Source organism: Zingiber officinale, chromosome 3B (assembly GCF_018446385.1).
Source record: "Zingiber officinale cultivar Zhangliang chromosome 3B, Zo_v1.1, whole genome shotgun sequence".
NCBI classification, from domain to species: domain Eukaryota; kingdom Viridiplantae; phylum Streptophyta; class Magnoliopsida; order Zingiberales; family Zingiberaceae; genus Zingiber; species Zingiber officinale.
This window is the reverse complement of record NC_055991.1, coordinates 21842616-21896927: the sequence shown is the minus strand read 5'-3', so window position 1 is coordinate 21896927 and position 54312 is coordinate 21842616. Positions and strand designations below refer to the sequence as shown.

The window sequence follows — 54312 nt, the reverse complement described above, 5'->3', positions numbered from 1 at the left end:
AATTGATTAAAAAAATTAATAAAAAATTTAAATTAAAAAAAATCAATTGAAAAAAATATAAGTATTATGAAAAAAATAATAAATTAAATTAATTAAAAAAATAAAAACTAAATAAAATTTATATAAAATTGAAAAATAAAGTATTGATAAAAAATAATAAATTAAATTAATTAAAAAAGTAAAATTAAATAAAATTAAAAATATAATTGTATGAGAGTTATTTTTAAATAAAATTAATTAAAAAATTAAAATAAAATCAGAATTAAATGAAATTAAAAAAAAAATAAAAAAACAAAAAGGGGAGGTGGAGGGGGTACATGCGACTTTTGGCTGGGAGAGAGAGGGGAGGTGGGTTGACCGGGGGGAAAAGCAACCCTCTTATATTATACCCTATTGGGCGATGTGCGCGCTTTTCAAATCATGAGCATGTTTTCTCATTGGTTGCAGACACGCCCACCCAAATGATTCTGGACACGTGGTTATAGGCATGTTCTCCAATTAGTTGTCGGCACATCCTCCGATTTGTCCATCATACGATCCGCCTGTAGACCACGCTACATGTTGGTGACGTCATCTCCCAAAGTATATTCAAATATACGTTAGCGTTCTTACCGATCAGCCGAGAGGGATAGTCGTTCAGCCAAGTACTCCGTTGCTCGACCGAGTATTTCTATGTCATCTCCCATTCCACTTCCCCGCGACGATGAGTTTAGATAATACGTTCATGCTTTATTGAAATAGCGATCCGGTCATCTACACGCGCATTTGCTTAGCTCATCCCATTGTCGGTCGGATGACTCATGCCCGGTCAACTCTTAATGTAGGATTCCGCTCGGCTACCATTTAATGAACCCATTGATTTTTTGACGTTGCCTTCTTTATCTATAACCTCCACGTCGATTGCTATCTCTTTCTTTGACTCGCTTTTAGTGGGCCCCTTTATTACAGCATCATCTAACATTGCTTACTAAAACATCTTGCTCTGCTACTCGCTGTCCACAAGTCACTTCTGTGGTTGACTAACAGATGTAATTTTTGTTGTGGTAGGTTTGTAATCCGCTTGTCTGGGGTAGAATTTCCTGCAGATTATATATAAAGATTTACCGTGATGATTTGGTTGAACATTTTCAGAAGCAATCGCATAAGATCGATCGAAAAAGGACATAAATTTCATAAAATCACAGTTGATCGCTGATTACAAGGAGTTGCTACAAAAGAAGGAATGCTATCTCCGGCCATCACTACGGCCAGCCTTGGCTCCAAAGGCTGCACTGCCACGGCAATCTCCGACGGCCTCTCGCCGTCAGCCGAGGGCGACTTGCGATCGCAGCAGAGCAAGAAGAGGAGAGCCATGGCTATCAGAATCGCCATTGCTGTAATTCCTCCGAAGAGATAAGGAGTCGGAGTGTGCCACAGTTTTGATCCGGCCAAGCTCATCTCCTCTTATTGTTCTTCTTGCTTAAGTTTTTGGTATCGCCGAGGGAGCTCTATTTACAGAGAAGGAAAGCGAGTGGAGAGGATAGTGGAAGCACTTGATTGCTGAGTGTTATCCTCAGAATATTCTCAGGACTGAAAGCATGCAATCAGGTAAACGACGATCCAGTTTCTGCATTCTGCTGTCTTGGATTTTGAATGGAAGGTTTGATTGGTGCTCCATAATCAGTCCTTGCACCAAAGCAGAGGCCAGAGATTGAGCAAAGCCATCATTCTGCAGCTTTCGCTGTTCCTCCAGAAGCAAAGGCAATTCTACTAGGGTTTTTTTTTTCTTTGCCACAAAAAAAAAAAGATGCTAACATGGTCCATTTGGGGAAAAAAAAAAGGGGGACGGCGGACTCGCGTGGATTGCGGGTCCAGGCGGATCAGATCGTCTAGTTTGTTTTAAAATAGCTGATAATTTAAATTGTTTGACGAAACATATCAATTTAAATGGGATAAATGGGGTCGATCGTAAACTGAGGATTACAATTTAGTAGCAAGAGGGGAAGTGATATATCAATTTTATTTGGTCTATCTTATCTCTATTAAATTTAGACTCGGTAAAAGTATATCAGAGCCCGGGGGATGGACATAGGGGGTTGTAAAGAGTCGACCATTGGAAACCAAGAAGAAGCAAATCACAAACTCAACGGAAGAAGGAAGAGAAGGCTTACTGAGAAGGTCGTCGGCAAAGTCGAAGAGAGAACGTCGAGGAACGTGCGCAAAGGAGAAAACTCAAGGAATTGTGAAGGGGACGACGAGCAGATAAGGGTTTATAAGCCTCGTGGGTGATTGCTCCGAGCCATCCGATCAAGGGTTGCGTAAAACTAGGATAAGATCTGGCCGTGGGATTTGAAAAGGTTTTTGTCACATCATCATTAGATATCCGTCGGTCACGTCGAGCATGCGGCGGTAGAAAGTAGGATATGTGGCAGCCGGTTATAACAAAACATTAATGGGGCTTAATTAAAAGGCATGAGCGGCATGCTCGACAATAATGATTGAAGATTTGTACAGTCTTCTAGAAATTTAGATGACATCAACCATTATCAAAGGGCGCTCATCCGAGAAAGCGCAGAGAAATGAAAAAATTCGCTAAGTATTGTCGTCAGTCATCCCGATCGACACAAAACTCATGTCGAGTGACGAATCCACACACAAGTCAGCAAGAAGGCTTCAATGCTCATTGCAGCCGAACGGTTCATCAGGCTCAAGTTAATAAGAAGAGGCAGAACGACAATTTTGAGACTATGAGCTGATCGGTGACCCGAGCACAAAGAATGTCCTATCGGTGGAAGTTCACTTGAGACACTGCTCGTCCAGTTAGTCAAACTTGCAGCCTCCTTCGACTAGGCTTGAGGAGAAGAATTGTAATGCGGTGGTAATGGGTAGCCCGTTCAATTCGGGTCAGAAGTGGGGTTAGCTGTCAACGTGGAGGTCAAAGTTAAGGTGGTCAACGCTAGGGAGTCAACATGCTCACCCATAGTAGCCGAGCGGAGGTCGACTACAATTGTCAATCGTAGCAGGCAATGCCCGATTGGCAAATGGCTTTTCCAAGCAGAATGCTATGACAAAATCGTCAAGCGCTTAGTATGGATCGAGGAACGAAATCGGAGTGCTTGTCCGATTGGGCGAAGACAGTCTACTAGACCCAGTTACCGCAAGGAAGAGCAACTAAAGCCGACCGAGTGGAAAGGTCCCCAACCAAACAGTTACTCCGCTCGGCCGAGCAGAGGGATCATTGACGTATCTCTTAGTATCCTTCTGGGAGATAGTGTCGCCGACACAAGGCAAGATCAACAGGAAGATTGTACGGCGGAAGGTTCCACTATCTCATCAGGGATTTGCATGCCTTGTTAAGGTATGGTGTCAGAGATACTTTTCTGACATATCCTTTCATGAGATGGTTAGGAAAGTGTGCCCGCGTCTTGGAGAGCATACTCATTGCTCACCAGGGCACTATATAAAGGGGGTCCATGCATCAGCGGAGGTATGCCTTATTCACTATTCACACCTGTGCTTGTTGTTGCTCTATTTTCTTCCATCTTTCCGGTGTCTGACTTGAGCGTCGGAGGGCCAACGTCAGGAATCCCTTCCTTGGCTCGGCACTGATGTTTCTTATGTTGTAGAGCGGAGCGGATTCTACACACAGTCAACCTAGAAGTCACATTCCTAGCTAGCCATTTCCACGATTTTCGGACAGAATCATATTAGCGCCGTCTGCGGGAACGTAGTCTGCATCCGATATATGAAAATGGAGGACGCTAGACAACTTACCACTGTGACTTTAACAAAGGAGGAGTTAGATATGCTGATACAAGCCGAAGCAGTAAAAATGGTGGAGCAACAACAACAGTAGGCGCTGTCCGAGCGTCAGGTATATAAGCCCGCGGTATCAGTAGTGGGCCATCAGGTCAGATATAGGGGCCGAGCAGAGCATGTATCCATTCAGGGATAGAATAAGAAGTCGACCGACGCATACGAGGATGTGCTCAATGCGCCGATCCCCTTCTATCGGGCACTATTCCATACTCCATCAGAGGAGCAGTACTAAGTGGACAGGGAACCAGGATCCTCATCAGATGACGCACCGGTGCGGGATGCATGGAAAGGGAAAGCGCCATGGGATAATGATTCGTCTGAGCGGATCAACCGACCATTCTCTCAGGGGATCCTGGATGACCCCTACTTCGACATTACACCTCGCTGATGATCGGGGAATACAATGGAATAACTTATTCGAACGATCACCTGGCGAAGTTCGATAACGTGGCCATGCTCTATCAATACACTAATGGGGTGAAGAGTCGGGTCTTCCTCACCACCCTTTCCGGATCAGTGCAACGCTAGTTCAGACACCTGCCGATCGGATCAATTCATAATTTTAAATATTTTCGAGCAATGTTCTTACACCACTTCGCCAGCAATCGTCGTTACCAGAAGACAAGTGTTAATCTGTTCACGCTGAAGCAAAGGCCCAAGGAGGCATTAATAGCCTACATTAAGAGGTTCAACCTGGTGGCCATGGATATTCCATTAGTCTCCTCAGAGATATTGGTAAATGTCTTCGCCCAGGGGGTTATCTAAGGGGAATTCTTTCGCTCCCTCATCTGTAGACCGCCAAAAAACTTCGACCACCTTCTCAGAAGAGCCACCGAATACATAAATGTGGAGGAAGCTCAGGCGGTGCGAAGGAAGGAAGCACCTGCCGAGCATACTGCTCCCGCGAAATGACGACCGACCACCAATAATCAACAGCCGAAAGGCCCGCAATCGGGAGTAGCACAACAACACTAGGAGTTAAGAACACATGCTTTGCAGCATGTAGCAGCAGGTCGCCCGAAAGCTGCAAAAGGCAAGTCATGGATGCCATTATTTTGCTCATTCCATCAGTCAACGACACACAACACGGGCGACTACTATGACCTAACACCAATTTCAAGCAGACCGGCTCCACGAGGATACCACCGTCGGTCACCATCTCCCGATTGGCAACATCGGCACCGATCGACCGTGCGACGGGAAGAAGTTAGACTAGCAGATGAACAACGCCATTATCAACCTCAAAGAAGAAATAACGCAAGTCTGGTCCGAGCTTCTGCTGAACGGAATAGACCTTCGGCTCGAGAGGAAGAAAACCGGAGCACTGTCATTCGGGGTGAAATTGGAATGATCGCCTGTGGGCCTACCAGCGGTGATTCCAACCGAGCGAGAAAGTCGCATGCCTGCGGCCGGAGATACATGTTGTTGGGTGCAACAAGGAGAAGGCTGAAGAAATCGAGATCAGCTTCGGCCCCCGAGACTTGGAGGGAGTGGAGATCTCTCACGATGACGTTTTGATCATCCGGGTGGTAATCACTAACTATACCATTCACTAAACTTTTGTTGATACAGGAAGCTCGGTGAATATAATCTTCAAGAAAGTGTTCGATCAGCTGCAAATCGACCGGAGTGAACTGCAACCCATGATGACTCCGCTCTATGAGTTTATGGGCAGTGAAGGATTGCCGATCAGCCAAGCTCGGCTGGCCATATCACTCGGAGAGGAATCTCTCAAGAGGACTAGAACTACAAACTTTATTATGGTCGACACACCATCCGCCTACAATATCATATTGGGTCGACCGACCTTGAATGAGTTCCGAGCAGTGGTGCCCACCTTCTGCCAGAAGATCAAGTTTCCGGTAGACAGCAAGGTGGGCAAAGTTAGAGGCGATCAGTTGGAATGTATATTAAAAGTCTAGCTTTTTGTATAAACATTTACTTAGAAATAAGAATCATCTTGGTCAAATATTTACATTTATAAGTTAAGTGTAGTTGTTCGATTAATTTATATTATAGATAACATACTGTGTGGTGTCACACACAGAAGATCATGTTATCAATTCCTTATAAATTATAAACAGTAGCTCACAACTGAGATGGAAAGGAATAAACCATTGGAATAGTCGTAGTGTAATTAGGTATTAGTTTATCTTGACTGATAAACTACACTAGTACACTCTGAGTGTATTGAGTAGGACCATTTAAGGTAAGTTCTTTTTATACTAACTTAATAAAAGAACAAAACCTTAGTTATTATGGAAGTATGTGCTCTTAATCCTAATATAATAACAAGCGCATATATTTAGTATTTATTTCTTTGACTTATCAAAGGGTGAGATTTAGCTCGATAAATCAATAGACCCGATAAGTTGGGAAATGATATTACTTATAGTGTGCGTTATTGATTATAGAAGGAAACTGTGTCCTAGTAATCTAGGTTGTTAATGCCCCCAAGAGGAGCTCATAAGGATTGTCATGTTAAATCCTGCAGGTGGACTTAGTCCGACACGATAATAAGGTTGAGTGGTACTACTCTTGGACTAAGATATTAATTGAAGTGAGTTGTCAGTAACTCAATTAGTTAGTGGACATCCGACATCTTAAACACAGGGAGATTAACACACTTATGATAAGAAGGAGCCCAAAATGTAATATGGGATTGGTGCGGTAGTTCAATAATAATTCTTTAGTGGAATGAATTATTATTGATGAAGTTAAGTTGGGTGTTCGGGGTGAACACGAGAAGCTTAATTTCATCGGGAGATCAAAACCAATTCCTTCTCTTGGTCCCTATCGTAGCCTTTTATTAATAAAGTATTATACCCACCTATATCCACCTTTATACCCATCCTAAGGTGGTCGGCCAAGCAAGCTTGGAACCCAAGCTTGGGTCGGCCAAGCAAATAGGATGAGCCAAGTTGTGTGGCCGGCCCTAGCTTGAATCCAAGCTTGGTGTGGCTAGCCACATTAAATTAAAAAGGATTTTATTTTTTAAATCTTTCTTATGTGGATACCAAGGTTTAAAAGAGAGTTTAAAATTTAAATCTTTCCTTTTATAGCTTTCTACAAAAGATTAAGTGAAAGGTTTGATATCTTTCCTTATTTGTAGTTAAAAGGAAGATTTTAATTTTTGATAAAACTTTCCTTTTATAAAACCATCCTCATGATTTTAAAAGAGAGTTTTAAAATTAAATCTTTCCTTTTATAGTTTCTACAAAAGATTAAGAAAAGATTTGATATCTTTCCTTATTTGTAGATTGAAAGGAAGATTTTAATTTTTGATAAAACTTTCCTTTTATGAAACCATGTTCATGATTTTAAAAGAGAGTTTTACAATTAAAATTTTCCTATTATAGTTTCTACAAAAGATTAAGAAAAGATTTGATATCTTTCCTTATTTATAGATTGAGAGGAATATTTTAATTTTAAAGATAACTTTCCTTTTTGAAAATCATCCACATGTTTTAATAGAGAGCTTTTAAATTATAAAATTTCCTTTTATAACTAACCATGAAGGGAAAAATTAATAGAGAAATTTTATTTTTTTAAAAAAAATTCGGAAACAAATTAGGAAGTTTTAATTCTTGTGATTAAAACTTTCCTTGCTTGGAGAATTAGAGGTGGTCTGCCACTTTAATAAAAGAAAAGGAAATTATTTTTTATTAATTAAATTTTCCTTTTCATGTCAAAGAAAATAAGGTCAAAGAAAATAAGGAAGTTTTTATTAAAACTTTCCTTATTTGCCAAGACCAAGGATTATAAAAGAGAGGGAGGGGGTGCATTCACAAAGAGAACTCTCTTCTATTCCTCTCCTCTCTTCCTTAGTGTGGCCGACCCTCTTATTCTCCCTTTTCCTTTTTCTTTCTTCTCCTTGGTCGAACCTCATCATCTCTTGGAGCTTGGAAGGTGGCCGGATCTTGCTAGGAGAAGGAGGAAAAGGAGGCTTTGTTTCTAGCATCCCTTGGAGCTTGGTAGTGGTGGTCGAGACTTGCTATCTCTTGAAGAAATTTGCTTGGCCGAAACTTGGAAGAAGGAAGAAGAAGGGCTTGGGTGGTTCTCGTCTTGGAAGATCGTCGCCCACACGACGTCCGAGATAAGAAGAGGAATACGGTACAAGATCAAGAGGTTGTTGCATACAAAGAAAGGTATAACTAGTAATTATTTTCCGCATCATACTAGTTTTTCTTTGTATGAATTCCAAACACAAGAGGCTAGAGATTCTAGATGTTCGGATTTGTTTCGAATTTGTGTTTCTTTTATTTTTCGATCTTGTAATTCGATTGTTCTTTTTGGTTAAACCTAGAGTTATATAACGAAATTAAATATTGAATTTCGTTAAGAGGCTTTGTCGAGGCAGTGGTGGATGTTCCCATACCCAAGAAGGTATAGTGCCTCGCCATGTTTAACCTGGGAGCTAATTTCTGAAATAAATATTTAATTGAATTTGTAACATAGGTGGATTTGTATCTATAATGTTAAGTATCGTTTGCGATTCAAGTCTAAACCTCTAAGAATAGATAAGTTAAATTTGGAATCAATAATGTTAAGTTCCGTTTCCGATTCCGAATTTAATTTCTAAAGAACACAATAGGTTGTTAGGAAAGGTTCAGGACTTATACAAAATTTTTGTACAGGGGAACCGGTATGATCTTCCTAGGACCAACCAACAACGTTAAGATGGTCAAATCCGAAGCAAGAGTCACGTGGAAAATCCCACGCTTGGAAGTGAACACCATCATGGAAGAACCTCCCGTGCTAGTTTATGAAGAAAAGGAGGAGGTTTAGATACATCTCACTTGGTTGGAAGCCACTACATTTGTCGCCGCTGACCTGATAGAGGACAAGAAGGCAAAGCTGGTCACCTGCCTTAGGCAAAACCATGATGTATTCGCCTGGTCAACACAAGAGCTCCTAGGCATCTCGCCAAGTGTGGCTCAACATAAGCTTCATATCCGACCGGACGCTTGGCCGATGAAATAGAGGAAGAGGGACTTTAGCGCGGAGCAGAACAAAATTATTCGAGTGGAGATTGAAAAGTTACCGGAAGTAGGCCACATCCGTGAGGTACAATTCCTGAGCTGGTTGGCCAATATTATGCTGGTCTCCAAGACGGGTAACAAGTGGAGAGTCTACATTGACTTCCATGATCTGAATAAGGTCTATCCAAAAGACTTCTATCCCTTGCCCCGGATAGACCAAATGGTGGACTCCATGGTGGGTTGTGAGCTAATATGTATGCTCGACACATATTAAGGTTACGACCATGTGCCACTCGCTCGGGAAGATCTGTAGGATCAAAAAAATTTAGATATCTCCACAATGGTATAATATTGTCCACTTTGTGCCTAAGCCCTCATGATTTTACTCTTGGGTTGTATCCAAAAGGCCTCATGTCATTGGAAATATTTTTTTTTTATAAACCCATGATCTTTCCCATGTGTTTTCAATGTGGGACTATATTTGCAACCTTGCAACCCCAACAATCCTCCCTCAAACAAATGACCACAAGGCCTCTCTCAAGTATCGAGTCACTCTTGATCTATTTAGGGCCTCCCCTCAAGCATCGGGTCACTAACATGCTCAGGGCCTCCCCTACTTTGTTCAAGGTTTCACCCAGATGGTTTGATCTTGGATCATGGCTTTGGCTCGTGCTTCTTTCGGCAGTTAGTCCGGTGAAAAGTAACCTCACTTTAATACCAATTGTAGGATCGAAAAGAATTTATATATCTCCACAATGGTATGATATTGTCCACTTTGAGCCTAAACCCTAATAGTTTTGCTCTTGGGCTCTATCCAAAAGGCCTCATGCCAATGGAGATATCTTGTTTTATATAAACCCATGATCTTTCTCATGTGTTTTCAATGTGGGACTATGTTTACAACCTTGCAACTCCAACAAGACCAAGAGAAGGTCAGCTTCATCACGGCCGATGAAACTTACTGCTACAATGTCATTCCATTCAGACTGAAGAACGCCGAACCACTTATCAAAGATTGATGAACAAGGTGTTCCGACGGTAGATCGATCGCAACATGGAGGTATACATCGATGACATTTTGATAAAATCCCTCCGAGCTATTGATCTTTACGCAGATATCAAAGAAACTTGCCGGATTTTGAGGGCATATGGAATCAAGCTGAATCCATACAAATGCCTGTTCGGAGGGAGTAGCCGCTTCCTGGGCTATATCATCACTGAGCGAGGGATCGAGGTGAATCCGAGCAAGGTGAAGACGTTAAAGGACATGTCCCCGCCTCGCAACTTGAAGGAGGCCCAATGACTAACTAGATGAATCACCGCATTATCAAGGTTCATCTATAAATTAATCATCCTACCGGAGTCATCCATTCTTCAAAGTACTGCGCTGAGCGACAAAGCTCTAGTGGGACGCGGAGTGCGATAAGGTGCTGGAGGAACTTAAGGAGTACCTTACCTCCCTACCTGTACTAGCGAAACCCAACGCGGATGAGACACTTTGTGTTTACTTGTCCTCAACAAAGCATATGGTTGGCTCGACATTGGTGAAGCAAAATGGCCTTGAGCAACAACTTGTATATTTTCTAAGTCATATATTAAAATATGTAGAATCTTGCTACACCAGTCCCAAAAAATTAGCCTACGCACTAGTACTCGTCGCTCGGAGACTCCAACCGTATTTTCTATCAAATTCGATCGTAGTGATGACCAACAACTAGGGGTGCAAACGAATTGAATCGAGCCGAATATATAGAAAAATGTAAGGCTCGAATTTGGCTCGAAATAGATATATTCGAGTTTGAGCTCGATTCGAAGTTCGAAAAATTTAAAATGTCTGGTTCGAGTTCGGTTCAAATTAGGGCTCGAGTTTGAGTTCGGCTCGAAATATTCGAACCTGTTCGCGAACTATTCAAATTATTGCTCGAAAATAGGTTCGAAAGGCTCAAAATTTATTTATTTAATATATATTTAACTTATATTAATAAATATTAAGGCTCGCGAGCGGCTCGAATAATATAATTTGGACTCGAGTTCGGCTCGAAAAAAAGTTTGAACATGTTCGAGTTCGGCTCAAATTCGATAAATTCGAATACGAATCGAATATTTTTTAAGCCGACTCGAAAAGCTCGCGAGTCGGCTCGATTCGTTTGTAGCCCTACCAACAACGCCCTGAAAAGAGTCCTCCTTAACCCAGAAGCATCCAAATGGTTGATCAAATGAACCATCGAGCTGAGCGAATTCGACATACAATATCAACTGCAAACGACGATCAAGGCCCAGACCTTAGCTAATTTTGTTACCGAGGTCCAGAACGTCAAGACATATGCAACTTGGAAAATATATATAGATGGTTTATCCACTCGGCAAGGTAGCGGGATCGACATTCTCTTGGTTTCACTATGGGAGGATAGGATGTAGTTGTCCATGCGACTAGATTATCGGGCTACAAATAATAAAGCTAAGTATAAGACCTTGATAGCTGGATTATAGGCTGCTCGGCATGTAGGAGACATGAGAGTTCTCATTCATTCGGATTCTCAGCTAGCAGCGCAGCAGCTATTGGACATGCTTGATATAAGTAATGCCCGGCTCAAGCTATACACCGAAGCTTTTGAAAAGTTGATGGTCAATTTTTAAGAAGTTGTTATCCAAAAGATCGGACAACCAGGCCACGGATGAGCTGGCTAAGTTAGCCAGCTCACTATCGCCGATCATGATAGGTCAGTCGATTGAACAAGTCTCACTGGTGGCACATATCGACAGGATGGACGAGATAGAATTCTCATGTGATTGGAGGACGCCACTGAGAGAGTTCCTTCGATCGGGTTGTTGGTGCAGGGAGCACCATACGATCGAACCTAAGTTTTGATTATGGCAAAGGGTCCAAAGTTAAGGTTACTTGTTGTCTAATGAGGATGAATGAACTTGTAGGAAAGTCCAAAGTATTCTTAGGCAAAAGTCCTAGTGGATTCTAGACATGTGGAAAACCCTAGGGGGAGGCAACCCTAGGTCCTAGGGGGAGGTAACCCTAGGTGGTGAAAAGTTCTAACTACAGTTAGGCAAGGTGAAGTCTTGGCGGGTCGAGGACTTTGGACAAAATCCTAAAGTTGGGGACTCTAGGTGAAAATCCTGGTGGGCGTGGACTAAATGGAAGTCTGGACGGACCGTGGAATGGATGTTCAACATGAAGACTTGAAGTCTCAGACGCTGATGAAAAGCCTAGACAGTATGGAGGACCGATCTGACAAAAAGGTATACTCTCCTAAGAGGAGAAGGTGAGGGCTCGTTCCCCCGAGGAGGGAACAATAAGCATTAGTTCGACCTAGAATTTCAGCGAAACTCAAAGTCAGAATCGAACAGTCAAAGACTGTCAAATTCATATTTTACATATATTTTATACTGTCTGGACTAACTTTATTTTGTAGGAAAATAAGTAGTTGAAAAAGTTGGTCTGGGCGCCCGGAATGCAAGACTTATCTCATCGCTAGTTTGGAGTGCATTGATTGGACGGGCTGACGTCACGGTCCAAGCACCCAGAAGGGATCCAGGCGCCCAGAACAGCTTATATACGCAGCATTCAACCAAGAGCCAGATACACAACTTGCATTTGCAATTACTTTCTTGTGTGTTGCTCCAAAGACGTTCCTGTGACTCCACGACGCGACTCCGACCACCGAGTGACGCTGCTCCGATGATCGAATGATGCTGCTCTGATGACCCAGCGACGCTGCTCCGATGACCCAGCGACGCTGCTCCGATGACCCAATGACGCTGCTCCAATGACCGAGTGACGCGACTCCAACAACTGAAAGCGCAACCTTCCAGATCCCCATAAGTTGTTGGTATACTTTTAATTACTGCACTTAAATTATAAATCCATTGTATTCATCTTTTTAAAGATTTATCGAACTGATAGTGAATTACCCAACGAAAGAGGTCAAAGATCACAGATCTTGGAATAAAAATCGTCACAGACTTCGAACCAAGTAAAAACAAACTGTGTTAGTTGTGTTTGTTTTTCCTTCTGTCTTTCTTTTCACTGCATTATCTCCGATCATGTTTTTCGAAATGAATTATCCACGAGCGCTATTCACGCCCCTCTAGTGCAACGATCCTACACAAGCGCAACACCAACTGATCAAGAAGAAGCTCGTCTGTCAAAGAAGAGGGCTAGGCATTTCATCATGATCGGGGATCAACTATATAAAAGAGCTTTCTCAAGGTCATTGCTCAAGTTTGTTGAATCAGAGGATGTTGAATACATCCTGTAAGAAGTGCATCAGAGCTCCTGTGGAAGTCAGTTGGGCGGCAAATCACTGGCCTGAAAGATCCTGTTGGTGGAATACTTTTGACCCACACTACAAGATGATGCCGCTCAGATAGTGGTCACTTGCGTGTTGTGTCAAAAATATCATAAAATCTCACATCGACCCACCGAGGAGATAAAACGCCCACAGTATCTTATCCGTTCGACCAGTGGGGCATGGACATCATTGGACCTTTTCCCATGGCGACCGGTAGTAAAGATTTCTACTCGTTCCAGTAGATTATTTCTCAAAGTGGGTGGAATTCAAGTTGCTAGCCAAGATAACTGAGCATATGGTCATCAAATTTATATGGCAAAATATCTTATGTTGGTTTGACATCCCTCGTCGGCTCGTCTCAGACAACAGAAGACAGTTCGCAAGATGGAGGCTAAAGGAGTGGTGTGAAAGCTATGACATTACACAAGCTTTCACCTCAGTGGCTTACCCCAGAGTAACGGCCAGACGGAAGTCACTAATAGGGAAATCCTCAGAGGGTTGCAGGCTCGGCTGGACCTTGATGGAGGCAACTGGGTCGATGAACTCTCCAACGTATTGTGGGTCCATCGCACCACACCAAGAGAGACGACCTGCATCACCCCATTCCATCTGGTGTACGAAGGTGAAGTGGTGGTTCCAGTGGAAGTCGACGTAGATTCCGACCATGTGTAACTCTACGACGAGGGAAACGTCGAACGGAGACTCATGGAACTCGACTTGGTAGACGAAGTATAGGATAAGGCTGCCGCTCGGCTCATGGTATATAGGCAACGCATGAAGCAAAACTACAATCGGAGGGTAATCCCCAGGTCATTCTAGGTCAGCGATTTGGTATGAAAAAGGGTGAAGTCGGTCGGCGACGTCACCAGGCTAGAAGCCTCATGGGGAGGACCCTACAAAGTCATTCAGAAACTCTGCTTGGGAGCCTACTATCTACAAGATGAAGATGGGAGACAGTTAGAGCGACCTTAGAGCACAAATCATCTCCAACCCTATAGGGTCGGGTGAGAGGTGCGTAGTTAAGTTTGAATAAGATTGTATAAGCATACGTCTTGTAAATGCAAGTGAACAATGATTAAAATTCACAAGTGTCCCAGGCTCTTGCACTGATCGACCAAGTTAAAAGTCGAGTGGTGACTATAAACTCTTGTCTACGTCAAAAGTCGAGCGACACTATAAACCCATGTCTATGTCAAAAGTCGAGTAGTAACTATAAACCCCTGTTTGCATCAACAGTCGAGTGGCGACTATAAACCCTAGTCTACGTCAATAGTCGAGCGATGACTATAAATCCTAATCTATGTCAACAGTCGAGCAACATCCGGGTGGCGACTATAAACCCCTGTCTACGCCATCAATAGTCGAGCGACGACTATAAACCTCTGTCTAAGTTATCAACAATCGAGTGATGACTATAAACCTCTATCTACGTCATCAATAGTCGAGTGATGACTATAAACCCCTGTATACACCATCAACAGTTGAACGACTACTATAAACACCCGTCTACATCATCAACAGTCGAGCGGAGGCTATAAACCCAAGCGTACAACAAATAAGGCCAAGCGACTACTATAAAACCTGAGAGTAAGTTTAATAGGGAGTCAAGCGGTGACTAGAAGCAGTAGTTCTTCACTAAAATGAGGTCACTCGGCCCACGCTAAAGTGAAGTCGGGGAACTATACTTAGAAAATTTTCACAAAATGCTAAAACAGTATACAACCCCATGGGGGTCGAACGACGATACATAGGAACACTAGAAAAATTTAACAGAGTAAAGATGCGCCGGACATGCGTTCATTCATTGACACTAGGAAAATTTTTTATAAAAATTCTGGAGAGTACAAAAGAAGGCATGCAAAACAAAGAGGGGAGCTCCTCGAGATAGTTAAGCACGTCGTTTAGTAGTGACTCAGTCAGTTTCTCCTGGTTGATGATCTTGCTGGTTAGTTCAGTAGGGAGATAGTCACCCTCCTTCAGCTGGTCGAGGGTCTCATTAATGCCGAAGTTGAAGAGACGGAGCGTTGAAGGAGTCCAAGTGAAGGTAATTCAACTTGAAAATCTCGAATCGGCCAGGCTCTCCCTCTTGATAAATCTTGAAGGCTATTTAGGATGCCTCCTGTTGGAATGCATACTAAAAGCCTAGCTTTTTATATAAACATTTACTTAGAAATAAGAATCATATTGGTCAATATCTACATTTATATGCTAAATATAGTTGTTCAATTAATTTATATTGTAGATAACATGGTGTGTGGTGTCACACACAGAAGATTATGTTATTGGTTCTTTATGAATTATAAACAGTAACTCACGACCAAGATGGAAAGAAACAAACGATTGGAATAGTCATAGTGTAATTTGGTATTAGTTTATCTTAACTATAAAATTACACTAGTACACTCAGAGTGTATTGAGCTGGACCATTTAAGGTAAGTTCTTTTTATACTGACTGCATAAAAGAATAAGACCTTTGTTATTATAGAAGTGTGTGCTCTTAATCATGATATAATAACAAGCACATATATTTAATATTTATTTCTTTGACTTATTATAGGGTGTGATTTAGTTCGATAAATCAATAGGCCTGATAAGTTGAGAAATGATATTATTTATAGTGTGTGTTGTTGATTATAGAAGGAAACTGTGTCCTAGTAATCTAGGTTGATAATGTCCCCAAGAGGAGCTCATAAGGATTCTCATGTTAAACCCTACAAGTGGACTTAGTTCGACATGATGATAAGGTAGAGTGATACTACTCTTGGACTAAGAAATTAATTAAAGTGAGTTGTCAGTAACTCATTTAATTAGTGGACATTCGACATCTTAAACACAGGGAGATTAACACACTCATAATAAGAAGGAGCCCAAAACGTAATTTGGGATTGGTACGGTAGTTCAATAATAATTCTTTAGTGGTATGAATTATTATTGATGAAATTAAATTGGGTGTTCGGGGCGAACACGAGAAGCTTAATTTCATTGGGAGACCAAAATCAATTTCTCCTCTCGGTCCCTATCGTAGCCTCTTATTTATAAAGTATTATACTCACCTATACTCACCTTTATGCCCATCCTAATGGGGTCAACCAAGCTAGCTTGGAACCCAAGCTAGGGGTCGGCCAAGACCAATAGGAGGAGCCAAGTAGGTGGCCGGCCAATGCTTGGAGCCCAAGCATGGTGTGGTCAGCCCTAAGAAAATTAAAAGGATTTTTATTTTTAATTTTTTTTATGTGGATTCCATGGTTTAAAAAGAGAGTAAAATTTAAACCTTTCCTTTTATAGCTTTCTACAAAAGATTAAGAAAAGATTTAATATCTTTCCTTATTTGTAGATTGAAAGGAAGATTTTAATTTTGATAAAACTTTCCTTTTTGTAACCATGTTCATGATTTAAAAAGAGAGTTTAAAATTAAATATTTCCTTTTATAAGTTTCTACAAAAGATTAAGAAAAGATTTGATATCATTCTTTATTTGTAGATTGTGAGGAGATTTTAATTTTAAAGATAATTTTCCTTTTTGGAAATCATCCACATGTTTTAATAGAAAAATTTTAATTTATATATTTCCTTTTATAACCAACCATGAAGGGATAAATTATTAGATAAATTTTTATTTTAAAATTTCCGGAAACAAATTAGGAAGTTTTAATTCTTATTAAAACTTTCCTTGTTTGGGATTATGAGGTGGCCGACCATATTGTTTTAAGAAAAGGAAATAAGTTTGAATTAATTAAATTTTCCTTTTCATAGCAAAAAAAAATAAGGAAGATTTTATTTAATTTTTCCTTATTTGCTAAGACCAAGGATTATAAAAGAGGGGGTAGAGGTGACTTCATGGGTAAGAACTCTATTCTATTCTCCTCCTCTTTTCCCTTCTAGTTCTCCCTTCTCCTTTTTCTTTTTTCTTTCTTCTCCCTGGTCGAAACTCTTCATCCTTTGGAGCTTGGAAGGTGGGCGGATATTGCTTGGAGAAGAAGGAGAAAAAGGAGGCTTTGTTTCTTGCATCCCTTGGAGCTTGGTGGTGGTGGCCGAACCTCTACATCCTTGGAGGAGTTTTAGTGGCCGAAACTTGGTGAGGAAGAAGAAGGGCTTGGGTGGTTCTCATCTCGGTAGATTGTTGCCCACACAACGTCCAAGATAAGAAGAGGAATACGGTAAAAGATCAAGAGGTCGTTGTGTACAAAGAAAGGTATAACTAGTAATTATTTTCCACATCATACTAGTTTTTCTTTGTATGAATTCCAAACACAAGAGGCATATGATTCTAGAGTTTCGAATTTGTGATTCGAGTTTGTGTTTTTTTTGTTTTTCGAATTTATGATTCGATTGTTCTTTTTGGTTAAACCTAGAGTTATATAAGGAAATTAAATATTAGTTTCCCTTAAAAGGCTTTGTCTAGGCGGTGGTGGATGATCTCATACCCAAGAAGGACTAGTGCCTCGCCATGCAGTCCTGGAAGTCAATTTTGGAAATTAATATTTAATTGAATTTATAACATAGGTGGATTTGGATCAATAATATTAAGCATCGTTTGTGATCCAAATCTAAACCATTAAGAACAGATAAGTTAAATTTGGAATCAATAATGTTAAGTTCCGTTTGAGATTCCAAATTTAATTTCTAAAGAACACAATAGGTTGTTAGGAAAGATTCGACACTTGTACAAAATTTTTGTGCAGTGGAACTGGTATGATCTTCCTAGGACCAACCAACACCTCCAACTCGGCCTTCAGCAAGGCCAGCTCAGTATCCTTGCAGCGAGATGGACACCTACCACGGCTTGCTCAGCCAATCGGCTCTCCCGCTCGGCACATAAAGCTGCCTCCGCTTCCTTGAGATTCTGAGCCAAGACTTGAGCCTCTTTATTCTTAATATCCAAGTCTTCAATGGCTCGGAGCTTCCTGGCATTGGCGGAATTGACCTTCGCTAAATGAGTTGACCTGCTTATTGAGTCGTTCTAGTTATAAGGCCTGCTTGGCGCTCTTGCTCCTCTCCACTTGCAACCGTTCGAAGTTCCTTTCTAGATCGACCTTCAATTGGGCTACCTCGCCAGTCAGCTGCTCTAAATGTGCCCGAGAAGCCTCTGATTGGTCACTTGGGGCTCGTAGCTACTGAACTTCATGCTCCAGGAAGGCAGATCAGGGTAGGTAATGTTCGATCGATAGATGACTTCTCCGAGCAGAATGCTACAGCCAAATCATCAGGCATTTAGTACGGATCGAGGAATGAGACCGGAGCACTTGTTCGATCGGGCAGAGATAGTCTACTGGACTGAGTTACCATAGGGAAGAGCAGTTGACCTAGTGGAGGGGTCCCCAACCGAGCGACTACCCCGCTAGACTGAGTAAAGGGATCATTAATGTATCTCTCAGTATCCTTCTGGGAGATAGTGTCACCGACACAAGGTATGGTCAACCAGCGGATCGTACGAAGGAAGATTCTATTGTCTTATTAGGAATTTGCATGCCTTGTTAAGATATTATGTCAAAGATAATTTTCTGACATGTCCTTTCATGGGATGGTTGGGAAAACATGCCCGTGCCTCAGAGAGCGTGCGTGTTGCCCACCAGGGTACTATATAAAAAGGGGGTCTATGTATCTATGGAGGTATGCGTTATTCATTATTCACAGAAATAGATACATTTGTATAAAACTGATTTGAGAGATAAAGACTCTCAAACTGAATGTTGAACCATACAGGGTAGTTAGGAGTTTATCCTCTGGAATTGAGAAAAACTCTTTTATCATCACTCAATTCACTTACATCATCATGCACTCAACTTCCCTCTCACCATCATGCTTCACGTGGCAAAATCCACAAGCAAAAACAAAGTCAAAGCACCCTCCAATCACACACACACACACAACATGACATGCATTACATACTATCATTTAGTCATGCATTACAAAATGATGAACAACAGCATAATACTTGGGCATGAATAGCACGGACAAAAAATGGAGCATCAAAAGCATGGCTTAAGGTAAGTCCCATGTGACCAACGTTGTCATCCCGCCATAGATCGTCGCGCCACTTTTAGTAAGTGGTTAGCTATCAACGCATTTATCGTGTCTTTACTGCGAGCCGTTTGTTGCGGACTAGATAGATCCTTATGGTGGATCTATGAACCTTCTTGGGCTTTTTGGCAAAGCCCCAACCATCAACGAATTTGGCATTGTCCTTACCAGGAGCCGTTTGCTGCGGACTAGATAGATCATTATGGTATATCTATTTACCTTCTTAGGCTTTTTGGCAAAGCCCCAGCCATCAACGGATTTGACACTGTCTTTACCACGAACCATTTGTTGCGGACTAGATAGATCAATTATGGTAGATCTATTCACCATCCTCTCCCATGCCTCACATACAAAATCAAAAGACCAATACAAAGACATGCAATAAAAATCATTCAAACCAATCTTCATGTGCCACCTATGTAGAATCTGCTCAAGCCTCCCTTGTGCCACCGATTTAAACTTTGCTCCATCCACATCATAACTTGCATGTACACACAAGCCATGATGCTTCAAAACCATGTACAGTAGATGAGGTTTCTTCAAAATTAAAACACGGACATCAGATGAAGCTTCAAAACCACAGACAACAGGTGGAGCATCAACAACACAGACAACAAACTCCTCTCGGTCAGTGGCGTAAAATGCCCCTTCAACTTCTACATAAATCCACAAAACGGTAAACATGAATTTGGATCTTGCACAACATTCTATTAACATCAGGGACCATCCCCTCATAGCGACACTTGTTGCGAGCTTCCCACAGAACATATATCATACTAGAAACCCCAAGATACCTCGCCTTCATCCTCCGGCTCACACCTTTGTAGTATTGGCCAAGGATGTGAAATAACTCCTCTATTGAATTAACTTCATGATTTATCTCTAACCAACTTTGCACCTTGTTCTAAAGAGTACATGTGATAAAGCACTCAAAGAACAAGTGACCATTTGACTTATCATGACCTTGACAAAGCATACAAATCTTGTTCGCCATATACGACATTCTATCCGTTGTTTGTAGTTTCCCATGAGCAAGTAACCACAGAATAAAGCGATGCTTCGACATAATTTCCGACCTCCAAACTAATGATGCCCATGGCACCTCAGGACCTCTCGGCATGAAGAATCCATACCCCCCCAAACAAACCAGTCACCTATCAATAAGTTCGCCTCCCCACTTCCATTTGTAGCCTCTCAAATTTTGTTCCGAATATCCACAAGTTGTTTGATAAGAGAAGAGTCCAGGGCTTTGACCTTCCAATGCCAAAAATTAGTCTCCTTGAGATAATGATGGTGCACCCATCTTACCCATAACGAATCTACATTAGTTTGGATCTCCCATAGTGTCTTGCTAAGAAGAGCTTCGTTCCATGCATGAAGATCACGAAGTCCATAACCACCATACTGTCGAGAAAGACACATAGTGGCCCAAGAAATAGGAGGATGCTTTGAAGGCCACACAAACGTACGACATATTGTTTTAATTTTTTCAATGACACCGATAGGAATAGGGAGCATAGAAAGTCAATAACACTCAACACCTTGAAGCACCGTCTTCACTAACTCCAAGTGTCCCGTATAAAATAAAGTATGCTTTGACCAAGAATTAATCTTCCTTGTAATAGTATCAAGTAATGGCCCATAGTTTGCAATTCTCAACTTCTCCGCCGCTAGTGGAATCCCCAAGTATCAGAATGGAAATGTTCCTTCTTGGAATCCAATAAGTTGAAATAATCGGTCCTTCATGCTATCATGAATCCTCGCCATATACATATGAAATTTCAGAGAATTAGCCCGAAGCCTGCTTCATTGCCAAAAACCTCCAAACATTCCCCCAATACTTTTATTGAGAACTCATTCGCCTGTGCAAACAACATCAAATCATCGACATATGCAAGATGTGTGATGCCAACCTCTTTACACATAGGATGGAAGTTAAAAGAGGGTGACAAGGAGGCAACCTGCAACCTGCAACCTGCGTGATAATACTTCGATACATAGACTAAAAAGTAAGGGAGATAGGGGATCACCTTACCTTAAACCGCAACACCCACTAAAGAATCCATAGATGCCTCCATTTAGAGAAATAGAATAAGAGGCCGTAGTTACACACTCCCTAATCCATTCACAATATCGTTGGAGAAAGTCAAAACCAACGAGGGTCACCATGAGAAAATCTCAATCTAATGTATCAAATGTCTTCTGCAAATCAACCTTGACCATACATCTCGGGGAGATTCTTTTACGCGCATACTTCTGTAGCAACTCCTGAGTGAGATTAATGTTGTCACCAATAGATCACCCTTTCACAAAAGTCACTTGTGCCGGGTCCAACAAGTCCCCCAAAACTCTTGCAAATCGCCCTGCCAGTACCTTTTCAATGACCTTGTAGAACACATTGCAGCAAGAGATAGGCCGGTAATATGAAACTCTTGGAGCATGGTCTGCCTTTAGCACCAAAGAAATTAATGAATGGTTCCATTGTTTGAGCAGCTCACCACTCTGAAAAAAAATTCCTGAACCACTATAATAAACTCTGGCCCAACAATATCCTAAGATGTAGTGAAAAACTTTACTCCATATCCATTCGGACCCGACGCCTTGTCACTCCCAATGTTATATAAGGCTGTTTTAATTTCCTCCACCTCCACTGGCCTGATTAAATCCTCAGATGACATGAGTGAGTTTTCTTCTAGGAAGTCCACCATTGTCCATAGGATCACACGCCACCTTTTGCCCAAGTAGATCATGAAAGAAACCCACAAATTCATCTGCCACTTCACCTAAGCTTGATGTTTGCTCCCCATTTCATAATTTTAAATTGTTTACTAATAAAATTTAATTTACTAATCAAAATTAAGTTTGGTTAATAAATTTAAAATATTTATTGACTATACTTAATTGATATTATCTTATAAAAATACTTTTGAAAGTCAAAATATATTTAATATTGTATTATTATTTTCTCTAAATTTTATTATCCTTTCTTTCTTTCTTCTCCTTCATTATCAATTTTTATACCTTTATTACTGTGTCCTTACTCTTCCATGAGGCACACTTTTTTTTTTTTAATAATTGGTCATTGATGTTTAATAGCTAAATATTTTTAGTTAAATAAATTGGATTAATAATTTATCAAAGTTAAAATTGATAAAAAGATAATTTGATTCATGAAACTCTCACCAATGTGAGATCTAGAGGAAGGGTGTCTTGTACTTAAATTTATTATCTTTAGGCCACATAATAATAATTTTATTGAGTCAAGACCTTTCTTTATCGAAGTTAAAATTGATTGATAATTTTTTTAAAAATAGTAATTAAAATGTATATTAATAGTATTATAATAATTTATTACTCATTGCCAAATTAGTTAACATAAAGTGACATTGACACAAGATAAAGTTATTGCTACATAACCTAATTGGTTACTGTTTCCAATTATAAAAATAATCATTAATAATATATGAAATTGTCATGTTAAATTTTACTAGTAAAATTAAATGTTGCCCTGGGGCATGGTTGAGTCTGACTATTGTGGGTGGACAAGGGGTCAAATTTCAATAAAGTCAAGAAAAATGTCCTCCTTATAGTGACCAACTATAATTTCCTAATTTACCTTCTCATATATGGTCATAAGACCGATCAAATCGATAGTATGACAAATTTTACCTCAAAAATAATTGAGACGGTCTTGGATTGTCTTCAAGTTTATCTCAATTGGTTCAACATGTGATATCGGTTAAAACATTTAAAACTACTTTAAATTATTTAAACTTTATTAAAATTATTTTTAAACAGTTATATAGCAGTTACTTATATTAGCTGTTATGATAATATTGCATTAATTGTTATAGTGTTGTAATCCTTTTAGGTTTTTTTTTTGAAAAAAATACATCTTACACCTAATTTTAACTTTTCCGCATGATTGTTTAAATTAAATTTAACCATATACATAAAAGAGATCAAATATAACCTTCATATTTGAATATCAGATTCTATTAGTGTGCATACTCATATACAAACATATCAAAGAGTTGACCACAAAATTACTTGGCTGTAATCACCGGGTTGTTAATCTAAAACTGTGGAAAGCATACTAATACTAATAAAGCTCCTTCGACAAAGGTCAGAGACGGAGAAGTCCTTTACCGTGGTTAAGCACAAAAGCAATAAACAACATCAAATGAAAGTAAATATAAGTGTGTTCTTTAATTTCGAACATAAATATATCCTCCTTTTATTTAACCATTTACTGACGTGACACCTTTCATGCGTCTGGAAGTAATACAGGCGCTTGGATCCGATCGATGTTAATCCACTTGGCAACGATATGCTTGAAAACTCTGGATAATTTTGAGCATCCTAGGCGCATGGATCACTTGCTGACGTGGACATCGTATTGACAATGGCTCCTGATGACGTGACACTACAACAAAAACCCTCATAGACATCGATTTTCCACCGGTGTCTATTGCATTTTCGACCGATATCTATGAAGTTGATGTAAAAGGTCTGTCATTTTAGACATCGGGTTAAAACCGGTGTAGTATCACTTAACGACACCGGTGTTTGAATCGGTTATTAACCGGTGTAGTATCACTTAACGACACCGTTTCATCAACGGTGTAAAACCGATGTAATATTATATGTTAATAACACCAGTTTTGGCAGCGGTATACGACCGATGTAATATTAGTTAATAACACCGGTTTTGCAGCAGTGGAAAATCGATGTAATATCATTATTTTTGAACAGCACAAATCTGATTTCCGAAACCGACAGCAACCAAAAAAATACACAAATTACACAAATATTGTTCATTCAACAGTATCCATAAAATACACAAATATTCAAAAATTACATAAATAATATTTTTACAACAGTATCCATAAAATATACAAATATTTTTTTTACATCAAAAGCTAATAGATATCAGAATCAAGGTAGAACATTCTTTTAACAACACATCAACGTAGAACCGCAATTCAAATGTAATCTAGCATGCATTCAACCCACTCGAACCGTACTTCATCAATTTCAACTCTGGAGTACTTGAGATTTGTAAACTGTAAAAACATATAAATAATATATTAGTAAATCAAAATCAAATATCATAGTTGAAAAAGCAGTAAGAGCATTAGGTAACAAGATGAGTAATTGGAATTCTTAAAAAGAGAAAGATTCATCAATTATCTCAACCACAAATAAATAGAAAGAAGAATCATAGATGTAAGATACTGATATAGTCCAACACCGGCACAAATTCAAAGAAGAAATTACCTATCTTTGTAAGCTGAAGCCAAATTTGCATGGGCTTCAGGCATAGTTGGTTTGATATTCACAGCACGTATATAATCCTGAATTGCTTCAGTAACTCTACCAATCTCCTTAAATGTGTTCCCTCTATTGACAAGACCATCAGCAGCAGTCTGCGAAGAACTTCATTGTAACAGGCTATCGCTTCTGCATAATTTCCCTGGTGTAATACAAGAGAACTATCAATTTCCAACTAGGGGCAAAGACAGCAAAGAAGATGATAGACAAATTATATGATTTTCTTCCATTAAATGAGGCAATATGCAGTAACTCTCAAACTAGCAATGAAAAAGGCAGATATAGTACACTACCTGTTGCTTGTATATAATAGCCAAGTTGTTGAAGGGTGCAGATATCCCTGTTGTAACTGCTAAAGTTGCCTTATAGAATGATGCAGCAACACTCATCATGTTGCTGCATGAAGAGAAGTTTCATTAAGGAACAAAAATAAACTATCCGCACAGTTGTCATCAAACATTTCTAAAGCTTACCAATCCATGTATATGTTGCCAAGGCTTGACAATGCTTGTGGATGGTTAGGTTGTAAAGCAAAGCATGACTTGGGAAAAATTATTAAAATGAAGTTATTCAACAAGGAAAAAAAACTTAAGAGAATAAAAATATCCAAATTAAAAAGTCACCCTATAATGTCCAGCGTCTTTGAGAGCATTCCCCTTTTAATGTGCAAGAAAGTCGATCATTAACTAACCTGGCTCACCATCAAGAAGGATACCACATTTTGACATATTAGACCATTATCAACTTACCAGATTATTGTAAGCTTCAATAAAGGTAGAATCACAGTTGATAGCTTGCTTGTAATGCAGAATTGCCATGTCAAGTTGACTTTGTTCATAATAGATGCCAGCAAGGTTTCATGCGTCCAGATATCCCCAATGCATAGTTGACATAATAAACTCTCTTCATAGCATAGTTTGCAACAAAGGTATCCACAAAATCAAAAAGAGATTAACAGTACAGTGGAAAAAATATGAGTTATTGAATCACGTAGCATATTCCAGTGAAAGTATTCTGCAAGAGCAATGTTATGAAGAACCTGAAATAAATAGAAAATGATTAAGAGTTCACACAAACAAGAACTACACATAGTAAATAAACTTCTCTTCTTTTGTATGTAAGTCAACAACAAATCATCATGTACTTCAAAAATGAGTAAGATATTAGTTAAAATAGAAATAATTAGAGGAAAAAATAGACATGTTTCATATAGCAGCTAATTAATACATTTTGACATGGAGAAACAACATCAAACCCTTAGTTGCAACTATTAAGGAGACCTAAAGGGCCATATTTTTATTCATCTAATAATCATTTGAATCAAATTTACAAATGTAATACTAATAATAAGTCTTTTACATCCAAAGCAATCTACACATAGACTCAAAATATTAAATTTTAAAACTAACAAAGTCTTGTAACTTAAAAAGTAGATTAGATGGATCATCTTCGATCATTATATTGATTCACAAAAATCCAAGTACTTGTCACCTGCAAATATAATGTATATATTTGTATAAGTGAAATGAAACAATGTAAATACAAAACTAATAAAAATAATTCAAAATATTATATATCATACCAAACGAGAAAAATACACAGTATCATTCCATATGCACCTAATAATAGTCTTCGCTTATTGTTAACTACAAACACCAAAGCAAACATCATTAGTAACAAAATAAATCAACAAACTTTATATGTTAATAAACATCAGTAATCAGTCCTCTCATTATCACTTAAACCAACTAGGGAAAATGCATACTACACAAACTTTATAGAGCTGAGCTTATTCACACTTCTTTAAACTATCAACCTTAACTTCAATTCTATTTGAAGTTTAATGGCTAGGCACATACACAAAGAAATTGGTAAACCTTTGAACCATATGTAGACTACTTTGACAAACATAAAAAAGCATGAATTACTGATATATGTACTTTATGAACTCTATCGAAAAAATAAATAAATAAAAAGAAAGCAACAAAAATAGTGTTTGTGCTTTAAAAACCCCAGCGAGAGTCTTGAAAATTATTTTACTACAACACACAAGGATAAATTAGAATTTCCAAAAAGTTGTTTACAAGGTTGTCCCACAATAAATGAATTTAATGCTTGAAGATATAGAATATCTCATAATTGGTATACCCAACTTAATAATACGTATTGTTAAGATTACTACAAAATCATTCCATTACGTTGGCATTAGAAAACGCAATATGTAAGAAACTCTCAACTCCATTTATATACTCCTCAGTTTGTCTTGACAAAATCATCCACCTCTTATCCAAAATGATTCTACAAAAATACTTATTTAAATAAGTTTAACATTATGAGAGAACCATAAATTTTAGAAAATATTCAAGTATGAACTAATAATTATTTTAATGATCTAAGATAGATAGTCAGCTGCATTATCATAATAAAATTATGCAAGAGAAAATAAATGTTCAGAAAATTAGGAGGACCTTGAACCTTAAAATAGTAAAGTTCATCACTGACAACAACAACACTCATTTGGAAGCTAATGAGTTAAAAATTGAGCTTTGTAGCAACATATGGCACCAAAGCCAACATTAATGGAAACATGTACATGTTATAGATGAAGTTGGCATTTGGCAATAGACAACTGCAACAACTTACAAATCCCTTAAAATTGTCAAACAATGTATTGATATTTTGCATGAGCACTGCAACATTATGTTAAAACTAAAAGAAATGAGATCCAACTGACATATCAAGCATTAAACCACAGACTGCATTCTAAGTTGCTTAATACAACCATTTAATATATATATATTGTAAATAGCAATCATCAGAAAAGAATATCACTTGTCTACTCACCTAAAGAGCTCTCTTCTGGCACTCCAAATTGCATCCTATTTGCCAGCTTCATCATATCTGTCATTGCATATTTGTCAAATATACATGAAATTTTAGTATGTGTACCTTCCAATATTAGACATGTAAAGGGAGTATTTACTTTTCCAAGTACTTTTGTGTGAAAATACAACCTTTCTTTCATTTTTCTCAACCGACGACCACCTCTCTTCTTTTTGGGCTCAGAATCTGGAACTGGAAGAGGTTTTGGTTACTTAGCAGGGGGTGGTTCCTGCCATTTTTCAATCTTTTTAAGGATTTCATCTCGCAAGTTTCTTCCCGCCTTTCCTGTTGGATCCCCTCTAGTAGATTCTACCCTTGCAGCTAGAGTTGATTTTGATGCCAATAGCCGGCAAGCATGAGTTCTAAGAGGAGGGGTGCTTTGGAAAATCTCAGCTTGCTCAAGATAACCTACACGGAATTGAGAGGTTGCAGTGGAAAATCTAGCAAGTGCCTTTTTCTTTGCCTCAAGAAGCTGAACATTACAAGCAGGCATTTTTGCTAATGCAGACAAACCACCAGCAATGCCCATAAGTTTAGCTGCAACTGCACTTCCAATAATTGCTAAAAGTTTGGTGCAATATAGCCCATTCTACTCTCAACAATATCAAGCACTTTCTTTTTTGCAAGGGCTCTATCACATGCGTCAATTGTTTTATTCAAATTCTCTTTGGAAAGAGGCTTCCCTCTTGTGTTTTCTTCAAATTCTAAGTAACAGATGACATAAAAGGTTTTAATAACATGTACGAATTAAATTTTATTATTAGTGTTAGGATCCTTTGTACGGCTAGAGAGGGGGGTGTGAATAGCCGACCCCAATTCGTTCGATTCTTTCTACAATGTCGAGTTAGCGCAGCGGAAATAAAACAATAGAAGCGACAAAGAAAGAAATCAAACCTCAAACTCGATGGATGTAACGAGGTTCGGAGATTAGGGCTCCTACTCCTCGGCGTGTCCGTAAGGTGGACGAGTCCGGTCAATCCGTCGGTGGATGAGTCCCCGGAGAACCGGCTAATATAAACTCCTTATGGGTGGAGAAACCTCGCCACACTCTTTTGCAACAGCAAACAAAGGAGTACAACAATGGAGAAAACAAACAAGAACAATAGAAATTGTAATACACTTGCTTGCCTCTTGTTGTCGACTGAACCTTGATGAAGCAGCAGCTTCTCGGATCCAGCAGCTAGAACACCAGCAGGAAACTCACGCAGAGCTTCGATGAGTTCAACAGAACTCAGCACAATGAGAGCTCAACCAAAGCTCAGCAGGAAGCAGAAAAGATTCAGCAGAAGAAGAGCAAAGAACCTTTGGCTCGCAGCCGTAGCCCTCCTTTTATAACCTGCGAAGAAAGCGAAGAAAACACAGAAGAAATCTAGCCGTTGCGACGCAACGGCTAGTGCCTGGATCGGTCAGGGGACCGATCAGGACCTATTCGATCGGTCCCCCGATCGACTCTTCACGAAGCTGCCCACCTTCTGCGGGTTCGATCGGTGCGTGGACCGATCAAGCCACATGGATCGGTCCACGACCGATCCCAACCTCGCGACATCGTCTCGATCGGTCCCCGCCGATCAGGACATGTCTGATCGGATCGTGGACCGATCCGCCTCTCTTTGCCTCTGTTAGCTGGCGATCGGTCACGGGCCGATCGATGGCAACAGAGCTCTGATCGATATCGATCGGTCACCGGACGATCGAAGCAAACAATACCGGATCGGTTTGGTGACCGATCCGAGCTTGGGTTTGGCCCAAACCAAGTCCTAAGACTTCCAAACCAATATCCGTCAACCTTGACCTATTGGTACTTCATCCCTAACATCCGGTCACTCCCTTGACCTGCTAGAACTCCCACCAAGTGTCCGGTCAATCCTTGACCTACTTGGACTTTCAACACCAAAGTCCGATCACCCCGATCCATCTGGATTTTCCTTGCCCGGCTTCACTCACGGGACTTTCACCGGCTTCACTCACCAGATTTACATTGCCTAACATCCCGCTAGGACTTTCTTCCAGCTTCACTCACGGTGACTTTCACACCGCCTGGCTTCACTCACGTGACTTTCCACACCGCCTAACATCCCGCTAGGACTTTCTCATTCACCTAGCTTCACTCACTAGGATTTTCACCGCTTCACTCACCAGATTTTCCATTGCCTGGCTTCACTCACGGGACTTTTCCCGTGCCAAACTCCTGCTTGGACTTTTCCCCGCCAAGTCTCCATACTTGACTTTTCGCGTGCCAAGCTCCCTGCTTGACTTTTCCGTGCCAAGTCCCCATACTTGGACTTTTCAGCGCCTCGCTGAATTCTTCCGCCAAGTCTCCATACTTGGACTTTTCCGAATCAGTCAACCAGTCAACCTTGACCTACGGTTGCACCAATAATCTCCCAAACATCTATTCTTGTCCCACATCAAGAATAGAACTCTCTCACAGTGTCAAACATCAACATGCAACACAACTAGGTCAACCTTGACCTAAGGTTGCACCGACAATCTTCCCAAGTCAAACATCAAAATACAACTCGAGTCACGTCAACTCGAGTCGGGTCAACCAGGTCAACCTTGACCTAAGGTTGCACCAACAATCTCCCCCTTTTTGATGTTTGACAAAACCATAATCAAGTTAGGTTAACCCGATAACCTAACTTAGGTTTTCCAACCATCTTCCAATGTCCAATGTTCTTTCCTTGAACATTCTCTAGACATTCTCCCCTTAGGTTAACCTGATAACCTAACTTGGGTTCTCTAATAATTCTCCCCCTTTTGACACACATCAAAAGTATTCCAATGTTCTTCCTTGACAATCTTCCCCTAGCTTAGGTTAAACCGATAACCTAACTTGGGTTCTCCAATAATTCTCCAATGAACACTCTCCCCTTTTTGACACACATCAAAAAGAATAAGGAGGGTATCAAGGTCAAGAGTTTCTTCCTAATGAAAGTCCCATACCTTTCATTGAAACTCTTATTTTCCCCTTGATACTAAGCTCAACAATCCACTTAGTGATAATCCCATATCACTAATCCTCAAGGAGTAAAAACTCCCCCTAAAAGTCAACTCCCCTTGACTAATAGTTAAAACTCCCCCTAAAGGCCAACTCCCCCTTGACCATTGTACCAACAATGTCTTGGAGAGTTTCAAACCTTTATAAATCTAAAAACCAACTTTCAGCCGAAATTTCAGACATGCAGTCGAATTTCAGCACATTGGCACGCTATCAGACCTCACTGGATCGGTCACCAGACCGATCCACAGCACTCTGGATCGGTCCAGTGACCGATCCAGCCCTCCCTGGATCGGTCCAGCGACCGATCCAGACACTGATCACAGGGATTTCTGATTTTTCCTCTCCCGAAATTCAGAAACCCCTAATAAATTCCAGAAAATTCGAAAAATTGTGAAATTTTGAGGATACATTCCTCATATCATACACTATCATGGAAAAATAATTTTCTATGAAAATAGTTTCCATTTTCAAATCTTGATACAAAGTTAAAAAAAACTTTGAAATAGTTCAAGTTTTAACTCAACTTTGTATCACAAAGTTCAATGATGAATGCTATCACTAGGAAAGCTTCATCAAGGTTTTTCAAATCAATTTTAAAATGCTTTTAAAACCATTTGAATTTAGGACCATAATCTTAGGGCTAGATGTACATGACTTGTACACAAGCTTTCCCTATGATCCTTCATTTCTTGAATTAGGGTCATCTAGGTACAAGAATTATGCACCTTGATCCTAACTCATGATCCTAATATCTCACACACATCTAAAGTGTATCAAACCACATTCAAGTCAATTTGATGTGAGATATGGGTTAAGGTCAACTTAGGCTAAGTTCTCATGCATTTTCTAAACTACACTTTGATCTCAATATCAAAATGTGTTTTTCATCCTTAAACCAATTCAATTGATTATTAATGCAAGAGATGATGACATGGCATATAATGATATCATAAGTAAAAACATGTGCCAATGTCATGATGTCATGGCATAAAGTTTGAAAACTTAAATAAAGCATGACATATAAACTAGCCTAGCACTATCATGACATTTCAAATGATGATAAAACTAAACATGATGTCATGACATGTCATATGGCAAACAACCATGGTAAGTTAACACAAATAAAATACCTAGATTACCTATCTAAGTATCCTTAATCTCTTAGTTAACTTAAAATCTAACCCTAGATTGCCCATATATCCCTAAGAGAAAACCAAAATCCCAATTATGGTATTTCTCTAGGTTTTCCTCAAATTGTGCCACTTAAGATTAAAAATGATATTTCCACCATTAGGCACATTTAGCTCTTCAAGGGAGTAAATGATAATTCCATTTCATTTTCAAAAGTTCTCAAAACCTTGAAAATGCTCCTTGAGTGTCAATTTCCTCAAAGTTGGGTTAACTACCCTTCTTATTGGAGTTGACACTCTCTAACCCATTTATGGGGTAGAGAAGATGCTCCTAGGAACCCAATACCTATTTGAGCTCATTGGGTTCACTAAATATTCACTAGGATAACTTCCTAGCAACCCCCCTAATGACCCTCTTAGGCTTTAAAGCCTTGGTCATTTGGGTCTCATCAAGGTCAACTATAGGGTGACTCCCCTTGTGACCTTGGTAATGGTCTTCCTAGCCCTAGGTTTTGTTCCATAATCAAATGGAACATTGTGGTAAGTGGGCTTGACCATTTGGGACTTAGGTTTGTGACTCAAACCTTTCTTGTCCTTGGACTTGGGTTTTTGACTCTTAAACCCTAGAGATGACTTCTCCATGTTTTTAAGAGCCTTTTCCAAAGTATCAAGTCTTGACCTCAAGACTTGATTCTCCTTCTCTAATACCTCAATTTTTGATTTGTCATTTTTCTTTGAGGCATTCCTAGGCATGTGTCTAGTTGATTTGGGATTCCTACCTAGGTTCTCCTTAACCTTAGATGAGGTAATTCTAGGGTTGGCTTTCCTAGTGTTATCCTTATCTAGGCTCACATGTTTTGCACCTAAGCACATGTATTGATTCCTAAGGTTATCATGCTTGTTATTATCGACAAGTGCAATAAAATTCCTAGCATGCATTTTATTAGAGTTGCAAAAATGAACCTTAGAGGTTACCTTAGGGTTTGCCTTAGCTCCCCCTATCGATGTGCCCGGTCTCTTGCCCTTGTGAGGTTGCCTCCCCCTCGGACAATGGCTCCTATAGTGTCCCCTTTGCTTGCATTGGAAGCACACGATGTGCTCCTTGCCCTTGCGTTTCGGGACTCCGGCTTCCTTGACCTTTGGCGCCGGTGGAGTCTTTCTTACCCTCTTTGGACACTTACTCTTGTAATGTCCATGTTTCCTACACTCAAAACACATTATGTGTAATTTGCTTGAAATCACAGTGTTTGAGTTACCTAGGGTTGTGGATGGAGATGAGCTTTCTTCTTCAACCCTTCCGGAGGTGGAAACTTCTTCTTCTTGCTCCGAACTTGAGCAAGAGGAACTCTCCTCCTCTTCTTCCTTGGATGTTGAGTAGCCCTCAACTCCCAATTCGCTCCCTCCATGATGTGAGCTACTTGGCTCACTAGGCTCCTCTTCATGGCTTGAAGTGGAACTCTCCTCATGGTACTTGGCCAAGTTATCCCACAACTCCTTGGCATTGTTGTATTCACCTATCTTACGCAAAATATTAGTAGGTAATGAAAATTCAATTGTTTTAGTTACCTCATTGTTGATCGTTGATTGATGGACTTGTTCCTTTGTCCACTTGTTCTTCTCTAGAGGCTCTCCTTCTTTATCCATTGGAGGAGTAAAACCTTCTTGTACACAAAACCAGTTCAACATATTAGTCCTAAGAAAATACATCATCCTTACCTTCCAATATGTGAAGTTGTCGTTGTAGAAGGGTGGAATCGTGATGTCTTCTCCGAATTGATCCATCTCTAGCTTTGCTCCCACGGGTGTTGATCCGACGAAGAGCAACCTTGCTCTGATACCACTTGTTAGGATCCTTTCGTACGGCTAGAGAGGGGGGTGTGAATAGCCGACCCCAATTCGTTCGATTCTTTCTACAATGTCGAGTTAGCGCAGCGGAAATAAAACAATAGAAGCGACAAAGAAAGAAATCAAACCTCAAACTCGATGGATGTAACGAGGTTCGGAGATTAGGGCTCCTACTCCTCGGCGTGTCCGTAAGGTGGACGAGTCCGGTCAATCCGTCGGTGGATGAGTCCCCGGAGAACCGGCTAATATAAACTCCTTATGGGTGGAGAAACCTCGCCACACTCTTTTGCAACAGCAAACAAAGGAGTACAACAATGGAGAAAACAAACAAGAACAATAGAAATTGTAATACACTTGCTTGCCTCTTGTTGTCGACTGGAACCTTGATGAAGCAGCAGCTTCTCGGATCCAGCAGCTAGAACACCAGCAGGAAACTCACGCAGAGCTTCGACGAGTTCAACAGAACTCAGCACAATGAGAGCTCAACCAAAGCTCAGCAGGAAGCAGAAAAGATTCAGCAGAAGAAGAGCAAAAAACATTTGGCTCGCAGCCGTAGCCCTCCTTTTATAACCTGCGAAGAAAGCGAAGAAAACACAGAAGAAATCTAGCCGTTGCGACGCAACGGCTAGTGCCTGGATCGGTCAGGGGACCGATCAGGACCTATTCTGATCGGTCCCGGACCGATCAGCTTTCTTCAGTAAAGCTGCGCCCCTGATCGGTCGTGAGACCGGAGGACTCAGCTGGATCGGTCCACGGACCGATCCCAACCTCAGCGACATCGTCTCGATCGGTCCCCGCACCGATCGAGACGTATCTGTCGATCGTGGACCGATCACCGCCTCTCTTTGCCTCTGTTGCTGGCGACGGTCACGGACCGATCGATCAAGAACTCAACAGAGCTGTTGTATCGATCGGTCACCGCACCGATCGAGCAAACAGTATCACCGGATCGGTTTGGTGACCGATCCAGAGCTTGGGTTTGGCCCAAACCAAGTCCTAAGACTTCCAAACCAATATCCGTCAACCTTGACCTATTGGTACTTCATCCCTAACATCCGGTCACTCCCTTGACCTGCTAGAACTCCTCGCCAAGTGTCCGGTCAATCCTTCGACCTACTTGGACTTTCCAACACCAAGTCCGATCATCCCGATCCATCTGGATTTTCCTTGCGGCTTCACTCACGGACTTTCACCGCTTCACTCACCAGATTTCCACATTGCCTAACATCCCGCTAGGACTTTCCACCGCCCGGCTTCACTCACCTGGACTTTCACACCGCCTGGCTTCACTCACCAGACTTTCCACACCGCCTAACATCCCACTTAGGACTTTCTCATTCACCTAGCTTCACTCACTAGGATTTTCACCGGCTTCACTCACCGGATTTTCTGACCAGTGCCCGCTTCACTCTGCGACTTTCGTGCCCTCCCCGACTTCCCATGCCAAGTCTCCATACTTGGACTTTTCCTCGTGCCAAGTCCCTACTTGGACTTTTCCCGCGCCAAGCTCCCTGCTTGGACTTTTCCGTGCCAAGTCTCCATACTTGGACTTTTCCCGAATCAGGTCAACCAGGTCAACCTTGACCTACGGTTGCACCAATAATCTCCCAAACATCTATTCTTGTCCCACATCAAGAATAGAACTCTCTCACGAGTGTCAAACATCAACATGCAACACAACTAGGTCAACCTTGACCTAAGGTTGCACCGACAATCTTCCCAAGTCAAACATCAAAATACAACTCGAGTCACGTCAACTCGAGTCGGGTCAACCAGGTCAACCTTGACCTAAGGTTGCACCAACAATTAGGTCTTCAAGCTACACAGGGATTAGGCATTCTAAGAAATTAACTGAAGCAAAGATTCATAAAGCAACAAGTACCCTAATTGTTAGAAAAAGAGGGAGAAACCTTAGAGAACACAAATGGTGGCTTCGGCGCGGTGCTGAAAAGAGGTGAACTGTGGCCTTTGGAAAAGGGAATAACTGCCGTGTGTAGAAAGCCCTTTTTTATCTCTTCTGTTCTTGTAGGAAAAGAGGAAAGAATTGTAGCCAACGCTCGCCGCCTCCAATTTCGCTGTGGAGAGGGAAGCGACAGAGGATACAAGTAGCAACGGTGGTAAAGATGGGGCACGACGGCGGAGACGAGCCGTAGCCCTAAAGTCCGATTTCACTGCGGAGAGGGAAGCGGGAAAGGATACTGGTCGCAGTGGAGGCAGAGACGGGGCGTGACAGCGGCAGAGACAGGGCATGGCGGTGGCAGAGACGGGGCGTGCAGAAAAGAGAACTTCGTCGTGCGAAAAAGAGGAGAACTGCAGCGGCGTGTGCGAAGAGGAGAACTGCAGCATTGTCAAAGAGAAGAAGGAAAGTCGTGCGGACATGAGAGGAGCAGGCGAAAAGAGGAGAAAGAGCGGTATGGGAAAGAAATGTGGTGAACAGAGGAGAAGGGGCGGCGTGAGAAAGAAATGCGGTGAAAAGATGAGAAGGATAAGGTTTTAAGTATTGGTGGAAAAATTAAATTATTTTATTTTGGTTCATTAAAATCGGGTTTTAAAAACCGCTGTTAAAATCGATGTCTATTAACGAAAAAAATGCGCTCATAGACATCGCCTAAAAAACCGAAGTCTTTGAGCGAAAATCTACGCTCATAGACACAGGTTTTTGAAAAACCGGTGTAAAATACTCAAAGACATCGATTTTTGCTTAAAACCGTTGTTGTTCCACCGATGTCTATGAGAGTTTTTCTTGTAGTGTGACCACTCAGTTCGGACGCCTGGAATCGTTTCGGGCATCTGGAATTCTTTCGGACGCCTGGAATCGTTCCAGGTGTTGGATCCGATCAATGTCGATCCACTTGGCAACGGTATGCTTGACGACTTTGGATAACTTTGGGTATCTCGTGCGCCTAAAAGTGATCCAAGCGTCTGGATTATGCTGACGTGGGCACTGTCTCGACAACAACTCCTGGTGACATGGGCACTCAGTTCGGGCGCTTGGAATTGTTCCGAGAGCTTGGAGTGGTCAACCTCTGTGTTGACCATTCTTCAACATCTACTCGTGTGGGTGATGGTTGGGTCGTGTAGAGTTAAGTTCATCCGAATTCAACTCTGGTCTTCTTTCTCGAGCAGACTTTCTCCTATCTTTTCATCTCTCGGACCACGTTCTTTTCGCTATGTCGGTGCACTCTTCTGTAACTCATCGTCTCTCGAAGGCACCGAGCCCGTAAACTTCTTTCCTGTGCTATCTTTTTTGTTCGTTATATCTTTTGCTAGACTTCTTGTATTCCTAAGTCTCTGTACACCTAGGCACAAGACATTAGATCTGCAAGGTCTAACTCTAACTTCGTTGATCACATCAAAAACACACCATGAGGTACCTACAATCTATAGTGCAATGCTCTTAGACAACACTCGCACCTTGCATAGGGGCTTGGTACACATAATTCTTCCCTACACCCCGTTGGGACACTTTAGAGTTAGAGGGGGGAGGGGGTGAATAACTTCTCGCACTTCGATGATGATTATTTTCAACGGAAAAGACTCAAAGCAAACTCCCAATGCTAACACAAGGATTTATTTGGTATCCACCTCAAATAGAGATGACTAATCCAAGGATCCACACAGTGTGCACTCTCCACTATGAACACAAACTTCTTCTCGGAACAACCGAAGGTGGGGAAACCTCATACAAGACTCTTACAAGCATACAACTCAAAACAAGAAGTAAATGCATGATAAAAGAAATGAAAACCTTCTTGCTTTATCTCTTGTAGCTTGTAGATGCCTCTAGACCAGTTGGAAAGTACAGCAACACTTGTCTTCCAAGGCTCTAGGTCCGGCGAACAGTAGCGGAGAAGATGGAGTCAAGAGATATCTCGTTTGTGTTGGTGCGGGAAGCATCCGACGATCAAACCTGTGTTTTGATTATGTCAAAGGGTTCAAAGTTAAGTTGTCTTGTTATCTGATATGTTTGAATGAGATTGCAGGAAAGTCCTAAGTGTATTTAGGCAAAAACCCTAACTGTGGTTAGGCAGGTGGAAACCCCTAGGGGCGGTAACTCTAGGTCCTAGGGGTGGTAACCCTAGGTGGATAGTCTTGGCGGGTCAAGGGCTTCTGGCAAAAAGTCATAGAGTTGAGGACTCTAGGTGGAAAGTCCTGGTATCACGGACCAAGTGAAAGACTGGGCGAGTCGTGGAGCGAACGTCCAGCAAAAAGTCCTGGAGCCTCGGGCGCTGAGAAAAAGACCAGTTGGTTTGGAAGACCGGTCTAGCAAAAGGTATACTCTCCTGAGTTGAGTAGGTGAGGATGTGTTCCCTGGTGAGGGAACAGTAGGCGTCGGTTCGACCTAGGGTTTCCAGTCGAGAATTCGAAGTCAGAACCAGACAGTCTGATAACTGTTAAATATTTTATTTTACATGTCCGTATTATGCTAACGTTGTTTTGCATGGTATGGTTGGTTTGGTGGACTAACGTATCTTGCAAGATGTGAATTGGACAACTTTGCCTCAGATGAACAGTACCCAAGGCACCCTCCTTGAAACTTGGAGGCGTCTTGGATCGTATGCAGAGACAACCTCGCAGCAAGGCACGAGGGCGCCCTCATGGAGCTTAAGGGGGCCCTGGACCTGGCGCGATGGTGCCCTCCATGGGATTGGAGGCGCCCTCAGGTGGATAGACACGACTTGGTCGAATCTCATCTACGCTGCGGATTCGGCGTGAATGAGGGCACCCTCCATGGTGTTGGAGGCACCCTCCATAAACCTTATAAGGTAGTCTGCAGCAGCAGCTTTGTAGATCAATGAAATTGCAATCTTACTTCTCCGTGCAGCTCAAAAGACGATCCAGAAAAGCTGTAGCAACACTCCGACGACCTAGAGCTTCAAACTTATTATTTTTGTTGTCGGTATAATTTCATTACTACTTTACTTGTATTTCAAACTTGTAAATTTCCGAGCTTATAGTGATTGCCCAAAATAAGCGCTCAACAAGCGTGGGCCGTGGAGTAAGAGTCACCCCAGGCTTCGAACCAAGTAAAAAACTTGGTGCTTGCTTTGTTTGTTTCATTTCCGCTGCTCTTTACTCTTAATCTTCCGAAACGAAAGTGAAAGCCACGAGCGCTATTCACCCCCCCTCTAGCTCTTTCGATCCAACAATTGGTATCAGAGTAAGACCGCTCTGAATTGGTGAAACTATTAATCGAGCAGGGGATTCCTTTTTGAAAAATAAAATTAGATATTATTTTTCCTCCAAAACTATTTTTAAAAAATTCATTTTCATCTTTTCACCGTTGATCGGTATTAACGAAATATAACATTTTCAAAAATTTGTAATAATTTTTTTAATATTTTATTAATATTTTATTAATATTTTTTTTTGAAATTAGTAAATTGCTATTTTTATTTTTCTCTCGCACTACTAATCTAAGACAAAGTCTTAGGACATTTCTTTCTTTTTGTTTTTTTTTGTGCAAGGTTTTTTTTTAAATGACCCACTAAGAAGGCTACAGCACAACCCGCCTGGCTCTTTTCTCCGACGAGGACTTTGGCTACTAGAAGAGCCAGATGGAATACCACATCAAGACTCAAGTCAAGATGTGGATAATTATCCAAACCGGTCTCGAGCTTCCACGTGACGGTGCTAGAAAACCAGTCTCATACATCAACTAGGACACTAGCTTAATGAAGGAAATTGAAGTCGACGCCAAAGCAACCTTAGCAGTGGGCAGACAAAAGAAGAACTGAACCGAGTCGGTCCCTTTTCAAGTGCAAAAGAGCTATGGGAAAAACTGATCGAGCTACACGAGGGTACCTCCGACACTAAGGTAAGCAAGCGCGACCTAATTTTAAACAAGTTATATAACATAAAAATGCAGGAAGGTGAGACGATGAGCCAACTTCATGCACGGATTCAAGACCTGTTGAACGATCTTCACACAATCGGTCAGAAGATAGAAAACCGAGACGTAATAAGGTACGCACTAAACGCTTTTCTACGAAACACTTTGTGGGCATCTATGGTTGATGCTTACAAAGTGTTCAATGATATTTCATTAATTAACTTAGACGAATTTTTTTCCGGAATTTGAATTTCATGAATAGACTAATGCATGTCCAACCGAGAAGGGTATTGCGTTGATTGCAGGTACAAGCAAGGGAAAGGGGCACTATAAGTTGGATTGTCCAAACCAAAGGCAACGAAGAAGGAAGGTGTTGAAGGCATTATTAGACGACTCCAAATCTGACGAAGAAGAACAAGCAAGTTTCCTCGCTCTACCAGTACAAGCACATGTTGCCAAAACCTGTTAGGACCAAAAGTAGCTAGAGGGGGGGGGGGGTGAATAGCTCGTCGCGTGCCCGGTGTTCGGCGTTGCTTGTTTCTTCGAAGATGTGCAACGGAAAATACAGAAACAAATCACACAACGCTAACACGGTTGGTTTACTTGGTATCCACCTCACAAGAGGTGACTAGTCCAAGGATCCACACCAACACACACACCCTCCACTAATAAAACTCTCCTTTATGGTAACTACCAAAGGCGGAGAAGCCCTACAAGACTCAATACAAGAAGAAGAAAGGGTAGTAAAGAAATACAAGCTTACAAGCTTACAATGAGTGCACAAACCCTAACCCTAGTTTCTTCTTCTTGCTTTGATCCACCTCTTGACTTGGAAGAGCCTCCAAGAACCTTCAAGAACTGGCGATCTCGAGCTTGAGAAGAACTGTGGAGGAGCTGGTGAAGATCTGAAATGAATCGGTGAAGAAGTGCCGAAGACAACGCTCGCCTGCGGCTCAAATACGACGCAACGGTCGGATCCCAATCGATTCGATTATTCCCAATCGATCAGGGAGGCTTTGGATCGATCCACGGATCGATCCAGAGCGCCTCTGTGCTCTGGAAAAATGCCTGGATCGATCCACGGATCGATCCAGCGCTTATCGCGCGAAGCAGCAGCGTCCCAATCGATCCACTGATCGATTTAGACCTCTGAATCGATCCACTGATCGATCCAGAGGCTTTCTGTTCGCTGGGAAAGGTCTGGATCGATCCACTGATCGATCCAGAGCCTGGATCAATCCACTGATCGATCCAGCACTTGGTTTTTGCCCAAAACTAAGTCCCAAACCAACATCCGGTCAACCTTAACCTGTTGGTTCGTCATGCCTAGCATCTAGTCACTCCCTTGACCTGCTAGGACTCCCTCACCAAGTGTCCGGTCAATCCCTTTGACCCACTTGGACTTTTCTTTCATGCCAAGTATCCGGTCACTCTCTTGACCTACTTGGACTTTCACCTAGCTTCACTCACTAGGGTTTTCAATCTGCCTAGCTTCACTCACTAGGACTTTCACCTGGCTTCACTCACCAGGGTTTTCAATTTGCCTAGCTTCACTCACTAGGACTTTCACCTAGCTTCACTCACCAGGATTTCCAATCTGCCTAGCTTCACTCACTAGGACTTTCACCTGGCTTCACTCACCAGGGTTTCCTTCGAGTCAGGTATACCTACTTGACTCTTCTTCATTCACACTGATCAGTCCCTGATCAGAATCTCCCATATGAACAACTGCACCTACATTGTCTATGTGTCTACATGTATTGTCAAACATCGAAACTATGACCAAGACTCAAGCTTGGTCAAACCAGTCAACCTTGACCTAAGGGATATTGCACCAACAATCTCCCCCTTTTTGATGTTTGACAATACCTTTAAGTTTGGACCATTCTGAGTTAAGCTAATCCCATAGCCTTAACTCCATTCATGCCAAAGTATGAATGTTGGTTCCCTTCACTCTCCCCCTATGACCTCCCCCATAGGTAATGAAGGCCTAACTTAAACCACACATTCTCCCCCTATTGGCACACATCAACCCATCTTTGAGCACACATCAACTCGTGCCTCAATTTTTGGGCACTCTTCAACAAATGCCCCATTGTTGAAAAATCTCCCCCTGAAGAGTTGCTCATCGTTGTCCACAACTTCACTCGTTGTGACCAACACGATAATGAAGGACCCATTCCCTTCATTTTCAAATAATGCTCGCTCTGGAGCATTAACATGGTCTAATGACCCAAATGAAGGTCTCATACCCTTCATTTATCCTTAACCCTACATTCTTCCTCAATGTAGGCAAATGCCCATCCTTGAGTATTATCCACTTAACGGAAGGTTAACCACCTTCCAAGGTTCATGAAAAATAATTTTCATGCCTTTAAAGAGTCTCTCCCCCTAAAGACATGGTGGTAACTTCTGTCATTGCACCAACAATGACTTGGAATCCCTAGAACTTTAGGAAACCCAATTTTAGAAGTTTTGAGGTTCAAATATTCAAAATTTGAAACAAACCTCAACCTAAACTTCAACTTAGCCTTTCTTAACCAATCCATCCTTGTTTTCCACACGAAAACACCCTTTTTATGTATACAAATGTATTTTGAGGGGTTAGGAATGGTTACCTAGACTAAAGTAGGTTCAAAATGCTGAAAATAAGCTTTCCCAGCCAAAATCAGCATCTTCAATCGATTGGAGTTGGGTTCCAATCGATTGAACCCTGCTGAATCGATCCACTGATCGATTCAGTCTTCTTGGATCGATCGGTTGATCGATCCAGCGAGCTTCTGCTCGCGAGAAATGCCTTCTCAATCGATCGGCTGATCGATTGAGGCACTCTAATCGATCCACTGATCGATTGGAGGCCTGAAATTGCTGAAATTCCATTTCAGCCAATTTCAGAAACCCCTAGAAAATTCTACAAAATTCCAAAAATCGTAAAAATTTGTGTAGACATTATTTAGGGTATACTTTATCATGGAAAAATAGTTTTCTAAGAAAATACTTCATATTTTCAAATATTGACATAAACTTGAAAACTTGCAAAAACTTTAGTGTTTTCTTCAAGTTTGTGTCTAACTATTCAATGATGATTACTATCAAAAGATAGCCTTCACCAAGGTTTTCCAAAAACTTTTTTTAAAAATATTTTCAAAACCAATATCCCACCATGTTCCTTGGGCTTAATGCACATGACTTGTACATTAGCTTTCCCAATGATGGGAAAACACATAACTATGTGTTTTGATGAATTTAAAACTCAAAAGAATGCACTAAATCAACATATTGAGTTTTGTTCATCATCCTAACATCTCACTTGTATCTAATGTGCACTAAAACACATACAAGTCATCTTATAGGTCTTTGTGAGATGTGAGATTTTGGTTTTGCCCTATTCTAGGGATCATGCATATCTATCTAGGCATCTTGTGGACATTGACAATCCACCTAGGATGTCATTTGGTATACCACTTGATGATAACTGCCATTTGTCCTTAATTTTAAGGAAATAACATAATGCATGATAATGTTATGGCATACATCAAAAAGAAATAATTTTCAGAAGAAAATTTCCTATAACTACATGATGTATGTATGTCATGACATGGTATTTTTGAATAAATTTTTTTTTTCATAATAAGTCATGAATGCACAAATAAAACATGATGTCATGGCATATAATGGGCAACCAAACATGGCAAGATTTAGCATAATTAAAATATATCTAGATTATCTATCTAAGTATCATTAACCCTTAGCTAATCCTAAAGCATAAACCCTAGATTGCCCAATTTCCTTAAGAAAATACCAAAACCCAACTTGACATTTCTTTAATCTCTTGAATTAATTATGTCAATTAAAAATTTAAAACATTCCTCAAATGTTGGCATATTTCATTTTCCCATAAGAGTAATCACTTTAAATTAAGGCTTAGATTTGCCTTAAATTCCTAAGACAATACCAAAGTCCCAATTTGGTATTTCTTAACACTTGATTTCTTGTGCCATTTAAAGTCATCTCAAATTTCTTCCTTTATAGCACATTTTACTCTTTCCAAGAGTAACAATAAATCCATTTCATTTTCAAAGGTTAACAAAAACCTTGAAAATGCTCCTTGAGTGTCAATTTCTTCAAAGATGGGTTAACTACCCTTCTTCTCAGAGTTGACACTCTCTAACCCATCTATGGGATAGAGAAAATGCTCCTAGGAACCCAAAACCTATTGGTGCTCCTTGGATGCTCTAGGTATTCACTAAGGATAACTTCCCTAGATACCTTTCTAGTGACCTTGTTTGGCTTCTTAGAAGTCTTGGTCACTTTTTCTAGGTCAACTCTAGGGATTGCTTCCCTTGTAACCTTCTTTGTGACTTTCTTAGACTTCTTAGAAGTCTTAGTCACATTTGTTGTAAAAATACTTTTAGGGATAACTTCCCTTGTATTTTTGGCTTGACCACTAGACCTAGGGTTGGTTCCATAACTATATGGAACCCTATGGTAAGAGATTACATCCTTCTTAGCCTTTGGTTTGTATCCCAAACCCCTATGGCCATTAGATGACCTTTGTGCTCCTAGACCTAGGCTATGCTCATTTTGCCCTTTTAGGATATTTTCCATCCTTTTTAGGGTCTTTTCCATTTTATCAAGCCTTGACCTCAAGACTTGATTTTCTATCACTAAGTCCTTAGTTTTTGGTTTTCCATTAAATTTATGAGCATTTTTATTTCTAGGCTTGTAGCTAAGGTCCTTAGTGTGATTGCCTAGATTTTTATCTACCTTCCTAATCCTAGGTGTGGTAGTTTTAGCATGGTAAGCTACATTATTTTCCTTAATTTTACCATGCTCTCTATTCTTATGGTAAATAGCATTAAAATGATATAAGTTAGAACTAGCATGCTTTTTACCATAATGTAAAGGGGTAGGCTCAATAAAAGTTACCTTCCTTTTTACCTTAGAGGCTCCCCCTTGACTTGAGCTTCCTCCTTGAGCCTTGACCATCTTCTTCCCCTTAGGGCATTGACTCCGGTAATGCCCCTATTTATTGCAAGAGAAGCACACAATGTGCTCCTTGCTCTTCTTTGTTCCGGGAATGGTCTCCTTTGGCTTCTCCTTGCCCTTAGGTGTCACTTGACCCTTCTTCTTGGCCAATTTAGGGCACTTGCTTTTGTAGTGCCCATGTTCCCTACATTCAAAGCATATAATATGATTTTTATTATTAATTGAAATATTTATACCTTTGCTTGTAGGGGTGGCATCTTTTCCTTTGGATCCGGAGGTGGAAGCTTCCTCTTGATCGGACCTTGATTCCTCTCCATTTGATTTTTCTTGACTTGTGGAGGTAGAATCTTCTTCCTCCTCTTCGTCTCTTGACCCGGATGTAGAGGCTTCTCCTTCTTCTTGATCCAGAGTCACCAAGGATCGCTCCCCCTCAATCCTAGAGGTGGAGGCTTCATCATCTTGAATATGAAACAAGGAGTATGCTCCCTCCTTGTTCCCTTCGATGCATTCCCTTGAGGATGAAGCTTCTTCTTGGACTTCTTCTTCGGAGGTTGAGCATCTCTCAACCTCGGAGTCCTCCTCTTGGTCTTGCTCCAAAGAGTCACCCTCTCTGGATACTTCTTGCTCTTGTATAGTGGAGGGGATCTCTTCATGAAGCTTGGCCAATTTGCTCCATAAGTCCTTTGCATCTTCAAATTCTCCAATTTTCTCCAAGATGTTGCTCGGCAATAGATTGACCAAAAGCTTGGTCACTTTGTCATTGGCCTCACATCTTTGGATTTGTTCTTGGCTCCATTTGCTCCTTTCGAGAACTTTGCCTTTTGAATTCCTTGGAGCCTTAGAACCTTCCATTAGAGCAAACCATTGCTCTATCTCCATCATCAAGAAATTTTCAATTCTTGATCTCCAAGAATCGAAGCTTGTGGATGTGTATGGTGGAGCCACCCTTGTATCAAATCCAAGTCCATCTTGGAATTGCATCTTGAAGTTGAGCTTCTTGAATTCTTTGACTGTGATGAATTTGCTCCAACTTCTTCACCCTCTAGCTTTGCTTGTTATGTTTGCCCCTTCCGGCAGTGATTCCGGTGAAGAGCAACCTTGCTCTGATACCACTTGTTAGGACCAAAAGTAGCTAGAGGGGGGGGGGGGGGGGTGAATAGCTCGTCGCGTGCCGGTGTTCGGCGTTGCTTGTTTCTTCGAAGATGTGCAACGGAAAATACAGAAACAAATCACACAACGCTAACACGGTTGGTTTACTTGGTATCCACCTCACAAGAGGTGACTAGTCCAAGGATCCACACCAACACACACACCCTCCACTAATAAAACTCTCCTTTATGGTAACTACCAAAGGCGGAGAAGCCCTACAAGACTCAATACAAGAGAAGAAAGGGTAGTAAAGAAATACAAGCTTACAAGCTTACAATGAGTGCACAAACCCTAACCCTAGTTTCTTCTTCTTGCTTTGATCCGCCTCTTGACTTGGAAGAGCCTCCAAGAACCTTCAAGAACTGGCGATCTCGAGCTTGAGAAGAACTGTGGAGGAGCTGGTGAAGATCTGAAATGAATCGGTGAAGAAGTGCCGAAGACAACGCTCGCCTGCGGCTCAAATACGACGCAACGGTCGGATCCCGATCGATTCGATTATTCCCAATCGATCGGGGAGGCTTTGGATCGATCCACGGATCAATCCAGAGCGCCTCTGTGCTCTGGAAAAATGCCTGGATCGATCCACGGATCGATCCAGCTCTTATCGCGCGAAGCAGCAGCGTCCCAATCGATCCACTGATCGATTTAGACCTCTGGATCGATCCACTGATCGATCCAGAGGCTTTCTGTTCGCTGGGAAAGGTCTGGATCGATCCACTGATCGATCCAGAGCCTGGATCAATCTACTGATCGATCCAGCACTTGGTTTTTGCCCAAAACCAAGTCCCAAACCTCCCAAACCAACATCCGGTCAACCTTAACCTGTTGGTTCGTCATGCCTAGCATCTAGTCACTCCCTTGACCTGCTAGGACTCCCTCACCAAGTGTCCGGTCAATCCCTTTGACCCATTTGGACTTTTCTTTCATGCCAAGTATCCGGTCACTCTCTTGACCTACTTGGACTTTCACTAGGGTTTTCAATCTGCCTAGCTTCACTCACTAGGGTTTTCAATCTGCCTAGCTTCACTCACTAGGACTTTCACCTGGCTTCACTCACCAGGATTTCCAATCTGCCTAGCTTCACTCACTAGGACTTTCACCTGGCTTCACTCACCAAGATTTCCAATCTGCCTAGCTTCACTCACTAGGACTTTCACCTGGCTTCACTCACCAGGGTTTCCTTCCAATCAGGTATACCTACTTGACTCTTCTTCATTCACACTGATCAGTCCCTGATCAGAATCTCCCCATATGAACAACTGCACCTGCATTGTCCATGTGTCTACATGTATTGTCAAACATCGAAACTATGACCAAGACTCAAGCTTGGTCAAACCAGTCAACCTTGACCTAAGGGATATTGCACCAACAAAACCGAGTCCAATTCAGAAATCGAGAGCGAATCAGAAACCAAGTCTGAATGAAGCCACAGATCCGTATCCGTTTCCGAAGGGCATAACCCCACTGTAAGTTCTCTATTCGCTGGTACTCAAGTAGATGATTTACAAAATTTGATTTCTTATTTATTAAAGAAATTGGCCAAATCTTACGTCTGAGTCAAGTCACTCCGAAAGGAGGTAACAACCATTAAGGAAGCGGCTAACTCGAGTCCTTTAACTGAGCCAGTTCAAACTGGAAGTTCAACTCAAGTCCAACAACTTGAGGAAGAAAATTCTAATTTGAAAACTCAAGTTAAAGAACTTACAGACATGTTGGAACGGTTCACGTTGGGTTCCAAGAATCTTAATCTGATTCTTAGAAAACAAAGATTCATTTACAATAGATCCGGACTTGGATTTAAGCGTAAACATAAATTCAAATCGTATTTGTCAATTATAAATAGATCAAATAAAAACATAGTCCAAGCATGAGTCCCCAAGTTGAACTTGGTTAATCAAGTCAGACTTGAACTATATTGGGTCTCCAAGGATAAAATCCACTATCATGATAGACCATATCGATGCTATGATCCAGGGGGAGTCAATAGAAAGTATTTTTATCAATAGATAGATTTCTTTGACGCTTGTTTTACTATTTACAATATACATACTTAGATTAGGCTAGATTAAGGACCTAGGCGTAATTTACACTTGATTATTTAGACCTAGGAGTTTCAAAAAAAAAATTAAATATCCAATTTCTTTGAAAGGCTTTGTCTAGAAGTGGTGGATGATCTCATACCCAAGAAGACCTAGTGCCTCGCCACAGCCTGGAAGTCAATTCTAGAAATGTATATTTAATTACTGATTGTAAAACCTGAGTCTAACTCAAATGTAAATTAATCCTTAGATGATAATCTAAATCAAAGATAAAATTAATCATCTCACAAAAACTATTAAGATTCCCTAATTGATAACCTAAAAAAGGATGAGATGGACTTAGGCTTAAAGTAGATAACCAAATTAATTTAATTAAGTTAACTTAATTAACTTTAATCTTAATTTAGAAATGTTAATTATCATAATTAAATTAAAATCATTATTTACGAAATTATAATTTCAAATCACAATCAATTTCAAAATGTTAATTACTCATAATTAAATTATAATTATTTTTAAATCATAATAAATTTCAAAAAGTTAATTATCTTCAAGTGACTTAATTTTTAAAATCTTAATCATAATTAATTTTAATGGTTTTTAAAATCTTAATTATTTTAAAATGATAATTAATTTTCAAATCATATATAATATGTAAAATTTTCATTTTCAAACTTAATTAATTTTCAAAGTCTTTAAAAAAAATGTTACTCATATTTAAAATATTTAAAAATCAAACTCATTGAGCATTCAAACTTATATTTTAAATTTTAATTTCAATATTTTTAAATATTGATAAAATTAAAATAAAGTTAAGTCTATCTCACGCTCACTCATAAGCTGAACATGCTTGATAACTTAGAATGGGTGAGAGAAAAAATTAGAAAAATATATAATAATCGTTATTTTTTTTTTTAATTTACATGCTTGAACTCTAGGACCTTAAAATTTTTTTTGGCATTAATCAAGTCGGAGTGAAAGAAGGATTTGTAAATTAAGCCAAGTTAGTTTTAATTTTTTTTTTTATTTTCAAACCTTCAATTTTTAATTGAAATTATTCTTTTGCTTAATTATTTTTTTTAGCTTAGTGTTAAATTAAAAATTATTTTTTTAACTTAGTGTTAAAGTACAAATTGTTTTTGACCTAGTAATGAAATAAAAATTAGTTTTCAACTTAATATTGCATCAAAAATTATTTTTAAGCTTAATGTTGAATTAAGATTATATTGAAGCTTAATTTATTTTTTTTTTAAAATATATATATATAAAATAAACAAAATATTATGTTTAAACAGAAACTATTTTTACTTAGTGTTTATCAATTTTTTTTTAAACTAAATACTTAGCTAATCTCTCTATGAAAATTTTTAAGTACTTACATGACAACACATTTATTTTTAAAATTTAGCTAAGTCTATGTTGAAAATATTTTTTTTTTAAAACAAAAATTTTGGCTAAGTTTTCTTTGAAAAATAAAGTTAAAATACTTTTGAAAATATTTTAAGTTTGTAAAAAACTTAACTATGTTACTTTTTTTAAGCTAAGTACTTAACTATGTTTTTTTTTTTAAAATTTTTAAAATAAAAACTTATCTCTACTTATTCTTTTTTATTTATGTCAAGGGGGAGAAAAAAGCCAAAGTTAAGGCAAAAGTTAAGCAAATTAAGAATTTAAACAAAATAAAGGAGGGAGCATATCATAAGTTTCTTTACATTGATGCTCATGTTTAAATTTCTTAATTATTTATTGTTTGTTATATTTTTACTTAACTTTGAACCATATTGTCATAATAAAAAAGGAGGAGATTGTTGGTGCGAGAAGCATCCAACGATCGAACCTGTGTTTTGATTATGTCAGAGGGTTCAAAGTTAAGTTATCTTATTATCTGATGTGTTTGAATGAAATTGCAGGAAAGTCCTAAGTGTACTTAGACAAAAGCCTTAACTACGGTTAGGTAGGTGGAAAACCCTAGGGGGCGGTAACCTTAGGTCCTAAGGGGTGGTAACCCTAGGTGGAAAGTCTTGGCAGGTCGAGGGCTTCGGGCAAAATATCCTAGAGTCGGGAATTCTAAGTGGAAAGTCCTGGTGTCGCGGACCAGGTGAAAGACTCAGCGAGTTGTGGAGCGGACGTCCAACAAAAAGTCCTAGAGCCTCAGGCGCTGAGCAAAAGACCAATCGATCTGGAGGACTGGTCTGGCAATATGTATACTTTCCTGAGTAGAGTAGGTGAGGACGTGTTCCCCGGTGAGGGAACAGTAGGCGTCGGTTCGACCTAGGGTTTCCGGTCGGAATCCGAAGTCAAAATCGGACAGTCCGATGATTGTCAAATATTTTATTTTACAGGTCTGTATTATGCTAACGTTGTTTTGCAGGGTAGGGTTGGTTTGGTGAACTAACGTATCTTGCAGGATGCGAATTGGACAACTTTGCATCGGATGAACATTATCCGAGGTGCCCTCCTTGGAGCTTAGAGACGTCTCGAGTTGTATGCAGAGACAACCTCACAGCAAGGTGTGAGGGCGCCCTCATGGAGCTTGAGGGGGCCCTGGACCTAGCGCGATGTCACCCTCCATGGGATTGGAGGCACCCTCAGGTGGATAGGCACGACCTGGTCGGATCTCATCTACGTTGCGGATTCGACGTGGATGAGGGTGCCCTCACTACAAGAAAAACCCTCATAGACATCGGTGGAACAACAACGGTTTAAAGTAAAAACCGATGTTTTTGAGTATTTTACACCGGTTTTTTCAAAAACCGGTGTCTATGAGCGCAGATTTTCGCTCATAGACTTCGGTTTTTTAGGCGATGTCTATGAGCGCATTTTTTTCGTTAATAGACATCGATTTTAACAACAATTTTTAAAACCCGGTGTTAATGAACCAAAATAAAATAATTTAATTTTTCCACCAATACTTAAAACCTTATCATTCTCATCTTTTCACCGCATTTCTTTCTCACGCCGCCCCTTCTCCTCTGTTCACCACATTTCTTTCCCATACCGCTCTTTCTCCTCTTTTCGCCTGCTCCTCTCATGTCCGCACGACTTTCCTTCTTCTCTTTGACAATGCTGCAGATCTCTTCTTCGCACACGCCGCTGCAGTTCTCCTCTTTTTCGCACGACGAAGTTCTCTTTTCTGCACGCCCCGTCACGCCCCGTCTCTGCCGCTGTCACGCCCCGTCTCTGCCTCTACTGCGACCAGTATCCTTTGCCGCTTCCCTCTCCGCAGTGAAATCGGACTTTAGGGCTACGGCTCGTCTCCGCCGTCGTGCCCCATCTTTACCACCGCTGCTACCTGTATCCTCTATCGCTTCCCTCTCCACAGCGAAATTGGAGGCAGCGAGCGTTGGCTACAATTCTTTCCTCTTTTCCTACAAGAACAGAAGAGATAAAAAAGGGCTTTCTACACACGGTAGTTATTCCCTTTTCCAAAGGCCACAGTTCACCTCTTTTCAGCACTGCGCCGAAGCCACCATTTGTGTTCTCTAAGGTTTCTCCCTCTTTTTCTAACAATTAGGGTACTTGTTGCTTTATGAATCTTTGCTTCAGTTAATTCCTTAGAATGTCTAATCCCTGTGTAGCTTGAAGACCTAATAATAGAATTTAATTCGTACATGTTATTAAAACCTTTTACGTCATCTGTTACTTAGAATTTGAAGAAAACACAAGAGGGAAGCCTCTTTCCAAAGAGAATTTGAATAAAACAATTGACGCATGTGATAGAGCCCTTGCAAAAAAGAAAGTGCTTGATTTTGTTGAGAGTAGAATGGGCTATATTGCACCAAACTTTCAGCAATTATTGGAAGTGTAGTTGCAGCTAAACTTATGGGCATTGCTGGTGGTTTGTCTGAATTAGCAAAAATGCCTGCTTGTAATGTTCAGCTTCTTGGGGCAAAGAAAAAGGCACTTGCTGGATTTTCCACTGCAACCTCTCAATTCCGTGTAGGTTATCTTGAGCAAGCTGAGATTTTCCAAAGCACCCCTCCTCTTAGAACTCATGCTTGCTGGCTATTGGCATCAAAATCAACTCTAGCTGCAAGGGTAGATTCTACTAGAGGGGATCCAACAGGAAAGGCTGGAAGAAACTTGCGAGATGAAATCCTTAAAAAGATTGAAAAATGGCAGGAACCACCCCCTGCTAAGTAACCAAAACCTCTTCCAGTTCCAGATTCTGAGCCCAAAAAGAAGAGAGGTGGTCGTCGGTTGAGAAAAATGAAAGAAAGGTTGTATTTTCATACAAAAGTACTTGGAAAAGTAAATACTCCCTTTACATGTCTAATATTGGAAGGTACACATACTAAAATTTCATGTATATTTGACAGATATGCAGTGACAGATATGATGAAGCTGGCAAATAGGATGCAATTTGGAGTGCCAGAAGAGAGCTCTTTAGGTGAGTAGACAAGTGATATTCTTTTCTGATGATTGCTATTTACAATATATATATATATATATATATATATATATATATATATATATATATATATATATATATATATTGTATTAAGCAACTTAGAATGCAGTCTGTGGTTTAATGCTTGATATGTTAGTTGGATCTCATTTCTTTTAGTTTTAACATAATGTTGCAGTGCTCATGCAAAATATCAATACATTGTTTGACAATTTTAAGGGCTTTGTAAGTTGTTGCAGTTGTCTATTGCCAAATGCCAACTTCATCTATAACATGTACATGTTTCCATTAATGTTGGCTTTGGTGCCATATGTTGCTACAAAGCTCAATTTTTAACTCATTAGCTTCCAAATGAGTGTTGTTGTTGTCAGTGATGAACTTTACTATTTTAAGGTTCAAGGTCCTCCTAATTTTCTGAACATTTATTTTCTCTTGCATAATTTTATTATGATAATGCAGCTGACTATCTATCTTAGATCATTAAAATAATTATTAGTTCATACTTGAATATTTTCTAAAATTTATGGTTCTCTCATAATGTTAAACTTATTTGAATAAGTATTTTTGTAGAATCATTTTGGATAAGAGGTGGATGGTTTTGTCAAGACAAACTGAGGAGTATATAAATGGAGTTGAGAGTTTCTTACATATTGCGTTTTCTAATGCCAACGTAATGGAATGATTTTGTAGTAATCTTAATAATATGTATTATTAAGTTGGGTATACCAATTATGAGATATTCTATATCTTCAAGCATTAAATTCATTTATTGTGGGACAACCTTGTAAACAACTTTTTGGAAATTCTAATTTATCCTTGTGTGTTGTAGTAAAAAAAATTTCAAGACTCTCGCTGGGGTTTTTAAAGCACAAACACTATTTTTGTTGCTTTCTTTTTATTTATTTATTTTTTCGATAGAGTTCATAAAGTACATATATCAGTAATTCATGCTTTTTTATGTTTGTCAAAGTAGTCTACATATGGTTCAAAGGTTTACCAATTTCTTTGTGTATGTGCCTAGCCATTAAACTTCAAATAGAATTGAAGTTAAGGTTGATAGTTTAAAGAAGTGTGAATAAGCTCAGCTCTATAAAGTTTGTGTAGTATGCATTTTCCCTAGTTGGTTTAAGTGATAATGAGAGAACTGATTACTGATGTTTATTAACATATAAAGTTTGTTGATTTATTTTGTTACTAATGATGTTTGCTTTGGTGTTTGTAGTTAACAATAAGCGAAGACTATTATTAGGTGCATATGGAATGATACTGTGTATTTTTCTCGTTTGGTATGATATACAATATTTTGAATTATTTTTATTAGTTTTGTATTTACATTGTTTCATTTCACTTATACAAATATATACATTATATTTGCAGGTGACAAGTACTTGGATTTTTGTGAATCAATATAATGATCGAAGATGATCCATCTAATCTACTTTTTAAGTTAAAGACTTTGTTAGTTTTAAAATTTAATATTTTGAGTGTATGTGTAGATTGCTTTGGATGTAAAAGACTTATTATTAGTATTACATTTGTAAATTTGATTCAAACGATTATTAGATGAATAAAAATATGGCCCTTTAGGTCTCCTTAATAGTTGCAACTAAGGGTTTGATGATGTTTCTCCATGTCCAAATGTATTAATTAGCTGCTATATGAAACATGTCTATTTTTTCCTCTAATTATTTCTATTTTAACTAATATCTTACTCATTTTTGAAGTACATGATGATTTGTTGTTGACTTACATACAAAAGAAGAGAAGTTTATTTACTATGTGTAGTTCTTGTTTGTGTGAACTCTTAATCATTTTCTATATTTCAGGTTCTTCGTAACATTGCTCTTGCATAATACTTTCACTGGAATATGCTACGTGATTCAATAACTCATATTTTTCCACTGTACTGTTAATCTCTTTTTGATTTTGTGGATAACTTTGTTGCAAACTATGCTATGAAGAGAGTTTATTATGTCAACTATGCATTGGGGATATCTGGACGCAGGAAACCTTGCTGGCATCTATTATGAACAAAGTTAACTTGACATGGCAATTCTGCATTACAAGCAAGCTATCAACTGTGATTCTACCTTTATTGAAGCTTACAATAATCTGGTAAGTTGATAATGGTCTAATATGTCAAAATGTGGTATCCTTCTTGATGGTGAGCCAGGTTAGTTAATGATCGACTTTCTTGCACATTAAAAGGGGAATGCTCTCAAAGACGCTGGACATGCTCTCAAAGACGCTGGACATTATAGGGTGACTTTTTAATTTGGATATTTTTATTCTCTTAAGTTTTTTTTCCTTGTTGAATAACTTCATTTTAATAATTTTTCCCAAGTCATGCTTTGCTTTACAACCTAACCATCCACAAGCATTGTCAAGCCTTGGCAACATATACATGGATTGGTAAGCTTTAGAAATGTTTGATGACAACTGTGCGGATAGTTTATTTTTGTTCCTTAATGAAACTTCTCTTCATGCAGCAACATGATGAGTGTTGCTGCATCATTCTATAAGGCAACTTTAGCAGTTACAACAGGGATATCTGCGCCCTTCAACAACTTGGCTATTATATACAAGCAACAAGT

At 40.0% G+C, this 54312-nt stretch overlaps 1 protein-coding gene and 1 long non-coding RNA gene across 2 annotated transcripts; one reads left to right on the top strand and one right to left on the bottom strand.

Annotated features, from left to right (window-relative positions):
- Positions 1–24150: 24150 nt before the first annotated feature.
- Positions 24151–24756, bottom strand: LOC121968131. Its single transcript, XR_006107947.1, has 3 exons — positions 24732–24756; positions 24385–24580; positions 24151–24170 (listed from the first exon to the last, which is right to left on the bottom strand). It is a non-coding gene; the product is annotated as an uncharacterized LOC121968131 (long non-coding RNA).
- Positions 24757–35548: 10792 nt separating this feature from the next.
- Positions 35549–51453, top strand: LOC122054745 (U4/U6 small nuclear ribonucleoprotein Prp31 homolog). The gene is made up of 2 exons (XM_042616183.1): positions 35549–35711; positions 51101–51453. The coding sequence occupies exons 1-2, from the start codon at positions 35549–35551 to the stop codon at positions 51451–51453; spliced, it is 516 nt and encodes a 171-aa protein (XP_042472117.1).
- The last annotated feature ends 2859 nt before the right edge of the window (positions 51454–54312 follow it).

Excerpts from the sequence above, each read along its gene's own strand:
- LOC122054745 (XM_042616183.1), top strand. The coding sequence starts at position 35,549 with ATGGCGGTGGCAGAGACGGGGCGTGCAGAAAAGAGAACTTCGTCGTGC. Across the intron at positions 35,712-51,100 it reads CGAAAAGAGGAGAAAGAGCG|CAATTATTGGAAGTGTAGTT; the intron begins GTATGGGAAAGA and ends CCAAACTTTCAG.